Below are 72089 nucleotides of genomic sequence, written 5' to 3' on the forward strand. Positions count from 1 at the left end.
TGCCTACAATGGACGACTGACGTTCCGACCCAGGAGTGTTCCTATAATATTGTTACTGATGAATGGATATCGACTGCCCTTGACGCATACACCGAATAAAACAGCTAAAAATAATGATTTGAATACTGTGTATGCTTTCATTGTTCCGTTAAATTATTATCTCCCAGGTTCAAGGTTGCTTTATTTAGGCATGTTTACACAAGAAAACATTAAATTTCCCTTTTCAGTTGCAACTAATAACAAGACAGGAAGAAATGAAACAAAAGAAATAGAGACAAGACAGTTTATGGTAAGGCAGTTTGATAATGTATATCTAAACAAAAATGTTACAGGATAGATATTAAACCGTAATCATTTTCTCCAAAATTCCTTATTAAAAAGTCGTATGGAACTAGAAAGAAAGGAATTTCTGGAGTGGTTTGTGTGGGTTTTCAAAGCGACTATTGTTCCTGATTTACTGAAGTTCTACATGTTATGGATGTCTGTCATTTCAATTGAAATTATTTCTAGTTTCTTTAGCATGGTCCTCCGACACACACTTGCCAGATCAACATTAGTACCAATAACTTCAGCTGCATTATTAGTAATCTGCTGGAGCTTTTTAAAATTTGGGTTTGTTAGACCACTAAACCAGGCAGTGAAACTTAAAGTGATAGACTGAATCATACTGTGATAAAAGGAAAACAGGAGGTCCTTGTCTACTTTAAATAGTTTGAGTTTACAGAGGAGAAATACATGCGGACTGTATTTAGATTTTTTTTTTTTGTATTTGCATTCTAGTTAAGATTGTTATCCAAGTTAGTTCCTATATCTTCTGAATGTTTCTGGTACTGGCTCTATTTAAAGACTTTTCCCCATTACATTTTAATTTTAAATGTATGTGTAAATGATATTGGGCATATCCTGAACTGCTCTATGTAAGAATACAGTAAATAAATAACCCAAGCATATGGGTTGGTAATCTCTGTAAAACATCAATAATGGAACGGCCTCTCTGTTAAAGTCATTTTGATTTGCTCAACATCCACTCTTGTGTATTTAGCACGCTAAAGCACTATACACCACTAAATGATCCATAAATATTTGCATTTACAAAAAGATTTGTAGCCAAGGGAAATATAACAACTGATTCCAGCACTTACACTGGGCAAAGAAGGAGCAGATGCAACATTACCAACTACTGCTTTGACAGGCACATTACATCACCTGAAATATAAGGTAATAGAATGACAGTGCCAGAAAGTCACAAGGTCTGGGGCAACTGGTCTTCCTCACATGCACTTTTTTAGCCACAGATAAAACAGAGTTCTGAACAAAAATACTCTTTTCCTGGCACTCTTTTGTAAGTTGGGAATCTTTAGGAAGTGAGTCCTGGAGGGCAGTAATGGATTCAGGTGTTTTTCTGTAACTGTTCAGTTATTTAGAAAGTAGTTCATAATTAAGTTGTCTAAATCTATGCCTTATCAGTACTCCCATCTTTCATTCTCATGTATTAATAATGGTAATAAGACTTTTTTTCCTTTCAATAATTTCCTAACGGGATTAATAAAGTGTACTTAATCTAATAATAGGAACTGGACTGTATTAGAAAAAATTTTTTGAAGCAAGAACCACCAACCCCTGCAACCTTGCAGGATAGCAACAGTCTTTAGAAATACTTCTATTACCTGTGTGTGGCACAGTTTTAATCCAACAACCAACATTATGCTTATTATAATTCCCCAAACCAGCTCTGGAGTTTAACTAAACTATTCAGGCAGGAATCAACTTTTTTATCCCAAGAAATTATGGGTAACTCTCATGAGAAGTCCATCAAGAAATTTATATACCATTATATATATATATATATATATATATATATATATATATATATATATATATATATATATACCTTAATAAAAGGGCAAGTGTATGCCTCTGTTATATGCTGTTTTGTACCAGACTTCTAAAAACAGTGTTAATGTTTGGGATGCACCATCAGTTAGAATAACAAATGTGATGTATTTTAATACTACATGCATTACAAAATACATTCCAATAGAGTATACACTGCAATTGTTAACACGGAGGTAATGGATTACTTAGATTTAAGGTAGAATGTACATTTACATACATATTGATGCATCACTTTAGATTAGGTGTCCCTTGTACATTGTACTTACCATGTAATTGCCTGTATAATTACTGAATAACTAGGTGTTATTACTTTGTACTTACTGTGTAATACAGTGCAACACTACAATTAGATAGATAGATAGATACTTTATTAATCCCAATTAAGTACTCAGTTATATTTATAAAAACTGTGGAACAACAATTACGTTTGTATATAAATTGTGCAGTAACAATTACAATTGAGTGCTTAACCACAGCATTACATTGTGTTACACAGTAAATACAAAGTTGTAACGCCTAGTTAACTCTGTAATTATACAGGTAAGTACAGAGTCATTATAGACACCTAAAGTAATACCATTATTGATATGAAAAATGAAAATCAAATTTGTTTTAACTGACAAAGTTACCTTTGCCGATCATAATGATGCACCCATGTTTCAGCAAAATATTAAGCGATGTGACTGGCTCACATGAACAGCAGACCTTATCTCACTTTGGTGAATCAGTTAATGGTAAACCTTTCAGATTTTTCCAGGTAACATGGAACCCATAGCTCCTGCTAAATTAACTGGCAAAAGGTTTACAAACTTGGTTAGATGAAAAGGGAAGTAAAAATGTCAAACCTTGTATTTTCTGCTTTTACTAACCTGAAAGCGTAATAAAGCATCTACTGAATAAAACTTGCAGCTGACCAAGGAGAAAGCATGAAATAATAAAATAGTGTAAGGTTAATTTTTTGCACTTTAAAATGTCTTTATTAAAACATGCTCCAAAATATTATGTTGAAGATCAAAGACTTAAATCTTTTTAGCGATTTACTATAACTACATTAGTCCAGCGATAAATGTACTGCATCCAATGTCTGATAGGAGATTTTTTTCCCCAACCAATATCCAAAACAGTTTGTAAAATAAAGGCTATAAAATATTTTTTTTAAGCAAACAGAAGAATTTTTAAATGGAAAGCCTGCCCAAATGTTTTAGTCGGTTTACTACAATTCAGTTATGTCTAGTCCTTCAAGTCCTTTTTTGCTTCTGGTCTTGGTGATTAGACCTCCACTGATATTTATTTTGTTGTTCTCTTCTATAATTGGACTCCCATGTTTGGTGCAGATTTGGGGGGGCAGGGGCACTGTATTGCCCATGCCAGAAATAGTCCTGTCCATTGTAGTAGTTGTAAGTGGAACTTGTATAGTGTGGGGCTGGGGTGTAGTCAGCTCCAGGGATATAGCGGGGTAATGGAGTATAGGGTTGTGAGCGTCGTCTCCAATCAGCACTGTGTGAACCCATTTGTATACAAGGCTCTCTTCCAGTCATATAGTTCCTTGAGTGTGGGGGACTGCAAAATAAAATAGAAAAGAAAAAAAAAAAATTAGATTTTCAGTTCCATTCAGTTATTGAAAATACATACACAATATACTGTGTTAAAGTAGCCTTATTGAAACCAAGGTTTGTTGATAGTTTCCCTGTAAGTTTAAACTTATTTTCTCTTCTAATATTTATAGGCTTTCTGTTTATCCCTTAAAAGTAATAACCGCTTCTCAATATTTGTAATGATAATTTCTTATTTCATTTTACAGACCATAGTCATCTCACTGCATGGAAGTCTTCATGTGGTACAAATAGAAAAGCCAACTTTGCCCTAAATTAAAAAATGTGCCCACAAAACCAGTTTAAAAATAAAAAGCCCTAACAAGAAAACGATGCTTTTTCATGCAGGTTAACAATGAACTGCTATAAAGGCATTTGTACCGGTAGAAGTGGTTACTGTGATCAGAGTAAAAGCTGCTCTCATTGGGGTGCCTTGTTCTACCAAAGTCCCGAAGAAGCTGCAGGTCTGATTGTGACTTGTCCATCTCCTCATTGCTATAAAAAAAAAGAAAATATTTTTTCAAAACAAACTGAATTGGTTAAAAATACAACTAGATATGCAAGTTTTAGAAGTTCTTGTTCTCAGCTCACTTTTGGTCTTCAGGTTATGGTATAACTTGCAAATATGGCTATTTACAAGTCCAAATACACATTTTTGTTCTTCTATTATTTTTACCCCTTAGCATTTAACAAAAGGTTCAGTACTGCACAAGTGCTAAGGCTCTCATTTAAACCATTAAAACGCAGAGAAAAGACAGATAGGAAATATTTGGGGGTGTTGGGTACTCAACACTTAGGCAGGCTTACCAAATCCTTTGTGTACTTTTTAGATATCTACAAAAACAGCAACATCCACATTTATATTGGTAATTGTGGTGGTATGAATAAACCCACTTCCATTTTGGTATATGGGTGAAACTGAATTTAACTGAAAACTATTTGTGATTAACCCTTGTGCTGGGAAGCTGCAGGTCTGATTTGTCCATTCCTTTACTGGTAGAAATAAATTTATACTATAAACTATGTCAAAGATTAAAAAAAGAAAACTTTAACATCAAATTACCATTTACTCTATGTTTGTGCAGATCACAATTACATAAAAATTGGCATCTGTAACCATTTACAGTACTATGAATCTAGCCTTGTAGTAATGGTACAGGAAAGCAGTAGTTGTACACTAGTGTAAAGTATGGCTTCTTGGTTCATATTAGGGCTCAAAATAAACAACCTTTGAATGCCACTGTACCTAAGCATAATTACGGTCTACTCTTATTCAAATGGAGACTTCCATTTCGAAAATGGACCATGTCATAAAGCATGCATGATTTCAAGCTAGTGCCACAAACACAACAGCGACTTCCATTTAGTCTAATGGCCTCCAGAGTTTCTAGAGCTCAATCCAATAGAGCATTTTGTGGCTGAAAAATCTGCAGAAATTGTGCAATTCTATTGACTGAACCAGGATTACTCTCCTCATGCAATGCTTCCAGCACCTTGCTGAACCTTTATCTTGAATTCAGGCTGCTCCAGAAGCAAAAGATGGCTCTGCCAAATACTAGACAGATCGACCTAAAAAAAGTGGTTAACAGGCGTAGATTAACAAAAGGGGAAAAAATATAAGTAAGGGTAAATTCCGCAACTAAAAAGACAAAAGTCCATATACATCTTTTTCAGATTATTCACTCATTTTGGTATAATTTACAAATTTCTAAAACAACTCTTTGTGGGGAATCAGTTATTTAACAATCCTGCATAATTTAAATTAATCTTCTTCCTCTTTCGGCTACTCCGTTTGGGGCCGCCACAGCGGATCATCTTCTTCCATATCTTTCATAGTTTAAATTAATAAAGAGGGAAAATTCTGTTCACTCAGAAAGAAAAAAAAAAATCATATTTTAGTGTTAATTTATACATAACTGAAGGAGCTGAGGAGTTGAAATGATGGCATTCCTCCTCAATATAAACATTATCAATGGATTTCTTTTACTATATACAAGCTACAGTCTTTCATAAAATATTTTTGGTTGATTTTCCTGCACTTCACTCATTACCTACAAAAGAAACTATGCAAACCAGAAATGCTGAAGTCATACTGTTAGTAGTATCTGAAAACCTTACCAGCTTTCACAAAAAATGCACACCTAGATGACCCGAGACAGTATAAGAAATAGCATCTATCAAGCAGAGTTTTAGATAATAAAGTGCAGTCCAATAACTTATCGATTTGTGTGTTGCATGGATTAATTCAGTGTAGCATTGTTCACTGTAAGAAGTATAACTTCACTTCAAAATGAATCCAGGTCATAACTAAATAACACTGACATCAGGCTGGTCTCATTGTGCATGTTTTTATGAATACACTATGTTCAGATCTTAATAAATGTATTTCCCCTGAAATGTCTCACTTTTTTAATTATGCCTTACCACTCTCTACAAAAGCAGTTTGTCACAACAACCAGTGGGGCATCACTATTCAATGAGCAATCAGTCTGTTGTGGCATATACTGTACAGTATGTCTTTTCACATCATAATATTACAGTGAGGAGCATAAGTATTTGAACACCCTGCGATTTTGCAAGTTCTTCCACATAGAAATCATGGAGGGGTCTGAAATTCACATTGTAGGTGCATTCCCACTGTGAGAGACAGAATGTAAAAAAAAAAAAAAATCAGGAAATCACATTGTATGATTTGTACAGAATTTATTTGTATTGCACTGCTGCACATAAGTATTTGAACACCTGAGAAAATCAGTGTCAATATTTGGTACAGAAGCCTTTGTTTGCAATTACAGAGGTCAAACGTTTACCGTAGTTCTTGACCAGGTTTGCACACACTGCAACAGGGATTTTGGCCCCCTCCTCCACACAGACCTCCTCTAGATCTGTCAGGTTCCGGGGCTGGTCGATGAGCAACATGGAGTTTCAGCTCCCTCCAAAGATTTTCGATTGGATTTAGGTCTGGAGACTTACAGCTCTTACAGAGCCACTCCTTGGTTATCCTGGCTGTGTGCTTCAGGTCATTGTCATGTTCAGTGCTCTGACTGAGGGAAGGAGGTTGTTGCTCAAAATCTCATAATACATTGCCCCATTCATCCTCTCCTTATTACAGTGCACTCGTCCTTTCCCCTTCGCAGAAAAGCACCCCCAAAGCATGAGGTTTCCACCCCCATGCTTCACAGTAGGGATGGTGTTCTTGGGATGCAACTCCTCCTTTTTCCTCCAAACACGGCAAGTGAAGTTTAGACCAAAAAGTTCTGTTTTGGTCTCATCTGACCACATGACTTTCTCCCATGCCTCCTCTGGATCATCCAGATGGTCATTGGCAAACTTCAGACGGGCCTGGACATGTGATGACTTGAGTAGGGGAACCTTCCGTGCAATGTGTGATTTGAAACCATGACGGCATAGTCTTCTACCGACAGTGACCTTTGAAACTATGGTCCCAGCTCTCTACATGTCATTGACCAGATCCTCCTGTGTAGTTCTGGGCTGATTCCTCAACTTTCTTATCATCTGTGATACCCCACGAGGTGAGATCTTGCATGGAGCCCCAGTCCGAGGGAGACTGACAGTCGTCTTTAGCCTCTTCAATTTTCTGACAATTGCTCCAACAGTTGATCTATTTTCACCGAGCTGCTTGGCAATTGCCCCGTAGCCCTTTCCAGCCTTGTATAGTGCCCATGGTAGTAGTTGGAGTCTGACTGACTGTGGGGTGGACAGGTGTCTTTAAAAAGCTCAGACAGGTGCTACTAATTAAGATTACTAAGTGGAGTAGAGGTGGACTTCTTAAAGGCAGAGTAACAGGTCTTTGAGAGCCAGAATTCTTGCCGATTGCCAGGTGTTCAAATATTTATGTGGGGCAGGGCAATACAAATAAGTTCTGTACAAATCATACAATGCAATTTCCTGAATTTTTTTTTACATTCTGTCTCTCACAGTGGGAATGCGCCTACAATGTGAAATTTCAGACCCCTCCATGATTTCTAAGTTGGAGAATTTGCAAAATTGCAGGGTGTTCAAATACTTTTGTTCCTCACTATATATGCCTTATATGACATGATTTGCTGGAGGCATAGGTGGTAAGATTTGTAGAGTGCACTGCAACTCGCATGCTTGTTCTCTTCCTCTCTAACCAGGAGGTCAATGACCAGGAAGCGCACCCACTATTGCTTACTCTCTTAACAGCCTTTACAGCCTCTCGATATTCCCAGGACTTAACACTTATAATATACAGTACTATTAGGTGGTTTTGGCCCCTCAGACAGGAATGTAATGAAGATGACCAGACACTTCAATCTTTGAAGCTACTTTACAACTATTTTGAATTGGAGGCAATAAACAAAGATGATTCAGGTCAAAGGAAATTTTAATTAGATAATGTAGTAACACTCTTACCTTCGCTTGGGTCCACTCTGTAGATCTTCAATGTAATTTTGCCTTTCTATGGAATGGCCCCGAGAACTATTAAAAACTGAAAAACAACCAAAGTTTTAGTCAATTAAAAAGAAAAAAATTCAAATTCACTATCTAAAACATCAGTTTCAGTGATGAAGTGTCTCTGTCAACTGCAAGTCACACATGATAATCGTCATTTATTTAAAATTCAACATGTTTTTGGAAGTTGCGGAATGTGGATTTAAAGGAACTAAGAGAAGTAACCATGGTCAGGTCTTTTATTTATTCCCCACTATTTCAAATCTATCGAGTCCTGGCATAGGCATCACAGCAAATCAATCTGTCCAAGTATTCAATTACAGGCTTACAATCTGCACTTTGAGAAAATAAAGATTACATTTTACCAATACTGGACCAACATAATGAACAATAATTGGGGGAAGACGCTTGGTGTCGTATTATAACTGCAATCTGGACTTTTTGCACATTTTTTTATGTTTACTAAAAAACATACTGAATATTTCTTTTTATAGGCATAATAAAAATCAAGGGATGCCCACATAATTACATGTTAAATTGTTTAAGAGGCAGCCTTCTAAATGAGTGTCATTTGCAAGAAAAAGGTTATCACTCATTTAGAATTAATGTGTTCATAGGCATGTACCGTAGCTGATAACTTTTATAACTAAGCTTGTGTTCAGCGGCTTGTTTATTGCTCATGTGACCATACACTGTGTGCACAATTATTAGGCAAGTTGTATTTTTGAGGATTAATTTTAATATGGAACAAACACAGTGCTATCAGTCAATCCAAAATGTTAATAAACCTGAAACCTGAATGTTTCACAACGGAAATGTGAGTGTGAACATCATCAGGGGAATACATATGTGCGCACAATTATTAGGCCACTATTAGTGTGCAGATTTATTATGCAACTAAAGGACAAATGAAAATTTTCCCATCTCACTTGTTTATTTTCATCTGTTATAGTGAGAATAATAAACAAACACCTCAAAATTTACAAATAAACATCTCTGACATTTCAAAAAATAAATCAATCAATCAATGACCAATATAGCCACCCTTCTTTCCAATAACAGTCATAAGCCTTTCCATTCATGGAGTCTGTCAGTTTCTTGATCTGTTGACGATCAGCTTTTTGTGGAGCAGTGACTACAGCCTCCCAGACACTCTTCAGAGAGGTGTATTGTTTTTCTCCCCCGTAAATCTAGCGTTTAAGAAGTGCCCACAAGTTCTCGATAGGGTTTAGGTCAGATGAGGAAGGGGGGCCATGTCATTATTCCTTCATCTTTAAGGCCTTTACTGGCTGGCCACGCAGTGGAGAACTTCGATGCAAGTGATGGAGCATTGGCCTGCATAAAAATCATGGTCTTTTTCCTGTATCACTGTTTGAAGAAAGTGTCTTCGAAAAACTGGCAGTAGGTTTGGGAGTTGATTTTGAGTTCATCTTCAATGCAAAAGGTCCAACTAGCTCATCTTTAAAAATACCAGCTCATACCAGTATCCCACCTCCACGTTGGAGTGGAGCTCTGTGCCCATTACTGATCCACAGGTCCATCCATCTGGTCCATCAAGAGTCACTCTCATCTCATCGGTCCATAAAACCTTTGAAAAAAATCTGTCTTCAGATATTTCTTGGCCCAGTTTTGACGTTTCAACTTATGTTTCTTGTTCAGTGGTGGTTGGGTTTCAGCCCTCCTTACCTTGGCCATGTCTTTGAGCACTGAACACCTTGTACTTCTGGGCACTCCAGGTAGGTTGCAGCTCTGGAATATGAAAGTACTGGAGGATAATGGGTTCCTGGTAGCTTCACGTTTGATTCTTCTCAAATCTTTGGCAGCTAATTTGCATCTTTTGTTCTCAACACGTTTCTTGCGACCCTGTTGACTATTTGCAACAAAATGTTTGATGGTTCTGTGATCACACACCAATATCTTAGCAATTCCAAAAGTGCTGCATCCCTCTGAAAGACTTTTTACAATTTTTGACTTTTCAGAGTCAGTTAAATCTCTTTTTTGGCCCGTTTTGCCCGAGGAAAACTAGCTGCCTAATAATTCTGCACACCTTGATATAGGGTGTTGATATCCTTAGGCCACACCCTCCCTCATTACACAAATACACATCACCTGACGTGCTTAAATCCAATAAGCATTCAAGTTAATACAGCTTGGAGTTGGAATATACGCATAAAAATGATGATATGGTCAAAATACTCACTTGCCTAATAATTGTGCACACAGTGTATGTTACTTTTACGTAAAGCATATGGACTATACTCTTTAAAGATAAATGGTGCAAACAACACACAGAATCCACCTGTGACCAAACAATGAAATGTTTTACAAATTTCCGGCATACGTGAAAGAATAATTGAAACACGACAACATGTCCTATTACACTGTGCGAAGGCCGAATACTCCTGTCGAGGTTAATCTGCTCTCCAGCCTACTGAGGGAACATTACATATTAAGAACTAGTTTGAAACTCACCCCACTCTTGGATTTTTTACTTTTTTTTTTTTTTTTTTTTTAAAGTATAAAAATGAATTAATAACAAGTATGTAAATGTCTCAATGCCATGTGCTTTTGAAGTATTAAATTGGTTTGCAAGTGACCGCAATATGTAAAAAACTACTTACGGTCTATTGCACGCTGGGGATTCATGTCCTCTACATCTATGAGATACCTTCAGGAAAGAACGCAAGCTTAACATGAGTGGAAAAAAGTAGACAGCTAAAAAAAAGTAAAAGGTTTATTGCCAAGCTTACAGAGAAAACCATTTCAATATCCATAACATAAACCCATATGCAAAACAAATTTAAATATTTGTAAAGGAATAAGAATAAAACATTTGAAACATGAAGGGATTCCAGACCCATGAACAGCCACGTAAGCAAAACCCTGTTGAAACCAATTTTAACTTGTGTAAGAATTTTTGCATATGCTAGATTATAAAATTTTCAACTAATCAAAACTTTAGTTTCTGCCTTTTACTTTATAGTTAAAGGCTGGGAGAGGTTCTAGCCCCCATACCATAAAATGTAGGTAAGACTATAAATGTGCATCTCAGTCAATGATTTATGCAAAATAACATACCTGCATATTAAATAGCCTGTTCGGTTGAGTCCATGAGTGCAGTGAACACCAATTAACATGTCTGTTTTTTGGAAACAAAAAAAGACAACCCATATTTGAGATTCATTCTATATTGCAAGTGCAAGTATAAGATCATATAAACAGCACTGTTCAAAAAAATCCCACATAAAGCCTCCTACCATTTTCAGCATTTTCTTTGAGAAAATTAGTCACAGCTTGCTTAAACTGAAGGATGGTAGAATCGTTAGGCACTTCATGTCCTGCTGTATAGATCTTCACGTAGGAAATATTTTCTGGCAGGTTCTACAATAATAAAAAAAAATAGTTTAACATTTCTTAGCTAATACAAATCATAATTTAAATTGCTATTTAAATTGCTATTAAACTTGCAAGTGACTCTAAATGACAATTAAAAGACTTCAAAGAAGTCTATTCTATTAACAAAAAGCAACATTTCAACAAACTGACAAACACACTTCTGAAACTTTTCTCTGAGACTATCACCATGACATTGCTTAGCAGTACTGTAAATTAAAATCAATAAAAATATATGAACATACAAGTTTATTTATTTTCCCCCGCTCTTCAATGGCCATATCAGTCTCTGGACTTGAGAAAACATGGGGTCTAAATTGGAGTGGGCGGTCCACAAGTGTAAACCTAAGGCTATCAAAGATCATGAAGTGTTCTGCATTAAGTGGTGATCAAAGATCCTCCAAATGGGTGGCCCATCATTGTCACACTTTACTGGATGTAGACTCAAGTGCCGTCATTCTTTCCGAGGAAGGCGTCACAAAATATTAAACAGAAGGGTACCAATAACTTTGCAACGAGAAAAAAAAAAAAAAACAAAAAAAAAAACTGTACTATTCCATAAAAGGTTTGTGTTTGAAAAAAATGTGTTTAAGTAAAAGTAAACAGGTTAGTCATTTTTGAATCCAAAATATGACAGTGTTTTCCTTAATTTATATATTCCTTTTTCTCAGTCTCATAAAGGGTGCCAATAACCTTTGGGATCACAGTATATACACATTGTCACACATGTGTGAATGGGGGCTTGTATCTCTCTTGTAATTCCATTTCGTACAGAAAACGAGTGCTGCTATTCACATCTTCTTTCTTTTTGTGCACAGATTTGCATTTACGAGACAGGAAGGCCAGTGGCCTACCTTCCACTCCCAAGAAAGGATCCTCCCCTTCCAGGTCCTGTCATACTTAAAGGCCATTACTACAATAAAATGGCAGTCTCAGTAAAGGACTCGCGTCTGGAAAGGCACTACCTATTTCCTGTATCATAAAACACTTTTTTCCCCCTCTCTATAGTAAAAACGGTTTACTGGCTGATGGCCAAAATTTTTCTGCCTTTGCGTTATCTTTTATAAACATACTGTATACCTACATATATACGTATTTTTAAAGCAAGAAGAAACTTTAAGCAGAAACTAATTCTCATCATGTTGCAGCTGGCTGACACGTTTCTCTTTACAGCAGCAGAGTTTCATTAAGAACCTCTCAATATACAGTGGGTACGGAAAGTATTCAGACCCCCTTCAATTTTTCACTCTTTGTTATATTGCAGCCATTTGCTAAAATCATTTAAATTAATTTTTTCCCTCATTAATGTACACACAGCACCCCATATTGACAGACAAAAAAAAGAATTTTTGAAATTGTTGCAGATTTATTAAAAGAAAAACTGAAATATCACATGGTCCTAAGTATTCAGACCCTTTGCTCAGTATTTAGTAGAAGCACCCTTTTGAGCTAATACAGCCATGAGTCTTCTTGGTAAAGATGCAACAAGTTTTTCACGCCTGCATTTGGGGTTCCTCTGCCATTCCTCCTTGCAGATCCTCTCCTGTTCTGTCAGGTTGGATGGTAACGTTGGTGGACAGCCATTTTTAGGTCTCTCCAGAGATGCTCAATTGGGTTTAAGTCAGGGCTCTGACTGGGCCATTCAAGAACAGTCACAGAGTTGTTGTGAAGCCACTCTTTCGTTATTTTAGCTGTGTGCTTAGGGTCATTGTCTTGTTGGAAGGTAAACCTTCGGCCCAGTCTGAGGTACTTAGCACTCTGGAGAAGGTCTTTGTCCAGGATATCCCTATACTTCTATACTATAGATAGAACTTTTTGGCCTTAATTCTAAGCAGTATGTGTGGAGACAACCAGGCACTGCTCATCACTTGTCCAATACAGTCCCCACAGTGAAGCATGGCGGTGGCAGCATGATGCTGTGGGGGTGTTTTTCAGCTGCAGGGACAGGACGACTTGTTGCAATCGAGGGAAAGATGAATGCGGCCAAGTACAGGGATATCCTGGACAAAAACCTTCTCCAGAGTGCTAAGGACCTCAAACTGGGCCGAAGGTTTACCTTCCAACAAGACAATGACCCTAAGCACACAGCTAAAATAACGAAAGTGGCTTCACAACAACTCTGTGACTGTTCTTGAATGGCCCAGTCAGAGCCCTGACTTAAACCCAATTGAGCATCTCTGGAGGCGACCTAAAAATGGCTGTCCATCAACGTTTACCATCCAACCTGACAGAACTGGAGAGGATCTGCAAGGAGGAATGGCAGAGGATCCCCAAATGCAGGTGTAAAAAACTTGTTGCATCTTTCCCAAGAAGACTCATGGCTGTATTAGCTCAAAAGGGTGCTTCTACTAAATACTGAGCAAAGGGTCTGAATACTTAGGACCATGTGATATTTCAGTTTTTCTTTTTTAATAAATCTGCAACAATTTCAAAAATTATTTTTTTTGTCCGTCAATATCGGGTGCTGTGTGTACATTAATGAAGGAAAAAATTAATTTAAATGATTTAAGCAAATGGCTGCAATATAACAAAGAGTGAAAAATTGAAGGGGGTCTGAATACTTTCCGTACCCACTGTATGATTAAAAAATATACATGTGTAGTAGCTGCAATAAATAATTATATCCATCAGAATAATCCATGCTACTAATTAAAAAGTTTCAGTTGTAAACAGATAGGCTACATACTCTGAAGAGATGCTGTGATAACAGAACTTTTAGCTAACAAGATGGTACAAATAGTTTCTAACTTTATGTTAGGTCATCTTATTCAAACATGGACAAAGCTACACAATAGATTTCCAAATAAGACTCTGGTCATGAAGTTTAAAAGCAATAGGATACTCTACAATACAGCAGCCCTATGTCCTCCTAAAAATCCACAAGACCCCTTTAAAATTCAGACCTATGGTCAGCCTAACAGGTGGAACAACTTATCCAAGACTTTTTCATATGCTTAAACATTTAACTCAAAATTATTCTGTTAATAGTATTGTGATGGCATTACAGATCCTGAAGAATGTATCCATTGCTGATGATGAAATCATAGTTTCTATCAATGTCATGTCATTATATACTAAGATTCCAATTCATCTGACCACAGAGACTTTACTGACAATACTAAATAACAACCTCACCATAACGACACAAATGAAGCTGACCACCAAGGACACAATGCATCTAAAATCATTTTGCCAAAATACCCACTTCCATTTTAACAGAAAATACTATAGACAGAAAGAAGGCATGCCAATGAGATCCCTGTTATCATGACTCTTAGCTGAACTGGTTATGCAGAAATTTCAAAGTGCAGCTCTAACCAAGTTCAAACTTAAACTCTGGATGACCCATTCGTCATATTAAAAAGAATCCAGCTGAATGAATTGTACATGCACATCAACTCAGTATTCCCTGCAATCCAATTCATGATGGGCGGGGGAAAGAAAAAAAAAAAAACATGCATCAATTTCATTGACATTTGTATTGAAAGAGGTAACCATGCTGGTTTAATTACAAGTGTTTATTGCAAGGATTGTTACATTGAAGAAGAACTACACTTTTCAAGCAATAACTCTTCAGCACATAAACAGAGTTGTGATTGGACTTTGATCAAAAGGATTAACACCTATTATAACAAAATGGACACAAAAAAGAGCGAAAGACATTATCCTTTTGTCTATTCACATCAAATGGCTACCCCCAAGACATTTATTAAACAGTGCCTTTATAGGAAACGCCACAGACCTCAGCAAACATTTAACTCCAATTCTGTCCCCAGTCGCACTTACCACCCCCTCCCTCCCTTATCATTGTGGCATGTCAGAAAGTACAGCATGCACCCTGTTCAGATCTGGATCAAGATAGTGCACAAACTGGCCGACACTTTATGAACTGTCCTTTTCAATGCCAAAAGCAAAAAGTTAACCACAGAGACAAGAAACGCAGTTTACAGCATTCCATGCAGAGCATGCCCAGAAGTGTATGTGAGACAAACATCTAAAAGACTGACAACACATATACAGGAACATGACAATGCCGTCAGAAGGAAAGACCCCCAGTCTCTGATTTACACACACAGAAGTTCCAGCAGACATAAGTTTAACTGGGACACTGTGATAGTAAAATTCAGGACCAACACTAAGAGTACCAGGGATCTGGCGGAATAGTGGCTCTCTAATGAAAACACAATTAACAGACACTTCGACTTGAATCCCGCATATGCAGGCTTAAAAAGAACATATAATTAAAAACAAAAACACAAAAAAAAAACCTTTATTACCAACACCTTCCAAACCACAGATTACAACCTCCCCCTCCATCTCCACCAGCTATATATTTCCTTTGGTTCCTGTATTTCTAATCATTGTCCACTGATGAGGACATCTGGCAGGTTGTCGAAAACTTTAAGATATGTGACTCATTTTCTCCCTACACACACACACACAGGTATAAAATCTGTGTTTATTCTCTTCATGGCAAATTTATATCAAGATAACCAGACCATTTACTTAAAATTTCAATGACCATTACAATTCTCACCTGAGGGTTGTAATATCGAGATGTAAAAGTAAGATCAATGATTAGACCCAGATCCTCCTTGCCTTCTTTCAGTGTTTCTACAAGATCCAAAACTGAGAAGCGCTCATTTGGGGCCAAGTACCTTTCAAATGTCTAAAAAAGCAGAACGGCAAAAAAATGGAGATTTCACATAATTTGAGGTTTTTAAGTTATGACTACATTACAGTACTATCCATGGTTACTTACCTGCTTCAAAGGAACTTTAAAAGCCACAAATCTTGTGCCAGGTATTCTCTTCCCAACAGCTAAGTATTCTGTCCACCTGCACCCAAAACAGCAAGATGCTTAGAGAAACAGAAACTCCCAATACCTCTCTAAAAGGAAAAGCCAAAACCTTTTAGCCTTTTAAACAATTTCTGACATTTTCAAAATCAACTCCCAACTCCCCTAATCACTGTATCATTTTTGCAGTGAACCAGGGCACATTTTTGTACGATAATGATCTGAAACTTAAAGGTACCTTTCGAATAAAGAGAATAACCAGTTCCTGACACTTACCCAGGACAACACGCCTTTGTATTAAAACTTTTTTTAAATTATTGATAATGTAGCAGCAAACCACCTGCTCTATTAATAAAGGCTGAATAAGATGCACATAACCAGTACATTGTATGTAATAATACTTCATAAAACTATTAAAGGGAGTTGCATTATTACCATAGGCTTGAAGGAGCATGAACTTATGTGACAGGACACCACTTACAACACAGGTTTTACTTTAGCAAAGAGTGAAACAAATGCAACTAGCTGGCTTTGGTCATATTACTATGCTTTTTTTGATTACCAAATACTGTATCACCACCATACAAGTAAAACAGCTATAAATGTGGAAATATGGGGAGGTATGAATTCTCTATATCAGGTGTGCCCAACTCCCATCCTGGAGGGCTACTGTGGCTGTAAGGTTTTTCCTCCTGGCACTTTCTTAATCAGTGACTAACTTCTGCTGCTAATTAACTTATTTTCTCCATATTATAATTGTAATGTATTTTAACATTTATTCCTCTGAATTGACTTTTCCCCCTAAATGATAGCAAAACAAAAATGAGATGTGAAGTGACAACCAGCTAAGCTGAGGCCTCAAACTACAACCAATTTCAATCCAACCAGGTTAATTAAAAGCTGATTTGTGCTGTTAATAAACATTGAATTTAATTCTATGGCTTGCTAGTGCTCTTATTCTGCCACAGCAGACAGTTTCAAACCAGTTGATTTTCTTTTTTTCCCCCCCAGTGCATCATCAAAATATTTCAGAAGAGAAGATTAACATTACTAAGACTTTCACCTTTTTATTTTTAGATAATGTATGATGGACATTGATTAGCTGGATAAGCGTTGGCTTGTTTTGTATCTCACTATTGTTTGGCTAATTAAGGAAAAATAAATAAATTAAGGGGTCTGAGTCTTAAATGGCAATTACAGTTAAGAGAAAAGAAGTTAATTAGCAGCAAAAACTCACAAAAAGGTTGGAATGAAAACCTGCAGCCACCGTAGCCCTACAGTATCAGAGTTGGAAACCTCGGCTCTATATATTCTCATTGCTCCAGGACATAATAGAACTAATATTTTTGTCCATATCACAAGACAAACATAAATCCTATAATTAAGGGCAAAGGCAAATGTTTAGTAGATGCATCATGACTCAATGAAAAGTGTAATTTGGATATTCTGAAATTAAATGTGCCTACAAAACACAAAAAGTTAAATATAAAAATTTCCAACAAAACCAACAAACTAATGAATGTGTTATTTTCCTTTTCCAAAGCCCTTCCATCTTCAGAATTATCTCTCTATTATAAAAGGAAATCCTGTGGAATGAATGACTAGTAGACGATACAAAAAAAAAAAACAGTAGGGGAAAGGGAAGCAGCACACACAGATACATGTGTCTCAGTGCACATCATTCAATGCACAAAACGTAGATTTACACAATAATGGAACATACACTATGAGAATCTGTGGACCCGCAACAGTTAAAGCAACGACAAGTGTAATTTCAAAGAAAACACAATTCGGTCAGGTGTATATTTATGATGAAGGAGAAACGATCAGAACACAAGCAGCAGAGACACAAAGTAGGAAAAAGGACAGTGGCTGTAAAGGCTTTCAAAAGATCGATAAGCAGCGCGATGGCGGCAGCCAAATCCCCGCCCCTCCCCCGGGAGCGAGCAATTGAGCGAAAGAGGGTGCAGTGTTATACATCCTACAAGAAAGAATTTAACCGCGCCCGGGGTGACGTAAATAAAAAGGACAACTATTGGTTTTAGAAAGTCACACAAGACCAGCCAGTGAGCCATCATTTAAAACAGGTCCACAGGCTTCTAACATAGCAGTTGTTGGATTGCATCTGTCAGACAAGCATCATGTGCTCCCAGCTTTTAAAACAACGACAAGAGACAAGCAAAATGTGCAGCTCGCCAACAGCAGGAAGACAGCAGATGATGCGACAGCACATCCTTAGTGTACGTTCATACGTACCTCCCCTTCACAACGTGTGTATTGCCTGCCTAAGGTAAAGTCATCCCTGATTGAGGATCACAGGAATCGTGGGAAAGAGGTGTCCTTTCATCTGATTAGCGGAATTTCAGCTGTGGAAGGGCCAAATGGGGGAGGCAGCTTGATGAATAAGGTATCCAGGACTTAAAACAAATCCAAAGCATATTATATGATATCATCTAATTTGAAATTCTACTTCGTACTTCTACAATTTTTATTTTTATATTGTATTTAGGATTTATTCTGTTCTATTTATTGTACTGTATTGTATTGACCCTCTTCTTTTTGACACACACTGCACGCCCAGCCTGCCTGGAAAGGGGTCTCTCTTTGAACTACCTTTGCCAAGATTTCTTCTATTTTTTCCCCTACAAGGGTTTTTTTTTGGGAGTTTATTTTCTGATCTTCTTGGAGGGTCAAGGCTGGGGGGCTGTCAGGAGGCAGGGTCTGTTAAAGCCCATTGTGGCAGTTCTTGTGTGATGTTGGGCTATACAAAAAATAAATCGTATTGTATTGCATATCCGGTAAACCAAAAACGGGGGTGGGTGAGCGAAGCAATCAGGGGGCAGAGCCCCCTAGTGATATACAAAAATACTCTTAACACATACTCCAAGATGAAAACTTGCAGTACCCGCATGGACAAATCCCATTAATACTTGCACTTTTCTACACTATGCTTTACAGCAGTGCTTCCCGATTCATTTTACCCTTGCACCCCCTGTGACGGACGAGGCTGATTTGGCACCCCCTTGGTTTGAAAAAGGAGTATGAAAAAATATGAGTTCATATGATAGTTCATAATACCCACACAGCACTAAGTGTGCATAAATCATCCGTTTTAAGAGGGGACTGGGTGGTCTGATGGTCTCAAATCCCTGCAGATTTTATTTTTTTCTCGAGCCGTCTGGAGTTTTTCCTATTCTTCATTATGTAAAGCACTTTGAGCTACATTTTTTTGTATGAAAATGTGCTATATAAATAAATGTCGTTGTTGTTGTTAACAAGCAGCGTATTGCACTGATACGAAATAGCCTGCCCATTTAATTATTTAGGAATGGATAGATAAATTAAGATTTTGTACAAATAATGTTTTTTATTTATCTTTCTCGATGGATTCTGGCACCCCCAGCAACAGTTGCTCGCACCCCAATCGGGAAGCGCTGCTTTACAGTACCTAGATTATATATTACTACATACTACCAAGACCTGCTACTGTTTCAGGGTCAAATTCCTTGCCTGCTCATTGCCCAAGTGGATTTTACATATTTTTTACCTTTGGGTGTTTCTCCTAGTACTCTCAACGTTTTTTCCACATTGCAATGTAACACAGGTAATGTTGACAGGCAACTCTAAAACATAGTTTTACAAATGAAGTGTGCTGTTTACGAGTAATTTGTGATGACACAGCACCCCTTCCAGAGATAGTTTTTGCTTGAAACTGGATGTTACCAGAAGAGCTTATAATAAATACAAAAGGGGTGTTTAATCAGAAAACATGTGTTGATATTTTAGTGTGATCAATATCGACCACCAGAAAACTTAACTCATTTATTACATCACCCTTACCTTTAGGACAACATGAAAGCAGAATAACAATCTTATGTAAAAATTTCATCCAAACTACTACTTTAAATGACCTAAACTCATTTAATGAAGAAATAATGGAGATTATCTATTTTCATTAACTATTAGTTCAAGATTGGATTACTTTACAAAGGAGAACATGTTATTGTCCAGTCTACTATCAGTTTATACCAGACTGGATTACTCCCATACCGCTTGATTGCATTTTCTACTATTAAGACTGTTCCAGACGTGTAATGCATAAAACATGTCATAGGAAAATTTGATACAAAGATTAAAACAGAAGCATATTTGTTCAATAAAGTAGTTCAATCATGAATTACACCTCACTTATATAACTGTCAAAGGCGCATACAGCAACACTTAGCCTTGCCACTAACAAATTCAGTAATGTATGGGTGAACACAGCAACAAAGCACAAATTTTGACACACATCAATTGGAATACTGGATTTCCTACTCTCAGCTTTGAGAAATTAGCAGCTCTTGTAAGTGGGTTTGCCAGTTGCTCACAAATGACAGGTAGACTGCCTAAAGAGTCTATCAATTACAGCTACAATTCTACCCACAATAATGTAGGGTATACTTAAATTACAATATCAGTGTCTTACCTCCACATATACATTTCTTGTATGATTTTAATTGTTATCCAGGAATTACTTTCTTGATAATTTTGTTATTTAGAAAAAATTAACTAAAATGAACAAAAAGGCGACAAAGGCTATCAAATGTTGTGGCATTTTATTTCACTGTGTTAAATAAAAAGGAAACATTACTATTAAAAAATTGAAAGAAAAATAAAATCAGGATATGCGAGACTCTTCTCTGGCGACTTTCTTACATTAACAATAATCTGAACTAAATCTTTTATAGTAAAATGATAATGCAGTAAATCAGTATAATATTCAATCAAACTACAGTGCTTTCCCTTAAAAGGAATGATCTCAGTGAATAACAAACATCAAAGATAAACAAGGAGTTGAGTTTTGCAATCTTTTCCCAAAACCACTCATTATCTGACATTTATCTTTCAATATTAAAGTACATATTTGTTGGTTCCTCCCCAACATCTAGTCAGAAAAGCACAGTCTTGATAACAGGAACATCTGTCTCACATATTTGAATGGTCAAATACATATTACACTGTCACAGCTGACATGTGCAATTGTTTAGAAAAAAATTAAAAAGATATTGATTAAAACATGCAAAAATGCACACAATACAAATTAAAATTTCCACCAAGAGATAACATTAATTTACCAATCATTCAAAAATCTATAAAAGGGCACAAAATGCAACAAGGTTTCCTTGCAAAAAAGAACAGTGGTAAGTGGCGATTGGAAGAGAAAGGCACATTTCACAAAAGAGTTTCTTATTGTGCTTGTGGCAAAATATTCAGGTGTTGTTTTCCAGGGCTCATAAAAAATATTGCATCCTCCACATACCCTGAGTGCACTTTACAACAGTGTGTGTGCTTTGGAGTGTGGTGTTCTACCTCTCCTCTGAACACTGGAGTTAATAGGTATTGGCAAGCAGGATACCCAGTCTCCCAGTAACTTTTTCATAAAGGGAGAGCTTTTGAAATGCGAGTAGTGACATCCTTTACATATTCTACAACTCTATAATGGCCAGTGTGATTTTCTATTCTGTGGTGTGCTGTCTGGAAATATGACTTCAACATTGCCCACCAAATGAACAAAGTAATTGCGAAAGCAGGCTTAGTTATGGGGCACATTCACAATGCACTGAAAGGAGCAGGAAAGAGAATGAAAACAAAAACTGAGTGCCATTATGAATAATGTTAAACATTCTCTCTCTGACATGGAGCACTTTCAACCAACTAAATTACTTAGCAGAAGTGTGTCTGACTCCTTTATCCCCATGCCAATACATCAACATAATGCCTCATTGCAACTGTAATTGCCAAGTCTAAAGTCTTTCTTTTAGTCATTTAAGTGTATATTTATTTGTTTAAGAATTTATTGAGCTTCTGTAAAACACCAAATTTCCCTATGGGGACAAATAAAGTTTACTATGCTAACTGCAAACACCCTCCCTTGCCATGAAAAAGTTGAACTAGGAATAAGTATCATGTGCTCTACCAGATCACTAGGCCACAATCTTTGTAAAAGTCCCTGATGGTTGGTCACTTTCCACCTGAACATTTAGCGCAGAGAACCCTTTTCAGCAGGTATGGATGGGATACAAGAGACTGGGACTGTGAACAGGAATAAGCATTCCATCCAATGTTTTCTACAATGCCCGGTACGACTGCAATGGCATGCAGACAAATTTAAGTGTCATGTTAGACACTGAATTATTATATTGTCCAAATAAAAGCATCAGCATGTGTTCTGTGATCTACTTTGGGTGACCTTTATCATGCTGAGGAAAAAAACACAGACAGAAATCCACATAAAAAAAGTCTAAAGAAGTAATGAGCGATTCAATCATTAATTTCTGAATGAGATTAAGTACTACTCTAGTTACGTGGGAATTTGGGAAAATGTATCCATCCATCCATTTTCCAACCCGTTGAATCCGAACACAGGGTCATGGGGGTCTGCCGGAGCCAATCCCAGCCAACACAGGGCACAAGGCAGGAACCAGTCCCAGGCAGGACGCCAATACACCGCAGGGAAAAATGTATTAATATATAATTTTAAATATGAGATAACCAATTATTTCAATAATATCCAACTGCGGAGGCAGAGCACCATACATCACAACAGTCCACACCAGCAGTCCTGGGAAGGAAGTTAAGGTTAGGGGATAGTATGGTTAGTGTGTAAGATAAATGGTTAAGGTTAGGGGTTAGTTAATGTTATGGAGCACTTTCAACCAACTAATTACTTAGCAGAAGTGGGTCTGACTCCTTGAGTTTGAGACAGGGCATCGATGATTAGAGAGCCGGAACGTTACTGTATGTCAAATGCCATATTTAATATAGGCAATGGGCTCTACTTTGGTAATCTTGAGTTTGCCCCCAAGAAATTGTGCAACCTAAACGTCACCCGCGATCACTGAAAAAAATAAACCAAATACAAACTTGCTTATGAAATGGCAGGTAGTGTAGTGTTTTTTTTTTGTTTGTTTTTTACCGGATTCAGTCCCTCTTCCACGCCGCTGATCAGTCGGCTAAAGGCAACATTGAGCTGGTGACGCAACCAGCTACACACCAGATGATCATGTACAATGTGGGAACTATGAAGAAAGCAACCGAATTGGATCACACATTGTGTTATTCTAAAAAATATACCTGTCTGGTGGATGATTCTTCTTGCCCTTCATTTCGTGGCTTTCTGCCTCTTCAATATCCTACTTCACTGCAATTCTAAACCGGCCAATAAAACAGTCTGCCTTTCGACACCGGCACTTTTAGGCCAATAAAGAAGCAGATAAGATGGCTCCGTAACCTACGAATTGAACAGTCACAAAAATTACTTAATTCCATCGTCAGCCCGTTAAAAAGTAACACTTCGGCAAACAGAAGATTATTTAATACTTACAAGCACATGAATATCTGTCCATACTACAGTATTTCAACCAGCAAAGCAACATGCAGACCTCCCACATAGACACGCACGCACTCGGAAGTGATATCACACATACGTAAGTGGCGTTGGTTGAAGGCGGCGATATCGCCGCCATCTTTGATTGTGGCAACAGCGGATTTGAAGAACGGTGACTGCCAGGTTAGCAGAAGAGGCTTTATCGCCACCTGTTGCAGTGGAGTCTGAAGCAAAGATGGTGAAAACCTGCTTCAATTTACCCAAAGGTAAAACAATATTGTAGTAACATTATAGTGTGGACTGTATATGATAATATATAGGCTAACATGTTTCGAAAACTGAAACAATAATTATATATTGAATGATATCGCTGACTAAGTCGAAGGGCGCATTCCAAAGTGAAAGACTGAATTAAATCTAGCCAGTATTGTTTTGCTTCTGGGTTTAAAATTTTGAGAATTAATAGGAGCAAACACCTTAGTTATAGGGGACATAATCTACTGAATGGTCTTCCTATAGGAGAGGCTATGGCACTTTTAGCATTTAAAATAAACATAAATCTGTTTTGTTTTTTTTAGCTTTGACTTGGTAAAGCTATTCCTGAAACTGTTTTAGTAACTGTAGAAGTTTATTTTACTGTTATCTTATCAAGTTGCTTGTCCTTCTGGAAGTAAATCTACTGCATCATGGTGCATTGCAAAAAGTAGATGGTTTAGGACAGTGGTCCTAACTTCAGTTCTTGAGTGCTATGGGGACTGTAGGTTTTCATTCTAACCCTTTCTTAATTAGTGACCAGTTTTTGCAGCTAATTAACTTAAGTTTCCTTTGGTTTAAACTGGTTTGTTTTTTTAAGATTCGGTCTTCTGAATTTCTTCATTTTTTTCTTAAGCAGAACCCAAACAAAAATGAAAAACAACTTCTTAAACCGGACATCACACACAACAATTTAAAATGTATCGGCGAAAAGTCAATATTTCCTTTGTATTTTATTTTCAATTGGGTTCGCAGTACATATGTGACAAAACAAAAACTGAAAATGGATAAATCAATCGCCATGTTACTGTTTGGATATTTCATTTTCAGCCGAAACAGCAATGAAGCTGCAAAAATAAAAAGCCAAATACAAATAATCACTTGCGCCACCAGCTGCTTATTTTAATTTTCAAGCTCTTAACATGCAAAAATATTTTAATTAGCGCAGGTCAATGGTCGGTGTTAAGACGTCAACATGTATCTAAGTTTCTTCTAAAAAGATGGAAGTGCAAAAAAGTCTTTAATTTGAATCATCAGTTGTTTTGCTGACTTCATTGTTTATGAGAGTGAGACAATAATGAAGAGTGTAAAATGTGTTTACATTTGACCTTTTGTTAAAAACATGTATTTACAACAGGGGAATCTTACAATTGTTGAGGTGATTAAGGGGGCTCCAATCTTCTTGTTAAATCTGGAGTAACCTTTAAGCCCTTAAGAGGGGCAGGGCAGGGGAGGAATGGAATCACAGAAATGTTTCATTGCCGTATTTACCATAGAACATAAGGTGCAAAACTGCAAATGGTGCAGATGAACCACGTTCCACAAAACAAGCTGTCACATTAAATGGAAAATATATATATACAATGATACAGTTTACAATACAATACAGTTTATTTTTGTATAGCCCAAAATCACACAGGAAGTGCCGCAATGGGCTTTAACAGGCCCTGCCTCTTGACAGCCCCCCAGCCTTGACTCTCTGAGAAGACAAGGAAAAACTCCCCAAAAAAAAAGGCAATTCAAAGAGAGACCCCTTCCCAGGTAGGTTGGGCGTGTAGTGGGTGTCAAAAGAAGGGGGTCAATACAATACAATACACAGAACAGAACAAATCCTTAATTCAGCATAATAATAAAAAATTTAGAAGTACAGAGCAGAATTTAACAGTAGATGATATCACATAATAAGATTTGGATATTTTTGGAGTCCTGATAAAAAATATTAAAGTAGTAATAGGGTGTTGTACCGTGTTAGCCATTATGAATGTAGAGAAAAGCCAAGCAAAATGACACCTTTTATTGGCTAACTAAAAAGATTACAATATGCAAGCTTTCGAGGCAACTCAGGCCCCTTCTAAAAGGTGTCATTTTGCTTGACTTTTCTCTACATTAAAGGAGTAATAAAAGAGGTCAATGATATATATTAATCTTGGGAATACAACAAAATTAAAATCTGATAATTGCCACACGGTTCACCGATGCTCACATGGTCATTCTTGTGTTGGCCATGTTGACCATCCAGTTCAATGGTCCATTGAGAGTAAGTGCAGTTCATATATATGAGGGCTCCAAAATCTTTTAAGTGCTTATAGGGCCTTTAAAGGTCTTAATCCGGACCTGCTTCTCGTGGTACCTTAATGAATGTTTTACCTGGAAAATGTCACCGAGTTCATTTTATTTTACATTATTAACTAACAGGCATGTCCATCACGATGAAGGTAATTTTTTTAGAAACAATTACCGGATCACATACACATACAAAGATAATATGAAGCAACAACATAAAAATAATAAAATTCAAACTATTTTTGCAACTTTTCAAGTATATTTTGGAATGACATGTTTAATACTTTCTAAAATGGTCCGGCAATTGATTCCAGTATATATTTAAATTTAATTCATATTTTGTTTATAAATGTGAAATTAAAGGATACAGTTTAGATTTGTAACTCATATATTTCCTAGGTGTATTTAAAAAAAATAAAACTCATAAATGGTAGAAAAGAAGCATGAATTAAACGAAAATTGTGGATTATGGAAGGTCTTCATATACTGAACAAAATAACCACTACCGTCTTACCTTATTTTGAAAAGTAGGGGAGACTGGGGATGGTTGCAACACTTTTTGCATTCCTCTCATTTACTCAGTGACTGTTTGGACTACACCAGCCAAATTTGTATACTATAAACTTACATCTGTCTGCTAATTACCCATAGTACTTGTAGTTAATTATATTTTACATATCCTGCACAATATTGATTTGAACTGAAGAAGTCAGATGTTGCAACCGTTGCAACACATATAAGGGACGGTTGCAACATGTTAAACATATATTAAATTTCAATAATTAACCTTTGCTTTTTCTCTGAACTTGCATAGTACTGTGTAAATCTACAATTATACAATAATATTAAAGTAGATTAAATGCCTGGGATATCATAAATTGTCATTGTCATCCCCAGATGGGTCTTCATCCAAGAATCACAGGCTGAGTTGACAACTCTTTTTAATGGCCCATATACACTCCTGTCAAGTGGCTGTAATTTGTGAGAGCAGTGTGGGTGGAAGGATAGCAAAACAATTCCATGGCTGCGGCAGAAGTTGATGCCTTCTATTGACAGGTGGGATGGGTGATTGTCAAGAATTAAAAGAACTTTGGAGTATGAGGAACTCTTTGTGTGTAGCTGAAAGTGTTTCAAGTAAACAAGAAAGTCAGCCTCTTGCATCCACCCAGATGCGTTGGCTGTCCCAATACAGCCAGGTGGGCCATCCTGAACAAAATGAGATTTGTAATACACACGTGAGAAAATGAACATTGGGGGAATGGAGTTACCAAGTGCATTGATTGTAAAAGCTAATGTGACAAGTGTGCCTCTTTCTGCTGAGGTAGCTGCACCAACTTGCCTGTCACCACGTCTTGCCACAACCCTATCTGGAGTTTGAACAGTTGTTATGCCCGTTTCATCCATGTTCCATATGTTTTGTGATTGAAACTTGTATTTGTCCAAGACCTGGCTTAAATTGTTAAAAAAAATGGTTAACATTTGCCCTCGAAAGGCTTGTGGCTTGAGGACGTCTTATTGAGAGAGTTGGGTGCCGTTTTAAAAAACCATTAAACCAGTCAACACCAGCCATACAGGCCTCATTCCACTGTGAGGGAAAGTTGCGCTTATAGTGAGAGGCGAGTTGAAATGCAAGCCTACGAACCTGAAATAAAATGTTATAAAATGTAAATAGTTTTTATAATCTTTCACTTTTTACCGATATTACCCTAACTCTCTCACCCTCTTACTCTCTTTATACATTTCTGTTAATTACTCTTACCTCTTTAGGACTTAACCCATAATATAAGTCTGCTGCCCTTTGTAAATACTGTTTTAGACTCCTCTCTTGATCTTCTGAGAACACTCTTCTGATGGTCCAGTACCCTGCACGTGCTAACTTATCTGATCCCTCACTTGCAAGCTTCTCTCTTTTCTTATGGAATCGAAATAACGTGGTATGACAGATGGAAAAGTCCTTGGCAACTGCCCTGACTGCCCTGCCCTCATTCCTAATTACGTTTGAAGCTTGTTCCAAAATTTCGAGGGGAACCCCTCTGTTAGTAACTCTCTTCCTCACTCTTGGCATACTGGAAAAAACAGAGTATTATTTCTATTTTTAGATCCATAAACTACAGTTAAGCTGTATAGCAGTATACTCTGGTCTTAAACTGAAAAAAATGTCCTGATTCTGAACTAAAAATGTTAAAAAGTAATGATATGTAGTCTATTTCAATATGGCTGGTTGGCTTGGGGACGGTTGCAACAAGTTGTTGCAAGTCTCTGACCTGCCAGCCATGACATAAAACCATGTGCTAGCTATTCAAAGAGTCAGGGAAACATGCTAACAATACTTTTTAAAAGTCAACACCACAATGATTTGAACTAGGTATGTTTTGATTAATTAAAATAAAAGCTATGGACAGCAAGTCAAAAAAACAACTTGCAAAAAAAATTACTTTCATACCTTCAAAACAGTTATTTTTCAATAAATGCAGCAGCAGATGATGAAAGTGTATAGTTTCTCTCTGGTGGAGAGAGGGCCTAACTGAGCATGTGCAGTACGAGTATCATCACTCTAGCATGTTTCTAATTGGAGAAATAAGACTTGTTGCAACCGTCCCCAGTCTCCCCTAATGAAATAAAAGTAAAAAATACAGTAGGCTAATAATTATTATCACCATATTTTAAAAAATTGTAACAAAAAATTGACCCCTCGTCGATCTGGCGCATAAGTATAGGAAACAGCATTGAAAACTGTAGACGGTGCAACCTTTGTTTTAACACTACAAATAAAAGCGTCACGTTAAATAAATATAAAATATGACGTAATAAAGGCTGATTGTATGAGAGGTCTTCAGATTTTATGCGACAGTTTCGCTGAGAAGTGGAATGATCAAAATCATGTGAGTTAAACACGCAATCGAAGTGATTAGTATTCTGTTTATCGAATTAGCTATGAAAGACAAGCACTTGTGTGAAACTGAGGTGCAAAGCATTATGGTTAATCAATGCTTGAAAGATTACGAGAGACAAAGTGATCAAGAGACCGCAAATCGAAACTGTACGTCTAGTCAGAGCCTCGCCGGTAGACGTAATTAAAACATAATTGCATTTTAAGAATTTGGAAATGAAAATACAGTACATGTGAAATAGAAAATGAACATTCAATGAGCAGCAGGTGGCACCAGCGCTTATTTACGTCTGCTTTACTTTTTTGTAGCTTCATTGCTGTAAATGCTGAACATGAAAGAATGACCGAACGGGGACTTTGCGAATTAATTAATTCATTTTGAGATTTGGTTTGTCATGTATGTACTGCAAACCCAATGGAAAAGAAAACATGAAGAAAATATTGACTTTTTTATTTCAGCAGTTGTTATACATGTCATGAAGAAAAAAACATCTAAAGCGGGGATTGCATTTCCATTTTAATTATGGCACTGACACAAGACGGGTATATAAAATAAAACGACAAAAGGGTTATTTAACTTTTATTTATATAATTTTAATAAATGACTCTTATGTGTGTGGAAAATGAAACCCCAATGTTACTATTTTATTTTTAATTTTTTCAGCATCCTTGTGCATGGACTCTGAAAAACAAATGACAAAAGAGAGACCGAATTTTCATTTTAAAACTTTAATTTGCATTTCTTTTTTGCAAAACAATGCCTCCCATAGAAACGTAGTGGTAAATAAAGTCTTGAATAATGAATCAAAAGCACCACCCTGCAATGTAAAGAAGTGCATATTCAGCTTCACTAGAATGTTGTAGCTTCGTTTGTAGTAGCAGTATGAAAGTTAATGTTGACACAAATGAGCAGTTACATTTAACACTGTGTCTCTGATTTCTAATAATATGTCAATTCTGATGGTGAACCTGATTGAAGTATATGTGTGTGACCTATATGTATGCAGTATGTATCTTCCCATGTCAAACTAAAGGTCATTTCTGCTTCTACTTTCCATGTCAGACTCACAGGTGTCAGTCTTGGCATGTCCAGGTTTGTCTGTGTTGTCAAGTCTCCGCTTCCAAGCTGTGTCCACTGAGTCGGTGTCTCTAACACTGATTTTACAGCAGGCCCATGTCATTTAGGTAACCAGAAGTACAGATGCTAAGGAGAAGTTGGATTAGCATATCATCTGCAATTCTGCTGAACTACAATTTCAGGTGCCACTAAGCCCAGGAGCTGCTGCACAAAGTGTTGTTTTGGTTGCTAGGTGTTCTGTACTCTGTACTCGGTAACACAGAGAGTATAGAATGCCACATCTTTTGATCACGAATGCATAACATGCTGTATCAGTGTTGACATGACGGTTGACAGGTGCTAAGATAAATGTATTATCCTTATCGGTTGGACCATACTTTTTCATGTAAAGTGAATATAGTCCACAATCCTATATTGTATTGCATTAGGGATTTATAGCAGCATTAACTGGGGTAAAAAATATCTCACATTTCCGCACTTAAGACATACTTTGCCAGATATGTAACATCATTGCAGTTTCTTATTATGCAGAAGTTTTAAAAGCAAGTTTACATCAAGTAAAACTGATTTCTGTAAAAAATGTATTAATTGTAATTAATTATTTTGGCTTCCAGTTACATTTATTATTAATTTTATGTTTAACTTGATGTATTGTGAATCACGTAGCACTTCTTTAGCAAATGGAAATTAGTCAGTCAGTTAGTCAGTCATTGTCCAACCCGCTATATCCTAACACAGGGTCACGGGGGTCTGCTGGAGCCCATCCCAGCCAACACAGGGTGCAAGGCAGGAACAAACCCTGGACAGGGCACCAGCCCAAAGCAGCAAATGGAAATTATTATTCCCTGTGTCCCAGAATGTACACTGTGATAATAGGGAGTATGTCTTCTTAAAATTTCCAGAACTAATAAAAGGAATATACATAGCCTTAAATTAGGGGGTCAGTAGATTCTGGAATGATCTACCAGTCCACATTTGTCCTTGCACAGAATCTGAGAATTTGCTGGTCCAGTTTTACATGTGTTTTGCAGACTTGCTTATGAATCTGTAACCCATGGTATCTTTTGCAAGATGCAGCAAGACTGTGGGTTTTGGTGGCTGCTGTTTCATGCCATACAATGTAGTGAAAGTTGTGTTTGCATATTTAGTTTTGAATTCATTCTATTTAATGCAGTCATTGGACTTTCATGCAATGCATTTTACATATTCTCTTGCCCATAGTGTTTATGAATAGAATATCAAGATTCAACCGAGGCTTGGAGAGTATAGTGTCTGAGAGCCTAATGATTGCAACATTGCTGTTTGCAGATGATAATCTCCTCTAGCTTTATCACAGACTGATCTCTGGCATACTCTGGAATAGTTTGTACCTGAGTGTGAGGTACTTAGGATGAGAACAAGCACCTCTAAATCTGAGGTGTTGCTGATTTTCCAGAAAAAAAGTGGCTTGTTCCCTGCAGATAAATTGTATGCATCAGCCCCAAGGGGAGTAGCTGAAGTATTTGGAGGTCTTTTCAGTGTGTTAAATTAGAGATGATAGTGAGACTGACTAAAGAATTGGTGCAAATGCAACAGTTCTGCTGATGTTCTTCTGAACCATAGCAGTGAAACAGTAATTGAGTTCTGTCGCTTCCACTGCCATAGCATATGCCGTGTTCACTCTTTCCTCTCCTTTTCTAATGCTGAGGAACTTGTCTGTGCTTTTATCACATCCCAAATTGATTATTGCACCTCCCTACTGGCAGGTGCCACTTCAGCTCTTGCATCACAGCTCCAGTTGATTCAAAAGTCTGCTACAAGAGTCCTAACATGAACCAGCAACAGCGAGCACATAACACCCATCCTGCTCCACCTTCACTGGCTCCCAGCGTCTTATAGGATCAAGTATAAAATTCTATTAATAACCTATAAAGTTTTATATGGCCTCACGCCGTACTACATCAGTCACTTTCTCCATCACTATGCTCCTGTTCATCCACTAAGTTCCTCGGATTCTGGCAATCTTGTTGTGCCCCACACTAACCTGCACACTACGGGTGAGAAGACCTTCAGCTGTATAGCGCCCTGACTTTGGTATGACCTCCAGAAATTAATTACATCAGCTAACTCCATTCATTCTTTAAAAAAACACTTAAAACTCATCTGTTCAGGAAGGCTTTTAACCTGACATTCTGCTCCTTCTTTCAGTTTACTTCTCTGTCCAGATGCTCAGGATAATTTGTGTGGGTGTTATATTACATATTATGTGATTTGTTCAGGCATTTCTTTTGGTGTTGAACTTAGTTTTATACTCTGGTTTATTCTTTCTTTTATTCTATTTAATGCTTTTTGTGTATCCTGTGTTTAATGGTTTATTGTTCTATGCGGAAACTATTTGTATCATTTTGTTTCAAGTGCCTTGAGCATGGTAAAGGTGCTACATCAGTGTTTCCAAAACTCGGTCCTGGGGACCCCCTGTGGCTGCAGGTTTTTGTTTCAACCAGATCCCTAATCAGTTACAACACCTGATAACACTGATCACATTTAATTAGCAGTTTTTTTCTTTTATTTGACATTCAGAAAAGCATAGCAGCATGATTTTTACATTGATAAATATTTATGCTTTTGCTATAGATTTAAATGCTTAACTCTCTTTTGTTGATTTCATTATATTTTGCCCTTTCTCTGTGCAGTTTTCCCCCTTCATTGTATCTTAATAACGACAATTTAAAACGAGCAGATCAGATACCCAGGCAAACAATTGACAAATCAAAGTCTGCAACTACTTTAGAGTCAGACCCACTAATTAGTAAATAACGGATTAATTAAACAATTGGGCAGCACGGTGGCGCAGTGGTAGCGCTGCTGCCTCGCAGTTAGGTCCTCCCTGCGTGGAGTTTGCATGTTCTCCCCGTGTCTGCGTGGGTTTCCTCCGGGTGCTCTAGTTTCCTCCCACAGTCCAAAGGTGTGAGGGTGAGGGTGTGGGTGTGTGTGTCCTACAGTGGGATGGCGCCCTGCCCGGGATTGGTTCCTACCTTGCGACCTGTGTTGGCTGGGATTGACTCCAGCAGACCCCCGTGACCCTGTGTTCGGATTCAACGGGTTGTAAAATGGATGGATGGATAATTAAACAATTAGAACACATAGAAAAGTAGAATTAAAATTGAGATGAAAATACTGTTAAAAAGAAAAAAAATACATTAATCCTAATAAAAACTTAGTTTTCTAATTTCTATATTGTTCCCTAAACACAGAACTTGGGAAATATCAGTTCACTTAATTAGCCCAGGAGTTCAATTAAAAACAGAAGCTGGTTGGAAAAAAAACCTGCAGCCACAGGGGGTCCCCAGGACCGAGTTTGGGAAACACTGTGCTATATAAATAAAATGTATTATTATTATTCTTAGATGATGGTTTCAATTTATCTTCTCCTTTGTCACACTTTTTAAGTAGTGAATAATAAACCAAGATTAAAAATATAAGGGGTTAAAACTAACGTTCTCTGCTGGGTTGATAGTCACGTTCAGGGATAGTATGAAGAACTTAAAGTAAAGAAAGCCCACAAAGAACAACAGCTGCTTTTCTGCGAGGAACAACTTGAAATGATTTGGACATACAGTTAGGATCTGATTTTGGGAGGGGTTTGGGGTCGTGGAGAATTTACCATGCATATCCCACTAGCAGAATACATTGGAGCAAACCCAGTACATACTCAACTGGCCTGGGAGCATTTAGGAATTTCCCAGTAAGAACTGGAAAATAGTGTTAAGCCTATAGTGGACAGACCACTTCTGCTCAGCATGTTGACACTGTGACTATTATCAGGAAAATGGGAGTAAAAATTAGTGAAGTGATTGATTGATCTCCAGTGGAACACAAAATCGAAATATTGTGTATGTGAAAATAAAGATCATATGCACAGTACTTTCCATCTTCTTCTTTCGGCTGCTCCCATTAGGGGTTGCCACAATGGATCATCTTCTTCCATATCTTTCTGTCCTCTGCATCTTGTTCTGTTACACCCATCACCTGCATGTCCTCTCTCACCACGTCCATAAACCTCCTCTTAGGCCTTCCTCTTTTCCTCTTACCTGGCAGCTCTACCCTTAACATCCTTTTCCCCAATATACTCGGCATCTCTCCTCTGCACATGAACAATAACAATGCAATCTCGCCTCTCTGACTTTGTCTCCCAACCATTCAACTTGAACTGACCCTCTAATGCATCGGTGTCGTACTCCAGTCCTGGAGGGCCGCAGTGGCTGCAGGTTTTCATTCTAACCATCTTCTTCATTAGTGACCAGTTTTTGCTTCTAATTAACTTATTTTGCCTTAGTTTTAATTTAACTTGACTTGGGCCCCTTAGTTTTCTCTTTCCCTTAATTAGTAGTCAAACAATAATGAGACATGAAACAAGGTGCCAGCTCACCTTTGCCCATCACACAATGTCTGAAATTAAAGAAAGGTGAAGGTCTCTGTAAGGTTGATCTCTCAAATCACCAAAACATTTTGACAGTGTTCTTAGAAAAAAAACAGAAAATCAACAGTTTTGGAAATGCCTGCTGAGGCAGACTGAGAGCAGCAACAAGCCATTGTGGTGTTATGGGTCCACAGCTCGTTTAGCAAATGGCGTTTTTTTTTAAATGAATAATCAATGCACTCGCTACTGCTTCGTGAGTGGGCGTGGTGGCCATAGCAAGCCACGGGGGGATCTGCGGTGTGGATGTTTCTCACCGAGTGCACAGGTGATTGTTCCCATGGCTAATGTGCTGCAGCTGCTGTGGCCCCTCACTGTATAAAAGAAGCGCAAGTCGGTTGGGAGGAAGATAAAAAAAAGAGAAGAGAAGGAGGTTTTAGGGAAGCATGTCGGTGCAAAAGAGAGAGCCACGAAGAGCGTGTGGGTGAGTGAGCTAACGAGCACTCACGGGCAGCTGTGAGGGCCTTGTGTTAGGCCTACACCCAGGGGTTGGAGTTGCTGTTGCTCCCGCTGAGCGACCAGGTAGCGGGAGTGACTAGGGAAAGGCGACTGGCTGCGGAAGGCCGGAAAGGCAGCGGGAGTCGGGAGGCTTGGTCGGGGAATGTCCATTGTGAGCATCCTGGCCGTTGGTTTGAACCAAGTCTCGAGGCTGGGATGAGTGCCAGACCGAAGCCAGGGATCGGGAGGTCTTCAGTCTCGTGTGTGTGTGTGATTGGAAAAGGGCAGCTGTAGAGAGAGAGCGTCTCGCCTGCTACAAAGCCTAGTTGGGAGAAGCAGATGAGACGCCAGTATAGAAGAAGCACCGAGCTTGTCATTGTTTTAAAAACTGCTTCCTAGAGAACGTTTTAACCTCTGATTTTAAAGGATTGTTTTTTCTATTGTTTTTAAACCTCCACGTTTTCTTTTAATGGATTATTTATTTATATGACTTCGGAATCACTGCACATTATTTAAACACTGCTTTGTTGACTCTTTTAAATAAAAGCACTTTTGCACTTTTAGAACCATCCCCTTGCTCAATTGTTATTGCCTCAACTGTCTAGCTCAACTCGGTGACATTATCGACGGTGTAGGGTTCAAGGGCTTCCAAACAGTGATGGGAACGTGGAGCCGAACCCACATCGTCACAGCCATGGACTTAAATAACAGGTATAATTAACAGCAAGAATCAGCTTCTCAGTAAAAAACATGTTGGAGTGAAATTGGTTGCAGTTTGAAATACCAGTTTAGGTGGTCATTTGTTGGATCGTTTCACTTCTCATTTCTGTTTGGCTGTTATTTAAAGAAGAAAAGAATCAATTCAGAGGACTGAATCCTTAAAAACAAAGCAATTAACATAAAAGGTGAAGAACTTAATTAGTAGTGAAAACTGGTCACTAATTAGGAAAAAGGGTTAGAATGAAAACCTGTAGCCAGTGTGGCCCTCCAGGCCTGGAGTTCAACACCCCTGCTCTAATGTACTCATTTCTAATCCTATCCATCCTCATCACACCCAATGTGGCACACCGCATTCTAAGAAAAACACCTGCTACCTACTGTCAAATTCAGTGGCGGCTCCATCATGCTATGGGGCTGTGTGGCTAGCTCAGGAACTGGGGCCCTTGTTAAAGTCAAGGGTTGGATGGATTTAACCCAATATCAACAAATACTTCAGGATAATGTTCAAGCATCAGTCACAAAGTAGAAGTTACCCAGGAGTTGGATATTCCAACAAGACAATGACCCATAACACAGTTCGAAATCTACAAAGGCATTCATGCAGAGGGAGAAGTACAATGTTCTGGAATGGCCATCACAGCCCCCTGACTTGAATATCATCGAAAATCTATGGGATGATTTGAAGCAGGCTGTCCATGCTCGGCAGCCATCAAATTTAACTAAACTGGAGAGATTTTGTATGGAAGAATGGTCAGAAATACCTCCATCCAGAATCCAAACACTCATCAAAGGCTACAAGAGGCATCTAGAGGCTGTTATATTTGCAAAAGGAGGCTCAACTAAGTATTGATGTAAAATCTCTGTGCCTGAATTTATGCACCTGTCTAATTTTGTTATGATGCATATTGCATATTTTCTGTTAATCCAATAAACTTAATGTCATTGCTGAAATATTACTGTTTCCATAAGGCATGTCATACAGTATATTAAAAGGAAGTTGCTACTTTGAAAGCTCAGCCAATGATAAACAAAAACCCAAAGAATTAAGAGGGGTTCCCAAACTTTTTTATATGACTGTATCAACATTCCTTCTCTCCATCATATCTGCTAACTCTCTCCCCTTACCCATCATACTGCCAACATTCAAAGTTCCTATCCTCAATTCCACTCTCTTTACTTTCCTCCTCTCCTCCTGCCTCCGGACACGTCTCCCTCCCTTCTCCTTCCTCGGCCAACAGTAGCCCAATTTGGCTAACAGTACTGGTGGTGGTCGTTGTTAAACCGGGGCTTGACCGATCCGATATGGAAATTTGTATTGTTGTCCGCATATTGATTTGGCAAAAGTTTACACCGGAAGCCCTTCCTGACGTATCTCTCCCCATTTATCCGGGCTTGGGACCGGCACGAAGAAACACACTGGCTTATGCATCCCCTATGCCTGGGTTATGCACAGTACTTTCCATCTTATATCAAATAAGTGTTGCTTTGTTTTACTTGCTAAAAGACTAATAATATCCATCCATCCATTATCCAACCTGCTATATCCTAACTACAGGGTCACGGGGGTCTGCTGGAGCCAATCCCAGCCAACACAGAGCGCAAGGCAGGAAACAAACCCCAGGCAGTGCGCCAGCTCACCGCAGGGTGGACTAATAATATATTTTTTTTAAATCCTTGCAAAGGTTTGAGGTATACGCAGTAAAAGGAGCCATATGTTAACATTTACAAATGTAATTGGTAATGGCACAAATTCAGTTGATCCTCAATTACACTAAGCAAGTTTTGTACAGAGTGCTTACATTGTGGAACATATATGTAATACATATACACTTGTGATTTGTCACTCGAGCATGAACACACTAAAACTATACTGCTCACAATACTATTACTTATAAAAATGTCTATATCCATTTACTGATTATAGTTAATTTCTGTTCTGGGAAACTAAAAATCCTGAATATTATTTAGCATAAATCAGAACTTGGTTGTTTATTGAAAAAAACAATCAAATCCTTCTTGTATTCTGAGTGAAATAAGACTGAATGAAAAGACACACCTCAAGCACATGATAAGAAAGAGGAAGCTTTGCAAAAAATGTACCTAAGTGAAAAGTCAACAGGCAATGAAATATACAGTGCTAGATACACTGCCATTTCCCAATGATTAAAGCGTTGTTGCACCTCTAAAGCAAATATTTAAACAAATATGCTACAGATAGTATTCTCTTAAGCTCAGCAATATCGCTGTTTAAAGGTACTTGCTTTGTAACTTTTGTTTTTTCCATCAATTTGAGTTTCCACATAAACTTATTTTGAATTCATAAAATGCTAAATAATGTATAGTAAAATGCCTTATGTACTGTATTTACAAAGTGTGTGGTGGCATATAAATATACAATTGGCATATTTAAGTTCTGTACTATTAGTCTAAGTTTATTCTTACTCATGAGTGTAACTGGGTTTTCTTTTGAGTGAATGCAAGATAGACATGCAGTTACATTCTTAGACTCCCCTGATCCTGTTCATCCCCTTGTTTATTATTGGTGTGTGTTTGTATGGCAGTTTCACACAAAAAGGTAAGAACTAGATATAAATGTGACATCTGTTTTGTATAGTTAAAACTCTCATCAAGAAGCACTCGAGTTGATATTTTATTGACAGCACAATACTAGCAGGGCAACAGAATGAAAATGTCACCACCTCTAAGCTAGGCTACCGACGCCCAAGACTCTGCTAGTCACTAACTAAAATATGTACTGTTGGGGCCATTGCTAAATCGGAACGGGTTTAGTATGAGTGAGTTAGGAGGCGACATGAGTGTCCCCTGACACTGAGTTGTACATTGGTAACACCTGCCTTGTGGCCATTGTTATTGCTGCGATAATATACCTGAGGGAAAAAAATAAATGGATTAATGGAAGTCCGAGAAGAATCATAACTTTTTTTAAACTTTCTTTTATTTATAGGGACATGGTTCAAGAAAGAACTGATACTGTGTATGTGAGCAAAACATATATTATTTAAATATAGACTTATAGCATTGATTCTCCACCGTTTTGGTGTCACGAGCCATTTTTTCCCATTTAAATATCTTCGTGACCCAGTAAAAGAAGAAGGGGATCTCCCCTGGCAAATTGAACCCTATCATCAGAGCTGGGGGGTGTCTCCAATCCCCTTCCCCAACCCCAATGAATCTAGCGCAACTGTTAGATAATATCAATATCCAGTAATATCAATAGCAACTCGTGAACCACAGATGCCAGCCCGAGACACAAAAGCAAGTCGCGACCCAGTGGTTCAAAAATATTGACCGTATATATGTGTATGTTTTTAAAAAAATAGAGTCAGTTTTACGGTCATTTTTCTTTCTAGTGAAAATGTGGAAAAATGGTAGATGGTGACTAGAAGGCAGATGTCGCTTATTTGAAAACGTGCAGATTGCAGATGTGGGAGCTGAAGGGGATACTCGGCTGATTAACATTGTGCAAGTCCGGTTTGTCCTGATATTTCCAGTCACCTGAGTGAGTGCGGGAATCCCTGATGTGTCACATTCACCCTGCCACTCCCCGGCGTCTGTCTTAACTAATTTGTCAGTAGGAAGTAAATGGAGACTGCGCAATGTTCCGTGGGCTACGAACAGAAGGAGGAGTAGAGATTACCAGAAGAGCACACGATGACGAAACGTGTCCTGTTATTTAACATTGTGAAAGTGTGGATTGAACATCTTCTTTCCATAATTAAAAACTACTATTCCTTTACTCAGAATGAGTTCAAAAACCAAATGTAGAATTTGTCAAAAATGACAATAACATTTTAATGCAAACTCGCTATGCTTTGCTGTTTGGAAATATATATTTACAATCCTATTAGGATTTCTTAATTTCATTGAACAGAAATAAAATTAGTAAACTAATTGATATATTAATATTATATACACTTGTCAAAGCACAACAGGTATTAAACGGAATGTGCATTATAGTTAAACTGCACCGCAGATAGAAGGACTGGCGATTATGCAGTGCAATGTGAATGCTATATAGTAATCTGGTACACGTTTAAGATACTTTTGACGAGAAAAGTCATTTTAGCCCAACATTGCACGCTAATCCCTAGGCGTTCATTCCATTTCAAAAATATTAAGTTGTATTCGCTTTTTTTTTTTTTGGAAATATTGAATAATATAAGCAGCTTTATATGTTTTAGAGACGATGTAATATGATATAGCTACTGTATATAATACGATAGGAAGGTCGCGAATGTAAAATTCTGTTGAACATTATATGCCATTACAAAACATTTTTTTCAAGGTGTTAGTCGCCTGTAATAATAAGATAAAGTAGCACAAGAGGATAAAGTCGTCAATGAGTTATTCTGGCTTAAATGTTCAAGGTTTGTTTGAATGTAATATTTTTAAACGAAGTAATTTCTCTGTATTTCATAACAGGCTGTCGGCGTTGCAATGTCCTGTTCATATAGGTGTCATGCATCTTGCTCTTGCCATTCTTCTTCTTCTTCTTTGAACTAACAGTAAATGGTGTCAGTCCACGTAGTGCAGACTTTGGTGTTGCCAGTTAAACTAAACTAGACGTATTCGAGATGTCGGTAGAAAAGGAACAAAATTCAGAGAGCAAATGTGTTCCTGACGCAGGGTTAAATCGAAGAGGCTTGCACATCTGGTATGATATTTTGTAGCGTAGCATACCACTCGATGAAGATTCAGCAGCTGAAATGTGTTTGTATCTTTATCACCAACTTTCGCGTACAATTTAAAAGTAAGATGAAGCAGCACAGATAATAAACCTCATGGTAATCGATTAAAATGAACCACGAAATGTTTCATATTTTAAAAAGCACACATTAATCACAGCTTATATTCTCAAATTTACTTGATCCAAGTGAGGGGACACTAATAACATATAGGAATTAACTGCAGTATTTTACAATAAAATACTGTGATGAATAGCCATACAGCAATCTACATCTTCCGTCATAAAACAGCAAATTATTGAATATTTGTGTATGGACTGGTCCGCACTACATTGTGGGACATTTTCAATTCGTGTATATTCATTGCGTTTCTCTTCTTTGTGTTGTATGATTACAGGTAAAAGCTAAATCCTGGCACCAGGGACACTTTATATATTGTAAAAACATTACAACACTCCGAGAAACCACAGGGGCACAAGGATTAAATGACCAAATAGTGAAGTGGACAGAAGAAGAACTTTAGGGAACTTCAGAGCTCAGCCTGATGTAAAATTTGAGGGAAATAGGTGAATACACGTTTAAAAATTCCGTTAAAAATACATTACTGTGTGTTTTTATTGTCAAAAAGCTGTAATACAATAAAGGGTTAGATTATTTTAAAAACACAAAATGCATGTAAAATAACATTTCAGCAGTGTTATAGCTGTCGAATTGTGTCAATGTGTAGGACTGTTTTTATGAATAATTGTATTGCTGTAAAGTCACGCAATGAACACTAAATATGCATAAAGTTAGTATATTTGCATAAAGAACGCCCCCTTTGCTGCAATGCTTTTGCACTGTGAGAAACAAAAACTTAAAGATGGTAAGTACACTGATTTTAATGTGTGTGCTTAAGCTTTTTTTTTCGATTAACTGTTGAACAAATCCTGCATCACAAAAGTGGCCTTTCCCTTTCGACCGAGAACATGAAATAATTCTGTCAAACATTGCAAAATTCAGTAGATGAAAAGGTCTGTGTGCTTGATGGCAAAATAATGCCAGTCATTGAACTGTTAGGTGACCGATACGTTTTTAAGAACGTCTTTAAAGTGAAGTATAATATTAGAAATATTGCAGTACCTTGAATTACAGTACTACAGTTAACGTGTAAAAAAATCACGAAATTACTGTAATTCAACAGATACTGTTACATCATAATTGTGTGCTCCAGTTTACTGTGATGTCCCTAGTACTGTTGTAATATACAGTTATATGATAAAATAAAATATTATGAAAATAATGCAATTAGTAGCCAGTAATTTAGTGTAAATTTACAGTTACATTTATTACAGTGTTGTGTTAAGGTGATCGGGCCGGGATGGAAATATGGACAAGAGGCAGTCTATCGCAAGGACTCACATTGGAGAAATTTACAGCAATTAATAAATAACAATATTGATTAAAATAGGCATAGCGTATGTAAAGTACAATTTCTTAGACCAAAATACACGAGGTGTTTAGGCGCAAATTAACTGTTTATTTTTTCCAAATATAATTGAGCTCTGTAAATATGAAGCGAATTTCAACTTCTTCTTTTATGTACATATTACAATTCAATCGTCATTTAGAATCACTAAGAGTTGATTGGACCAGCACATTTGCTACTTTCTTCTTTTATTTATGGTCACAGAAAACGTCAGAGAAAGTTTTTTTTGACAATTAAAAAAATCGGTCTTTCTAACAACAAAAAGATTATTTCAGTTACTTACAATCCCTGAATTGTAAAATATACAGGTATGCATGCCATTCTGCTATACGGCGTGTCATTGCGCGTCAAGAATTTGTATAGCAGGCTTTTGTTTTAGAGAAAAGAGGCTGAATTAAATTCGTTCGACTAAGTGCAATGAAACGGAACTCTGATTTATGAATGATATTCTAAGATCTTTGTTAATAATATGTTTATTAATTCTGTGATCACAGTGGCTGAAGTTGGTGTCGATGTTCGCGGCCTGTTCAACCATGCAGTGCCAAATATTCAGTCGGTCAGAGTTATTTACTCTCTTAAAAATAATATCCAATGGCATTTTATGGTTCTTTACTGGGTTGTGTATTTTTAGAAAAATTGCTTCACAATGAACATTTTTCATTCTGGAAACAGTTCTTTGTATATAGGAACTTGGTTCTTTGTGCTTTGAAAAACAGATAAAAAAAGGAAATCTTCCATATTTTGTAGGGAATGCAGCAGGACACTAACAGATGAGGAAACCTGCATGGACTTTGCCTGTGTTGCAGTACGCAGCAAAAGTCCTTTTAAAATTATGATCCATTAGTATTCTACAAATCTGTTACCATCATTTTTATTTTCCGTATGGAGCCTGCTATAGTAAATAAAGGTTCTTTCTGGAACCTTTATGTGGATGGATCTTTTGGGAACTAAAAATGGTTCCTCAAATCGCTCTGAATAACCGTTCTGGCACTGTTATTTTTAAGTGTGTAGCGCAAGATATGTTGCATCCTCAGCAGACGATTAATCTTTAAACCTTCACAATTGATTGTTCACATCACTTACACATTAGGGGCGTTTTCACTGCTTGGAGTTGGTCTAAAGAAACAGAACATATACTGCTCAAATAATCAATTTTTAGTTTCACTGATTTTCTGTGAAATGGATGAAATGCAGAAGTCCACTTAACCATTACCAGTTAAAATTGGGAAAGCTATACGCCCATTATTACATTTCATAAGCATTTGTTCCATTCTGACTAGTGGATTTAAAAATAATTCTTTAAATCATGATTGTATTTTTTACCTTCACAAAACATAAATTCATTTCAGCTGAGGCGTAATTATTAAAAATGAAGTAAACGTGCTTTAAGAGCGTTGTTATATACACCAATCCTCTTTTTTTTCCTCCTGTCGTACAGATCAAAGGCCTACATGTAGCGTGTTCTGTACCAACGCATGCTCTGCGTGCAGGTAAACGTATTGTTTAGATTCATTTTTGACAATTTTGTCCACAAAAAGGCAACACGAACTTATCCTTCTTTTACTAAAATCTTCTATTTATTTATTTATTTATTTATTTATTTATTAATTTATTTATTTGCGAAGTCAGGGTTCTGGCGCCATGAAGCGGGTGCGCTAACTGAGACAAAACCACTTGTGTTTAAAATAATACATCGAGCATTAATAAATAACAGACGCAGTTTATCAAAATGCACTTCGTACTGAGAAAAAATACATCCGTTTACTTCTCGCGATCACATACTAAAGATCCATTTATAAAATATGGTTCCACTTAGTATGCAAAATGACTGTTTTGGGCCATTGTAAATTAACCTGACAAAACCAGCTTTCGTTATGTTAATTTTTTTAAGTTGTACACGTGTAATTAATTTATTCCAGTTTATCTTAAAAGATTTTAGCTTGCAGATACATTTGCCTATCCAAACACATTTCTTTCTCGTGTATTTATTTTATTCCTAGCAACACCTGGCGCAAGCTAACATTCACGCAGGCTTGTCGACGTGAACTCGCCATTTAACCTGAAAGAGAGCGATTTTGGAGTATGGAAAAGTACAGTACACACAGAAAAACCCAGCGAACAGTGAAATTAAACGTTTAAAAGTCAGGTGATCATTTATGATCTCATGAACCAATTAATACAGAGACCATCACTCCAGCAGGTAATTGTGCGATGCTTTACGGATGCTTTTTCTATGGGTTTTCAGACCCCGGGTACAATATGGCCATATTTCGAAAATCATTTCCACTTGGCTAATGAAATGAGGCACGTACTTTAGCTTCCTGCTTCCTATAATTTGCCTGAATTAGGTGTGTCTGGTTACGCTTTCACGGAGCAGCAAGGTGGTTAATTTCACCCCTGACTTAGCTGTTGACTCATGTTAGGTCCTATGGAGTTGTAACAAATGCTGACACAGCCCCAACCTGCATGACCTTGGCACTCCTTGGATTTTCCTAACAAATGAATCTGTCTGTACGCTCCAGAGGTGGGGCCACTTCAGGTGAATGAGCTGTCATATATAAGTTCCTTGTGAGCTGCAGAGTTCTCACTGATGCCTCGTGACTGAACTTCTTACATGTAAAAAGTTTACTTGATTTTGTGATTTTAACATTTCTATGGAAATCGGCACTTGTCAAAGTGATATTTTTGCTTTGCTAAATTTTTGTGCTAAGTGATTTCCAACTTATTTATTTTTTAGATTTTTTTTATCTCCTGAAGTTCCTGGATTTGGCACCTTGCTCAATCAAATGTTTTCAAACATGCCATTGCTTCGTAAAAGTATGAACAGTGGGACGAAGAAGGCCTTGATTGTGTCAGTGGGAGCATTTCACAAGCCTGACCTGCCATCTCGAAGTGGCTCCAAAAGAGATACCAAGAGACTTCATAAAATTCTGACAAAACTGGGGTTCAAAGTCACTTTGTTAAATGACCTGACAGCAGAAGAAATTTATGAAGAATTTCAGAATGGTATGTATAAAAGGAAAAAGATATAAGCTGTGCTGCAGTGTGCCGCAGCTTTTTTGTGTGTATGTGAATTATATATTGACAAAGCCTGCAGCATTTGGAAATCATTGTTGAAATGTTTAATCTTTTGCATATTTAGGCTAGTAGCATCTCATCATCAGTTGGTATGACTGGGGGCATATGTGGTTGGTTTTTCCTTCAGCAAATGATTTAACTCCACTTTGCCATTCCCATGCTGTCACGCGCTTACTGCATATGTGACATAGTAGCACCTGGCTCGTGATGAGATAAGGAGAGCAACCTTCAGTCAGGCCACTGACTAGGTGTAATCACTACTTACTGGACAGGAAAGAACACCCTTTTTGTAATGCTTTAGAATAGAAGTGATGTTCTCTTGGATGTGAAGCAATTGAATATTTAATAAGTGAAATAGATTTGGAAATCCGGAGAAGGAGCTTGGCCACTTCTGTCTAAATGTATGTAGTGTTCTGAGCTTGTAAATGGAAGGGTGATATAGAAGAATACATCAAAGTGAATTTAGGGTGTTGTGCAGTTGTTAATTGGCCTTGTATAAGTAAGTGTGATTGTGAGCACAAATTTGTCCAATGATGGACTGGTATCCCATCTAAGACTAATTCTAGCCTTTAGGAAGATACTGTCATTATAGCTGCTGTACCCCGTCACCTTGATCCTGAATTGGATTAAACAGATCCAGAACATAAATCAAAATTTAGGAGTCCTTATTTTGAAATGTTTGGTCTACTCTTCATTCCTAAATCTGCTTTTCCTTTTGTTCATCCTCTGATGCCTCCTTCATATTAATGAAGAATACATTGAAACCCTTTATTTTAGGTACTGCATGCCCTTCAGGAATTGAAAGACAATGCTTGTATCTCCACATTCTAAGTGACACTATAGTTCCCTTAGTCTAGGGCTTCCTTTGCATTTAGAGGTTTTATTTCCAAATAGGACCCAATTTGTTCTTGATTGGTCACTCCCAATTATCTTGAAGTGTTTAGAGTACAAGTATTCAGTACTCCAATTGTGGTTGCACTTTCTGTGGTATGTGCATCATCTATCCATTTTCTTATTAAGAGTAAACTAGCTGTGCATTACCCAACTTTGCCTGCAAAATGTTTTAAGATGGCAGGCCTCATTTATACTTGTTTGGGTTGATAAGATGTATCAGGAGTACTATGTAAGTAACTGAGAACTTTTCTGTATACCATATTTAATTTTTCTTTTTTGTTTTTTTCTTTTTTTTTCTCCCATTATACAGTATCCTTGCTTTTCCTGGTGACTTGGCTTTTATTGATGGTTATTGCAAAACACAATTTTGGTGTAAAAGTGTGTTCTTTAAAATTCAAACAAGTAATTGGTAGTAATAATGGAAATTTTGGGTATAAATATCATTTCACCCTGTAGTGAAGCCTAAAAATGCGTCAGCTTCAGTCCTCTCCAGTAATCATGTATCATTACAAAGTTTTTGGAGGGTTTACATCAAAAGCAGTATACACAGAATTGTACTTTCATTTATTTTATTCAATACAGTATTGGGGAATTAACTTTAGGGACCGTGATGTGTGGAGTGTTTTGTGTGTTTCTCTTCATTTCCTTTTATAAATTGTTCATCTCTCTTGCATCTTGAATATAAACTTAACCTAGGAACAAGAGGGGAGAGGCTGATGCTCTCATCATAGATGGGGATCTGCTTTCAGAGTTGGTTTTGATGTGGTGAAATGGCATCTCTTCTAGAATGGGTTCCTATTGTTGGAGCAAGCTGACAAGGCAGGGGCGCCCTCAGCCCCAATGAAGGGACTCAGAGACTTCAGAACAGACAGCAGAATTAAGCTTTAATATATGGCGTCCATACAGACTCACTTAAGATGGAACAATGAACAAACGACTAAAAGCAATTCTTACATTTATTACAATTCTTATCACACAAGTTATTATTCATCCTCATCTGACTCCTAACATTCCATTACTCTAGTCCTGCCTCTAATTGATTCCACCAATAACTCTTGTTTGACACCCCTTTAATTATCTTATCTGTCTGATAAGGACTATTCTTGTTTGCTACTATAATTTACAGCTAAAGAGTTCACATTCTCTCTCTCTCTCTCTCTAAGCGATCATCTTTCCCCAGCTCTCCTGCACGTCTAACCTTTGGCTTAATAAACTATTGGTGGTTTCTAGCTCATACAGAATAATAAAAAATATGTAGGCATAAGTCTTTTTAATTCTAACTCTTACATCTTACTGCTTAGTTAAATATAGTGTCTAATGTTCTCATGTGCTTATAATACTTTTCTAATACATAGAGATTACTAATTTTAAGAATACAATTTTCTATACTATTTGTCGCCTTTGTCTCAAAAAATACATAAAAATTTTGTCATTGTAGGAACAGGTACTTTTAGTGTGTGTATATGTATATATGTATATATATAATATATATATTTTGGAATGATTAGGATTTGTAAAAGACGTCATAACTCAACAAGGCAGAGAAAAAGTAAGGGTTTTCTTCAAAGAGTGGACACATTTCTGTCCTTCTTTTAGGTGATGTGAATATTCACTTTGATCACACTTTAAATTTTAATTTGTATGTTTTTTTTTATTTTTTATTTTTTCCTCTCACCCAGCCAGCCGTGAACCATTAGGGGAGTGTTTTCTTACTGTCATATCAAGCCATGGCGAGGAGGGCAGAGTGTATGGAGCAGACTGCAAACCAGTGAAGTTGGCAGACATCTTTAGCTTTTTCGATGGCCCCGCAACAAAAGCGATACCCAAATTGTTCTTTGTCCAGGTAGGAGGTCACTCCTTCCATAGCAGTAAATTCTCCACCATTTTGTATATAGCACCTTTTATCTTGAGCAGTGGCTAAAAACCAATCCATCAATTGTCAAATTCACTGAAGCCTATTACAGTTGTATCTAGTGCAATGCAGGAATCGGTTTTGAATCGGCTACACTTACACGCTCATTCTCCCATAGTCACCCTTCAGTGTCAATTTAGAATCACAAATCAACTTAACATAGTCTTCTATATGGTAGGGGGGAAACCCACACAGTTGCTGACAGAAATGAAAACTCTAATTTTTATTAAGTGTACTTGTGAGCCTAGTGTATTACACAATAATTGCATGTATTTTGCAAAAGTAAAGAGTATATGAAAATCATGCAATAACCACAAAGGATAGAAGCTGACGCAATACAACATGTTTGCAATGGCTTATAGGTAGTTTCAATAAACACAGCACAGCACTCTGCTCTTAGTCGAAGGTCTAATGAACATGGATAAATTGATGTAGTATTGCACCTTGTCGAACAACAAAGTGTAGTGAAATTTCTTTGAGTAGAGGGAGTGAAAGCTGCTGAAATTCAAATCTGTAATGCTCAATACTGAAATGAAAATGGCACAACTCAATGAAACATTTATAAATGTGTATAAATGTCTACAGTGGGAAGAACAGCATAATCGATGAAGCTTGATTTTGTCGACCATCAACATCACACACACAAACCCATATCAACATAGCAAATGCCTTCATCAGAGAAGAGTGCCAGTTTTCTGCTGTTGCTGCATATTTGGATATCATCTATGAATCTGCAAGTTTCATAGTGAATGATGATGTGGGGTACCGTAAAGTTTGCGCAAGACAGATATACAAACACCTTACTGATCTGCACAACCAACAGCGTGTGAATGTTAAAAACCAATTACTGAAACATTATGAAGAAGATCCAAATATTTTGGAGTGGATTTTCAATTAAGATAAGACATGGGTCCATCACTATGACCTGAAAAGCAAGAAACAAAGCATGCAGTGGAAAAATGGCCATCTTCCCCAGTAAAAAAAACAAAAAAAAAAAAAACTACAGCTCTCCACTAATAAAATCATGTTGATATTCTTTTGGGACATGAAAGGTTCTATTGTGGTGCATTTTCAGGAACTCTGACAATCGGTGACCAGTACAACATACTGTGATGTGCTTAGAGTGGACCTGAAACCTGCAATGCACAGCAAAAGAGGAGGGATGCTGTCTAAAGCAGTCTTGCTGCTCCATGACAACACACATCCCCATGTAATGGCCATAATGGTGGAGGTAATGCAACAGATGCAGTTTGATCATCTTCCACATCCCCCTGACAGCCCTGATCTAGAACCATGTGGCTAGAGACTTAGTGTCTCTATGTAGTTGCAGGTTCACCTCTGATAATGAGCTTGAGGATGTGGTTCAAATATGGATTCAGAAGCAGCCAAAAGGCTTCTTCTCCCAAGGACCAAAGAAGTTAGTGTAATGATACAAGAAGTGTATCAACCTTCAGAGAGACTATGTGGAGAAGTGCTAAAGCCAATATTAAAGTTGCCTTTTCTTTTTGATTCTCCCATTTTCAATTCTACCTATTCACAGTCTATCCCTGCTCCATCAGGTTTAAGGCTCTAAGTAGCCCTGGAAAGGATGCCAGTCTATCACAGGCCCACTCATGCATGCGCCCACACACACACATTTGGAGTACCTAGAAGAAATTCCCCACCATGTTGAAGAATGTGCAAACTTCACTCAGAGATCGATGGGGCATGTGAAGCAAACTCAGAATTTATGAGGTAGCAGTGTTACAAATATCATATGACAATGAAATATAATGTAAACATGATACATAATGGAGAAAATGTAAATAGAAAAACATACTTTGTATTTGAACAAATATTATCACAATATGCTGGAGAAAAATCAACAAGACAACAGTATGACTATAGTCTACAGCTCTTTCCTGCATTAGAAGGTCTTCTAACAACAAGCTTTCTTTTTCTTTTTTTTTTTTGCTTCATTACTCAGTAGAATTGGAAAGAGGTTTATTAACACTTATTATTATTCCATGACATGCCAAAGAGTTATAAAAGTATCTGGTGGGTCATTTAAAGATGCTAGATATGCCAGTTGTTCATCTTTAAGCAGTTTGAACCTTTTTTTTGTGTTATATTTAAAGGTGAATTATTTTCTTTCAGGCTTGTCGTGGTCAAAACCTGGATGGTGGTGTTGAGGTTGACTCAGCGATGACTACAGAGGAGGAGGAGGAAGAGTGTAGCTTCTCTACCTATCTCTCAATCCCAAATGAGTCTGCAGTTTGTTTTGCCACAGCTCCAGGTGAGCTCAGCAGCAAAAGTAGGGCCAACAAATTGGAAAAGAATGAATAAAGAATAAAAAGAGTTAACTTTCTAACTAACCATTTTAGATAAAGTGACCAATAAATCACAAGTACATTTGGCTAATTAGGTGACTTGCTTGGGGTCGCGGAGTAATTCAGAGTTGGGAGACTGAACTAACATGATCTGTTGTATTATTCATGGAAAGTGACTTAAGTGGGAATGTGACCACTAGCTGCTATCCACCTTAATAAAAGGATAAGCATCTGTATCTCTGTGTCCTTCCACTTGTAATGTCTCTGTCATTCCAACAAATGTACACCAGAAACATTTGTTGTAATAAAATGTATTGTATTTGTTATTCCAACAAATGGCACATCACAAACTTTAACACTGCTTTTAAGAATCCTATGCTGAATGGCATATAATAGAGACATATGCATTGCATTTGTCATTCCAACAGATGAAACACCACAAACGTTTATAGTAATGCATTTTTTTATACAAATGTTTGTGATGTGTCATCTGATGGAATGACAAATGCAATGCATTTTATTACTACATGCATTACAAAAGACTTTCCAATAGATGGACTGCAAATATTAGTACTGAGGTCTATGTTACATACTTAGATTTCAACCCATCTTAAACAGGTAGCACAGATGGAATAAAACTAAAGTACAATGGTAGTATAATAATTTAGTTTTGAGTGCTGCCTCTAGATCAAACATTCTAAGTTTGTATCCATCACCTAGTTATGTTTCGTGTAGAGTTTGCAGGTTCCTCTCATGTACTATGGTTCTTGTTCCACATTTCACAAACATGCATGTTTGAGTTACAGATGATTGTACTTTGGCAGAGTATTGATATGCATGTGAATGTTCCATGTGATGGACTGATGCCATATCCATGATTAATTCCTATTTGTCTTGTTTTTGCTTTGAGTTGGCCAAAGCCTAATTGGGATTATTTTTTTCTGGTATATTTTAATCCCAACCTGAGTTTATCATAGTGTTGGAAAGTGGCAATGTGTATGTCGGTCAGATATTCAAGGAACAGGATTAGAAATTAGTACATTAGAGGGTCAGCTCAGGTTGGATGGTTGGGAGACGAAGCCAGAGAGCCGAGATTGCGTTGGTTTGGACATGTGCAGAGGAGAGATGCTGGGTATATTAGGAGAAGGATGCTAAGGATAGAGCTGCCAGGGAAGAGGAAAAGAGGAAGGCCTCAGCGAAGGTTTATGGATGTGGTGAGAGAGGACGGGTGTAACAGAGCAAGATGACGAGGACAGAAAGATATGGAAGAAGATGATCTGCTGTGGCGACCCCTAACGGGAGTAGCCGAAAAAAGAAGATGATATATGACAATTATATTATAACTACTTCTACTACTACTACTACTAACATTCATGGGCATTTTTATTATTTTCATTATAGGGAAACTACCTAACTAGTGAGAGTATTGATATACTGAGGGCATGATGATGGTTAGGCACTCAAATATTACACTGCAATTCTTTATGTCACTAATTAGTTGCTTTCCTGACATCATCTTGTTTCTTAGATTTTTGGGAAAGTTTTACCTTCAAGGTGATTCAGAATTAATTGCAATTAGGATTTGGATGATTCTTGTTTGCAATCTAATTTTCAATAATTAAATAATGAAGGACACTTTTACTTGTGTAGATTCTAGTTTCTTGCAATGAATGTTTTGGTTAAAGAGTTTGGGAATACATCCCGTTAATTAATTCAAGTTTGACATTAATAAACCTTAGTGGTTATTTGATTAACGTAATATCGGATTAACCGTTCTTCATGTTTAATATATTTCACTTTAACTTGCTCTTTGAATCACCTCTTGCTTTCCCAAAGTAAATCCAAAGTATGGGATTTTGTTAGGTGTTGTGTCATCCACATTATTTCCCCAATGTTTATGGCCCAAACGATTGTATACATTTTATTATGATGAAACCAGACTATGCAAAGATGTGGCATGGCGGTCATGTACAGTAACAATAAACCCTTATAGCAGGTTTCTACCAGCAGACCATGATGCTCTGTGCCAGCTCTTCTTAAACTTTTTTTTTTTTTCTCATGACCCAGTTTTGCCTTTTTTAAGTCTTGGAGACCCAGAATCACTGCCAAACGTCACCATAGGAGTTGGGATGGGGATTGGTTCTCCTTGGAGAATGATCTGCTATGATCTGTTTCAGCCAATGGTGTTTCCTTAACCTGCCCAGGACGACACATCACAAGACACTCCACAAACCATACACATCCCTTTCCCATTAAAAGGGTTGATGATTGTGAATCACAACACTGCACAGCTCAAATACAAACAAGTGACCCCAAAATGTGATGCATCCCATAGTTTTAGAACCTACGCTCCATGCCCATTCCTGCCAGGATAAACAGTGGACCCTTATAATCCTCAATTGTATTAAGAAAGACTGAGAATGTCGATCCCATCCATAAGTAAGCCAGTTGTACAACAAAAACAAGTAGGTATAGATGTTATGATACTCTGCTAGGCTTTGGCCTCTAGCTATGAGTTGTAGTGAGCAGATCTGGAAAACAAACACATGAATTTCTGTTTATTGTTGTTGTTGTTGTTATTATTAATGGTACTTGTATAAACTTATTGATTTGTTTCCTGGGGCTCCATGTTACTGAAGTGTTCTGTGAAGCAGTAGACAACATGACGGATCTTTTCAGTGGATTAGTAAAAAGATAAGAATGACATTTTTGTCCCTTTGTTTCTTTCAGGCTACGCTGCTTTTCTGAATCTGACAGGTTCGGTATTTCTGCAGACATTGTGCGACATTTTGGAAGAGGAGAATGGCTGCAATTTGGAAGTGAACCAAATCGCCACACAGATCAACTACAGAGTGGCGTATCACTATCAGGCAAAAGGACAAGAATTGACGGGGAAGAAGGAAATGCCATGCTTTGTTAGTCGTCTCACCCTTCCAACTTTTCCTTTTGCAAAGAGTTGCAAAGAAAGGAGCTTCCCTCTAGCTATTGAAGACTGTCACTCCAGCACCCTACACTGCAGCTCCTCCCGTAAAAAGTCAATCAGCTAAGATGGAAGGATTCAGTTTAAGGGTGTAATTTTGATTAACAGACAGATCACTGAAACAGACAAGAAAATCTGTTATGTAATACTAAAACAGTTTCATATGCTGTACGTTTTTGAGGAAGTAAAACTCGCAGCAAAAAAAGATCAAAGGCCTTCACAGAAGCAACCTGGAGCCTTTTGACAAACTGTGTCTCACTTCATTGTGTGTGATCATCTCTACAGAGACCGAGAGAGAGAGACATTATGTATGCAAAGAAAATGTCTTCACAATGTATAATTGTGGCAGACCTCGGAATACAGGATGGATTGGCAGGGAGCCCTGGCTATGTGAATCCAATCCATCGTATGCACTTTAAGACTCATATAAAGGCGATGTGAGCATTAACTACAGATAAACACTGACGTTACAAAACATAATTTGCACGTTTGTGAAAATACTGATGCTTGAAATAAACACTTTGTTACAGAGGAGCTCTTTGTGATTCCACTGTATTTTAGATAGAAGAGGTTAGCAACACAAAGGATCACATTTTTCAGTTGAAATGGCGAACACTGACAAGTGCTTTGATTTTGCTTCCCTGCATACTGTTAGCCACTACAGAGTATAGATTATTTATTTTCTAGCTATTTAGCAATATTTGAAACTAGATTAGATAAACTTTAATAATTCCAAGGAGAGAAGAACTTCATGTCCAGGGTTTGTTCCAGTCTTGCATCTGATGCCACCAGGTCTTGGTGGCCCAGAACCAGATTAAGTGCACTTGAGTATGATATTCTATATTTATGATGGTAAATATTGTAATGCAGTCATAATTCTCATTGTGTTTATTTATTATTTTTCATTTTAATTGTGACGAATAAGACTACCTCATAATTACTGAAGAATTAAGCAATTCCGGTATTTTATTTTTGAAATCTTGAATTTATAATGTCATGCTGTTCATTGATGTTTTCTCTAGTAAATGTCTTTTGTTTTTCCTCCACAAACCTTTGATGGTGTTCTTGTGTGAACATGACTGTCTCACAGCTCCAGAGACATGGACTCATGCCCCCTGTTCAGCTACTCTTTATTTGAAATTTCCCTATCATAAACCCTCAAAGAGCTTCTCCAAATACTTCAAAATTTAAGAGATGCGGGTGAGTCTAATCTGGGCTGGTAAAAGTGAGTATTGGAGGAATTCCTTTGTTGGACTAACAGTCTGTCCAAGGTTGGTTCCTGTGTAGTGTAGCTGTGTGTCCAGCAGTGGGCGCTTGTTCCTGAAAAGGGGAATGCTGATGACTGTAGCTCTGGTTCAGCAGAGGCAGCAGGAGGCATTGTTCTTACAGACGGCTTCTAGCTAACCATTATAAATACCCGCATATTTTACATATTCAATGAGTTACTTGTGAAAATTTCCAGATATGGATGACTACCATCTGACCTATTTGAATATCTTGTTCTGTATATGGGCTGTGCTGTTCTAAGATTCAAACGAAGCACGTTCTTTTGACTGTCTGTGTACAGTGCACCTGCCATAATCACATGAGCCTGCCTGAAGAACTGTCTTTACTTCTAGCTGCATGTATACTTAACACAATCACAATTAGAAAATGGTTATTTTTGAATTCTGGTTACAAGCTTTTATTGGATCTGCCTTCTCGTGAAACTGCAGTGGAAACATCAAGTGCAGCAAATGGATGAATGATTTTTTACCTTTATGTACTACTCACCACCCTGTTGTGGAATGGTGCTCCATTCAGGGATTATTCCTGCCTTGCAGTTACTGCTTGCTGGGATAGACTTCAGCTTCTCCACGATAAACGGGTGTAGAAAATGGATGGATGGAAAGAATAAATCAAGTAGAAAATGGCTGTTAAACTGGCAAAGAGAAAAAGAGTAACAAATCTTTAGTGGATGTTTTGCTGACTCATGGCTTCCGCAACTTGGAGTCATCCAGTCAACTATTAATTCTGCATCATATTCAAGTGTGCTTGGGGAGATTGAGAAACCACCTGTTCAAATGAAGTTTAAACCTTTAAATGCTCTGAAGCACACTAGCAAATCTACCAAGAAATGGCTCAAAAAGAAGAAATGGAGGGTTAAGGACTGGGCTAGTAAAAGCCCCAATTTGAATCCCTTAAAATGCCGTGGGGGATTTGAAAATGAGCAGCACATGTAAGAAAACCCACAAACATCTTGTAAATAATGGAATTTAGCCAAAAAAGAGTTGTCAAAAATTTCACCAAATTCATGTCAGAGGCTGGTGGGCAGTCATGCAAAAGCCTACAAGAAATCATTTCTGTTAAAGGTGGCAACACCAGCTACTGAGACCAAGGGTGTGCTTGATTCTACTGCAGTAGACCACCGCATCACTCTCTCTCAAATACCACTGACTCACTCATCACAAAATCACCCGAAACCATGAGAACTTGGGAACTTGAAATTTGGAATGTAGGTTACCCTTAGCACATAGGTGCTCGTCAAGAAACGGTTTTAAAAATTTCATGGTCCAAGCACGTTCTGTCTGTATGTCTGTCCGCTTTTCACAAGAGAATTACTTAACGGATTTAGATCTGGTTGTTTTCTATAATTTTCTTGAACCTTCCGGTTGATTTTTCAACTTCTCTCATTGTGTTAAGTACCATAGTTCGCTTGCGGTATCGATGCATTTATGCAAATCCAAGAGAGTGGCTGTGGGCCGAGAGCAGGAGGGCAGGGCCTTCCGCCTTTCCTCGCCAGCCTCTCTTCGAGTTGGTCTACGTCTCGCCATGTGTTGGAGTGCACCTTGCCTCAGCTTAGCTAGCGATACCTGTTTGTTCAACAGACATTATCATCTACAGATTGTTAAGGAGTAACGTTGGACGTTTTTGAGAGAGAGATCAGAGCTCCATGTGTTTTAGAGGGTAGCTGCTGATTGTCAGAGATATCACGGCCATGTGCTTTTCTCCCCATGCAGGAAACACCTTCCCATCAGAGCTGAACACAATCAGGTATAGTGGCAATGTCTATTGATTGTTAAAGTTTCTCCCTTATTTAATACTATGTGGTCGAAGCCATAGGGTACAGCTAGTTATATACATACATACACACACACACACATTATATATATATACACATTTTAAATAAATGATTGAAAAAATGTACTTGTATTTTTATTCACGTTATTATTTTCATCTGCAGGTGCTGTTGGTATGAAGGTCTACTGTTAGAATGTATATGTTGAAAAAGTCAACCATTTCCATGGGGTGTACTTACTTTTTCACATAACTGTGTATATACAACTTTTTTTTTAAGTAACTATTGAAGAGTTTCTTCCATGATTATTCTGAATTGTTCTAAATAATTAAAAAAATGATTACTCATTCATTCTGTGGCACAGCAGTTTGAAGTGTTTTGTCACTTCCATTGAGCTTTCGTCTCAAACCTGAACCCAGATAGTCACCTGTGTGGAGTCTGAACAATAATATGAAAGCATTCTGAATCATTTGTTCTATGTTAAAAAGCATTATTAAAACCTTTGTTTAAAAATGAATTTATTTACTTTATAATATTTGATCAAATCTCTACAATGTTCCATTAATTCATTAATCTGTCAATGAATCCACTGATTGTCCTTTTATGTTTTTTTTAAGCAAGCCTTATATAATACAGCACAGTGTTTATATGTACTTATAATGATTGGCAAAGAATCAAAAATCAGAGTATTTAGTAGCTTTTGTAATTATGAAGAGGGAGTGTGGAGTACATGGTGTCCTGGAGGTCACGGTTGTAGCAGTGCACTGTGCACTTGAGGGTAAATATTTGTCGATCCCATCCGATCTGTAAGCCAGTTGTACACTCAGTGCACTACTAACACATTCTGCCATCCAGACTGCGCTTATAGATAACACTTTGTACTTTGCCCCATGTCTGCATGAGATCTCTTTTTTTCCTGGTTTAACTTCCATATCTCAAAGACAGGATAACTGATCATTTTATATTGGCCCAGTGTGAGTGCACACATGAATGGACATTGCATTGGACTTGCACCTGTCCAAATGTGGCTCCTGCCTTGCACCTCCAGCCCCTGTGACCCTGATCTGTATTAAGTAGGCATGAGAATGTAATGTGCAAAAAAAGAGAAAAAACAGACCTGCTTTAGACTCCCTAATAATGAATTTAAATTATATGAATCTCTTGAAATTTTATATCAATTAATCATATATTAATCCATCCATCCTCTTCTGCTTATCCGGGGTCGGGTCGCGGGGGCAGCAGCTTAAGCAGAGAGGCCCAGTCTTCCCTCTCCTCGGCCACTTCTTCCAGCTCTTCCGGGAGAATCCCAAGGCAGCCAGGAGACATAGTCCCTCCAGCGTGTCGTGAGTCTTCCCCGGGGCCTCCTCCCGGTTGGACGTGCCCGTAACACCTCACCAGGGAGGCATCCAGGAGGCATCCTGATCAGATGCCCGAGCCACCTCATCTGACTCCTCTCGATGCGGAGGAGCAGCGGCTCTACTCTGAGCCCCTTCTGGATGACTGAGCTTATCACCCTGTCTATTAAATATATTAAAATATATCTTATTTAATCATATCAAAGTGAGCCTGAGGGGTTGAAGCTGAACCAGAAAGGAACATCACCATAATGATGTTATGATCAGGGTAATGATAATCTATGGGGTGCCAGTCCATCTCAGGATATTGAAACATTAATATTATAAATATCTATGTAAATGATGGTTAATAGTAATCTCATATGTTCCATATAGTCTGTAGTGTTTTACTCAGTTTTATATAATCTTGACTGTCATGCATCGTGAGGGTGTGTCAGTGACGACACTACAGTCATGTGGCACGATTCCCCGAGGGTCATCTGACTCGCAGGATCCTCATTGTTGAGGACTTGAGCAACTGGACCAGTCCAATGGCACGTCCACGTAACACCTGGCTGTGGCAGATAGACGGTCATTTCGGAGGGTAGGACTGGACCACATGTCGCCCTGGGGGGATGCCAACCAGGATCTCAAGCTGTTTTGTCGTGTAGCCAGTGAGTGTAATGCGCTATACCAGTGCATGCTCCCCAACCTGACCTTACCTGACTTGACATGCATTGTGAAGTATTCATTTATTCATCAAGCATTTCATCATAAAATATTGCTTGAATACTGTATTTTTGATAAAGTATTTTTTATGTATTTGTAAGAAGTTATAATTCAGCATTATTTTGGTTTGTTAGTTTCAAAAATGGGTATCATTTGTTAATAGCCCCATCTTCAGACAATGTGTATATACAGGTACTGTATATACCTGTATTTTATTTCCTTATTGCTCAGAAGGCCTCAACAGGCATGTTTTTCAGTTCTGAGTCCAATGTAAGCACGACAACAAAACACTTTAGACGGTGGAAACAGAGAGGCCACTTGAAGTGTTGTCAGCAAGGCACTCGCTCCGTGGGGCCTTTAACAGCTGGTAAACAATCTCCTTATCTGTCTCTCCATGCAAGCCAGTGCTATTCATCCATTTGTCCACTTTGTACTAATGATTTAGGGTTAGGGTGTTGGAGCCTTTCACATGAATGTGGGCACAGTGACCTTTTTAAGGAAGTCACTACACACTGGGGAATTTCTGAAAGACTGGAAACTGGCAAACATTATCCTGTTATGTAAAAAGAGATTGACTGGGCAGATCCAAGCAACTATAGGCCAGTAAGCTTAATGTGCATCACAGGAAAACGAATGGAAGGAGTTATTAAGGATAAGATTGAGCAACACTTGGCACGAACAGGAGTTTTACTAAAAAGTCAGCAGGGGTTCAGAAGAGGGAAGTCATGTTTTACTGACTTGGTGAAATTCTGTGAGGAAGCAAACAAAGGATACGATCAAAGTGGAGCTTATGATATTATTTATCTGGACTTTCAGAAAGCATTTGATAAGGTGCCACAAGAGAGGGGGGGCATCAAACTAAAATAAGTGGGAGCTAAGGATGGGTACGGAATTGGCAGGGACGCAGGAATTAGAGGGTGAGGGTGAGAGGAACCTTATTACAACTGACAGGGGTCAGTGCTAGGGCCGCTGCTATTGTTAATAAAAATAAAAGATTTGGATAGGAATGTAAGTAACAAGCTGGTTAAGTTTGCATCTGATACCAAGATAAGTGGATTGGCAGATAATCTACAATCCATTGGACAACTTGGACTTGGACAGATTTGTGCCAGAAATTTAATGTAAATAAATGTAATATATGTCCATGTAGGAAATAAAAATGTTAGGTTTAAATACTCAATGGGAGGTCTGAAAATTGTGATTATGTCGCATGGGAAGGATTTAGGAGTTGTAGCGGACTCTACACTGTCAACTTCCATACAGTGTTCAGAAGCCATTAAGAAGGCTAACAGAATGTCAGGTTATACAGTATAGCGCCCTGATGTGTGGAGTACAAGTCACAGGAGCTTTATAACACAATGGTGAGGCCTCATCTGGAGTCCTGTGTGCAGTTTTAGTCTCCAAGCTATGAAAAGGAAATAGCAGTGCTGGGAAAAGTCCAGAGAAGAGCAACCAGTCTTATTCCAGGGCTACAGGGGATGAATGACGAGGAAAGATTAAAAGAGCTGAGCCTTTTCAATGTTAGCAAAAGAAGATTAAGAGGAGACATGCCTGACATGTCTAAAATTATGAAAAGAATTAGTACAGTGGATTGAGGCTGTTAGGGTGGCGCAGTGGGTAGCGCTGCTGCCTCACAGTTAGGAGACCCGGGTTCGCTTCCTGGGTCCTCCCTGCGTGGAGTTTGCATGTTCTCCCCGTGTCTGCGTGGGTTTCCTCCCACAGTCCAAAGACATGCCGGTTAGGTGGATTGGTGATCATAAATTGTCCCTAGTGTGTGTGGGCTGGCGCCTTGCCCAGGGTTTGTTTCCTGCCTTGTGCCCTATGCTGGCTGGCATTGGCTCCAGCAGACCCCCGTGACCCTGTAGTTAGGATATAGCGGGTTGGATAATGGATGGATTGAGGCTGTTATTTTAAAATGAGCTCATCAAGAACACAGGGACACAGTTGGAAACTTGTTAAGGGTAAATTTTACACAAACAGGAAGTTTTTCTTTATGCAGAGAACCACAGACACTTGGAATAAGTAGGACTTGAGGGATTTTCAAAACTTGGCTTGATGTTATTTTGAAAGAATTAAGTGGATAGGACTGGTGAGCATTGCTGGGCTGAATGGCCTGTTCTCGTCCAGAGTGTTCTAATGTTATAAAAGTAGGAACCAACCCTCCATTATAAGATCTCTCAGTCCTACAGCATGCATTTGCAGTTTGTTGTTTTATCATCTGTACCAAAGCCACCCCAATCTGAGGCTCCATCCAGTGTCATTAGATTCCTTTCCTGTTAAATTTCAATTTGTTCAAATCAATTTTGCATTCAAACTTCAGATTTTGAATTCATTCAACATTTTGACTCCTTTGGAGTTTGGTGTATATGACAGGTCCTCTTGGGGTTGGGAGGGTACCTTCTGATCGTATCACGCACACCGTGACTCCCTGTGGGTAGACTGTGGTCAGCGTCGGCTTGGAAAAACCCAAATAAACAAGAAGCCCCTTAGCAAAGTTCCCCTAGTGGCCCAAAATGGGTTGATGGCTGACAGTTCAAGTTCAGCAAGTCCCTCATTGGCCCAGTGATGGTTTGAAGCTGAGTGTTTCCCACTTGGTAATGTTGTTGCAGAACAAGTAACGCAGTTCCTGGGGCGAGATGAGACTTTTTAGCCTGGGACGAGACGTGACTTTTTCAGAGAGATATTTTCATGTCCTGCGAGATGAGACTTTGTGCCAAGAGATTTAACTACGCCCGGGGCTGAAAATAAAAGACAAAGAGTAGATGACAAAGTAGAACGTTGTAAAGAATTCAAAAACGTTGGCGTGGTACACATGCAGAGCAGGTTAGAGATAATCCTTCTATATAAAAGCGGTCGGGATTGTCCTTCTGTCCCGTGAGTGCTACGCAGCGCGAGTTTCACACGCCCGTCCATTTTGCAATGCACGATGGGATTTGTAGTTTCGTTTTTCCAGGTAAAAGATGATTTTCTACTCCAGACTGTGCGATATCTTCTTCTTCTTTCTTACTATATAAAAGCGGTCAGGATTGTCGTTCTTTCCCGTGAGTGGAAAGCGTAATGGTATTCCGCTTATCACAGACTTACTACTTGCAGCTTGCGGTACGAAGCGACATGATGTGAGCAGAGTTCTGGTGCTCCCATCGTTCCTTTGCTTTTGTGCGCGATGCGCTGGAAAAATAGACAAAATTATGTCCCCGGAAATAATTAATGTTGATGGAGTACAAATGCCTCACCGCGTAGTAAATATCAGGGGGGTTCAAAAGGGCGACCTCAATATAGAAAAAAAGTTTAAATTTATTCATCACAAAAATAACAGAAACTACGAGTATTAAAGTAATACCGCTCAAATGCAATATAACCAAATTAATGAGTTTGTATAAAATATCAAATTGATCTACATATTGAATTGCCTTAAGAAGTGGTCAACTTAAAAGTCGGTCGCCTTAAAAGGTGGGTCAGCCTAGTAAAAGTACTAAAATTTGAAAGTCTTAAAAAAATGATTGTAAGGATTGCATTAGCACAAACAAACGGAAATTATTACTTGGTGAAATAACGGAACAGCGAAAAGCGATCGAGTATATTGTTCGGATTTAACCTTTAAGTCTGAAACTTGTAGATCGTCTAATTTGTGTTGCCATCGGGGAATAGTGTTTCTTCCCAATGAAGAGGTGCATTTGGGAGAATTAAAAGATTTGTTGTTTGGTGAAAGTGAAATCCACATACACGAGCGGCAGTGACGTGAAGTGGCTGGCGCGTGGCGCAGGGTGGGGAGGGGGGGGGCGGTGTAGGTGGGTGGTCTTTGGCTTTGCTCACCAACCCCCAAGTAAAATGAAAAAAAAGTAACTGTCTTCTTTGTGAAGCAAATAAATACCAGGAAAAGCTCCAGCTTTCAAATCTGTTATTTAAGCCACAGCCGAACATTACGGTCTGCGTATATTTTCTAAATCGTTTAAATAAAAAAGTGCACATTTTGCTGCTGTTAAAACAGGTAGACAGATAAACTTAAAAAGACAACAGCTTCTGTCATTTAAATGTCGTTAATTGTATTTTGGGTCCTTGTTCGTCTACAAATTTCAGAATTTCTCCATTGCCTTTAAAAGGGGAGTTCAACAATTGATACGGTGCACTCTCAACAAAAACAGAACTTTCCGAACAAACAGAGACACAGGATGATGACAAGAGCTTTCACATTGTAGGCCATATGGCACCTAAAATGACTGCATGAGATGCTTGGTTAACTAATAACAAAGCTATCCACATGCCACATACGGGTATGTCAAATGTCTGTTCGCCGCCATTAACCACCACCTCTTTCTGCTTGTTTAGACTCTTCTACAATTACCATATAATCTGAGACAAGCGAGAAGGGTTTGGATGGAAGACGTCAAGCCAGCTCCACAGCTGCCTCAAAATGGCAGGTGACACATGCCTTCCTGGAAAGGAGTGATACAATGTGCTCTGTGATGCACACACAGCTAACCTGCTCCACACTCTTGTCACATTAGATGTGCTCAGCAGGACGTGAGGCTGCTGGGTGTGTGCATACTTGCAGGGACACCTGTCAGTGCAGATTTCTTTTACACTTTCGCTTGACTGCTTAGAGACATCCTGGTTTCTGATTCTTCCTGTTTAAAATACCAACATGCCAGTAAAAACAATACGAACCTAAGGAGATTTTCTTTAGTACGACTTCTTGCAAGGATTCAGCAGAACACCCTAAACCACCATTTCATAATCAACAAGCTGGTACAATGACTTAATCCAAAGCCACATGAAATTGTAATGAGTGTTTAAGATTAGTCCAATAAATGGGATTTTATCTGCTTCTAGACAGCTGCCCAGAACCTCCAAGCCAGACCTAAATAAGTCTTGTTGTAGTCAGGCCGCATATCACTGTGAGGTCAGAGTGGGCTACAATAAAACATTTACAAAGAAATTAGACTGGAAACCTCAAAAATGGGCAATTTACAAAAGCCTTTGTGCAACTTATGGTGGTGGCACGTTACATAACATTGAGTTGGAGGGGATGACTACAGTTGCTGGTCTTGTCCTCTGAGGATGTCACATTACAGGACTAGTGATCGTAGGGCGTAACAAATTACCCAAGTCTGTGATGAGCTTGCTGATGAGGTGCTGCCTGGATGTGTTGGTGCTGTATGAATGTTTTCCAGGCATGGCGAGTGCAGACGCAATCTCAGACCTTTCTTTCTATTTTTCCATTCCATCAACGCAAACAACAGACATATGAGCCTCTCTTCTGGTTGCGAGGTCAGAACCACACACATTACATGCATCCTTACTTCTGCCTGAGTGTTCATTGTTTCTGAACTCTCATTTGAGAAGAACCTCATCTCAGTCATCTTCAAAGGGAACACCTGAGAGAAGGTCTTCACCAGTATAAATTAGATCAACCATCTTTGAAGGGACTACAGCAGAGAAACTCGTTGCTATTGCTCAGGTCAGTCATCTTATATTTGAACATCATTTTAGGAGCTCTTCGTCTTTAAATGGAACTTTCACATAGCTAAAAATGCATCTTTAGTGGGATCACAGCAGATGAGCTCCAATCATATCAACTGTCTTTAGTGGGGAAACAACCAAAGAGCTTCTTGTCACTATAATCCTGATCAGTTATCTCTAATGGGAGCTCCTCACTGGTATACAAGAGCAGATCAGCCATCTTGAACGATACCACGGCAGACAGCTCCTCACTGGTATACTTTAATCAGTCGTCCTTAATTTGCACACAGTGGAGGAGTGCCATATCTGTACAACTGTATTGGGAATGTACAGGATTGGAGTAATGTTCAATTGACAAAAAAATCAATGAATATGAAATGAAATATGAAAGGGAAAGCTGAGAATCAATACAGGCCAAACAATGTAGGGAAACTTCGTACCAAAATTACAAAACAGTAGGTTTACTAAAGCATCTCTGCAGGAGTAAGGAATCAACAACAATACTAGTAAGATTAAACAAAAGACCTTTAGCTGCACTCAGCGAACAAATCCAAAGGAACACTATCCTAATACAGTGGAACCTCGGTTGACGACCATAATCCGTTCCAAAACTCTGGTCGTAAACCGATTTGGTCGTGAACCGAAGCAATTTCCCCCATAGGATTGTATGTAAATACAATTAATCTGTTCCAGACCATATGAACTGTATGTAAATATATATTTTTTTAGTTTTTAAGCACAACTATAGTTAATTACACCATAGAATGCACAGCGTAATAGTAAACTAAATGTAAAAACCTTGAACAACACAGAAAACTAACATTACAAGAGTTTGTGCTATAGTGCTAGGAACCGCTCGCTAAAAACACTTTTTTTTTTAATGAGTTTTAAGCACAGGGAAAAAAATGAACATTTGAAAAATCCATAATTTAATAAACCACCAAGAAAAGTAACATTGCCACAATGCACGCTATGAACCGATCGCTGTAAACAGAACTGAAAAGAAAAACAAGCCTTTTCTACTTATGCGTCCAGTCCTCCCTCTCTCTCTCTCTCTCTCTCTCTTTTGTGACCCTGGAGTGCCTGTGTGCGTCTCTCTCTGTCTGTCTGTCTGTCTGTCTGTCTGTCTCTCTCTCTTTCGCTGCACAGGGAGAGACTGAACATGTACAAACCGAAACGGAAACTGGCTTGTTCGTATACCGAGTGTGTGGTCGTGAAGCGAGGCAAAAGTTTGGCAAACGTTTTGGTCGTAATCCGATTTGCGCGTGTACCGAGGCGTTCATGAACCGAGGTTCCACTGTACTGGGAGAGCCTTCTTTTGCCTCAGTTCTACATGGCATGGATTTGACAAGATGCTGGAAACATAACATTCCTTTGAGATTGTGGTCCATGTTGACATGACTGAATTACCCTTTTTTTAGTAGATTTCTCAGCAGCATATTCATGCTGTGAATCTCCGGTTCTACCACATCCCACAATTGTTCTATTGGCTTCAGAGAAGGCCACTGAAGAAACCTGAACGTCTTGCCATGTTCATGAAACCTGTTTGAGAGGACTTTTGCTTTGTGACAACATATTATGCTGGAAATAGCCATTAGAAGAAGACGAAGATTGTGACCATGAAGGGACGCACATGATCAACAACAACACTCAAACGTGCTGTGGCATTCAAGCTATGATTGAATGGTATTAACATATCCAATGTATGCAAAAAAACCTTCCCTCCATCACTACACCCACAGCAGCAGCCTTGACTGTTGACACAACACACGTTCTTGCTGTCGGCACCATCAGTGCCAGGTCAGATCTGGTTGGGGAGCATGCACAGGTACAGCATGTTGCCACACCCACCACATGATGAAACAGCTCAAGATCCCAGTTGGCAACCCCCAGGCAGACACACGATCAAACCCAGCAATTACCATCTACCTGCCGCAGCCAGGCGTTAGGTGGGCATCCCCTTGGCCTGCTCAACAGTGAGGATCCTGTGAGCTAAATCACCTTCAGGGAATCACACCACATGGCTGTAGTGTCGTAACTGATACTGCCTCACAATGCAGGCAATGTGCCTCATTCGGGACACCGTGAGCAATCACTCATTTAAGCCAGTGGTACCCAAGAATTCTCTGAAGAGACACAGTACAGAAGGAGTCCAGTCTTCATCTCAGGTCACTGGATGGCGTCCATGTCTTGAAACCATATAGCAAAACAGGAAGCCCCAGGACTTTAAAGACTTGGACCTTCAACCTTTTGCAGAGATACCAGACACCTCTTTCCAGCGACCTCATGCTCTCCCAATCCGTCAACTGCCTTTGATATGTTTTCTATATTCTATTGTGAATAAAATATTAGTTTATGAGATTTGCAAATCATTGCATTCTGTTTTTATTTACATTTCACACAGCGTTTCCAGTTTTTTTGGAATCGGGGTTGTAAATGTGACAGCTGACATTATTACATTTTCAACTAATGCAATTCATATCTCCAGCCTTTTATCACCTGACATATGGGCAGCTATTAATATTTTTTTTGTCAAATAATGGAAAGAGAAAAAATATATGATTATATCTTTTGTAATTGTGATATGTATTCCACCTTTAATGTATTGGACCTTTGTATCTGGTCATTATGAATCTGCTTCATGTCTTATCTCTCTATTATATAAAATAATAATGTTTTAATACGAATGGCATGCTGTTGTCTAATGTTATCCCCTGAAGATGTACATTACCTTTCTTAGGCACATCCTTCTTTCAACAGTAATTCAAGTGATGGAAGAACAGACGGTGTTAACGGTTGTAGATATTTAATGGGATATTGTAAGTCGATGTTTTCATCTTCCGCACGATCACCACCAACTGTTTCAGCATAGTCTATTGATACACATTTAATCAATTTGCCATGAAACCGATTAACAATTTCCGTGCTAATTTGTTTGACTTCAATGCTTTCTCAATTTTTTTATTTCTAATAAATTTGCAAAAACCTCAAGTAAACTTTTTTCACGTTGATATTATGGGGTGTTGTGTGAGGAATTCTGAGGAAAAAAATGAATTTACTCCATTTTAGAATAAGGCTGTAACATAACAAAATGTGGGAAAAGTGATGCGCTGTGAATACTTTCCGGATGCACTGTACATCAGGTTAGTAACAAACAAAACTACACTGCTCAAAAATATTAAGGGGACACTTCAACATAACAGTGTAACACCAAGTCAATTAATCTGTCCAGATAGGAAGCATATGCAATTGGGAATCAACTTCACCTGCATTGGTGCAAATGAAAGTGACAACAGATGCACTGGAGGGGCTACAGCAAGAAACCCCCAAAAATGGGAATGGTTTTGTAGGTGGTGACCGCAATTGATCTCTCCTTATCCTTCCCGACTGATTCTTCTCTAGTTTTGTTAGTATCCTTGTCACTACTGGTAGCAAGAGGTGGTACCTGCAGCTCCTTCAGGATGGCACATCAATATGTGTCATCTCAAGGTTTGCAGTGTCTCCCTGGCCCAGGCTCAAGTGAGTGTAGGAGATACCAGGAGACAGGTTGTTACACAAGGAGAGCTGGACAGGGCCATAGATGGACATTAACCCTGCAGCAGGACCTGTTATCTGCTCCATTGCGCATGGAGGAACAGGAAGAGCACTGCCACAGCCCAACAAAATGACCTGCAGATGTGCATGTTTCTGACCAAACTGTAAGCAACAGACTCCACGACGGTGGCACAAGGGCCTGATGCCCTGTAGTGGGACCTGTGCTCACAGCCTATTACCATCAAGCTTGATTGGTATTCACCAATCACAATTGGCAGATCATATTCTGTTCACAGACGAGAGCACAAGTGACAGACGTGAAAGAGTCTGGAGACAACAGTGGCGAATGTTATGCAGCATGCAACAAGTTTGGTGGTGGGTCAGTGATGGCCTAAGGAGGCATACATTGGAGGGTCGCACAGACCTCCACGTGCTAGGTAACAGCACCCTGACGAAATCCACAGCCACAATGTCACACCTTTTGCTGGTGCAGGACATTGCCTGGCCTCATGTGGCAAAAGTGTGTAGGCAGTTCTTGGATAACAAAGGCAGTGATAACACTGACTGGCTTGCACAGTTCCCAGACTTGACTTCAATTGAGAACTTCTGGGATGTTACGTATCGGTCCATCCAACGGCAAGTAGCACCACAGACTGTCCAGGAGCTCAGTGATGTTCTGATCCAGATCTGGGAGGAGATCCACTAGGACACAGTTTGCCGTCTCATCAGGAGCATGCCCAGACGTTGGCAGGAGTGCATCCAGTCATGTGAGGGCCATACACACTACTGAGTCACATGATGAGGTTCCATGATGGAATTCATGCCTGTGATTTCAATTTTTGATTTTACTTTTTGGTGTATGTTGAATCTGGCCCTCAAAGGGTTGGCGAGTTTGGTTTCCATTGACCATTTTTACATTATCTTGTTCTCAATGATTCCCACATTATTATTCAATAAAGATTTTCCACTTGAGTATTTTGTTTATCAAGAGCCAATGTCTGATTTAAGTGTTCCCTTAATTTTTTGAGCAGTGTATAATTTCCAAGTGGAGTTTTCCTTTAACACTTGTTAAATTTCTATTAAATTTCCATTTGTGCTTTCACATCCAAAATGAATAAAAACGTAAACAAAAGCTAATACCTACCTTAACTCCTCGCTCTAGAACGCACTGGGACTTTGTTTGACTTGTCTTTTTGACACATTACCGTCATAGCCTGGTCAAGTACTTATGCTATGTGATGTATCAAGCAGCCCCTGACAATACAGATGAGGGGCACATGGCAAGATAAAATCCCACAGTGAACAAGATCCTTGTTACTTAAAAATAAAAACAACACACAGTGAAGTTGATTTTATTATCCCAAAAAAAAACCCAAAAAACAACTAGTTTCATTTGTGTATGATTGTCCTCCTTGGCCTTCTCACTCAATATAAAGAATACTTTAAAGTCCAAGAATTCAGCAAAGGTTCAGCTCTTCACCCCGCTGGTGACAGTTTAAAGTTCAGTAGCCTAGGCAGACCGAGAGTTTAATACAATTTAGATCAGCACATCCACACTTCCAACAAAGTCACAACCTGGCTCAGCCAAGCTAGGAGCACAAAGACCACCTAAAACTTTACTTTTAAACTGGAAGTGTTGGCCAGCCAGCTTCCACCAAGACACAACAGTCCCAACAAACCGTGGATACAGCTTAAAGAAGCAAATTAACACAAATAATAAACAACTGTATAAAAAGAGAGAGTTATATATTAATTTTCATATTTCTTTAAACAATTAGAATAATAATCTAAAGTTGGTACCGACCACTATTTCAGTACTTTCACATTTTGCTTTAAACTTAAAACATGAGAGAAAATCAACTTCTTTGGGGTTCAATCACAAAATCTTTTAAGTCACACCGCTTTAACAAAAAAAAAAAAAAATAAATAAAAAAATACAACTTGTCACCTTTATACAAAAAAAATACTTCCTCATTAAGTTTCTTACCCATTTCTCAGAACTTAATATGGTTCAAAAGCAACAATAAACCCAGACAGGATAATTTCTCACCTTAAGGGTTTAGGTCCTGATCAAAATTTAATAAAGTGCCCCATTAAATTTGCTGAATAGCATAATTCAGAGTACCCCAATCGGCGTTTTGAGGACTGAAATAGGAAGACAAAAGTGGCCTTCTGCAATGCATGCAAATACTAGAATGAGAGAGTCACCATTTTGAGTGTAGGAGAATTAGCCTTTTAAACACTGGTGTTAAAACAAGCGTTAATTAAGATTTTAACTTCTAAAATGATCATTCATATTGTCAGTGGTTTTGTTTTTTTTCTTTTTTACAAATCTTCAATTGCACTCTTCTTGTTCTGATGGCATTATAACTGAAAAACAAAAAAACAAAGTTAGAATCATACACAAAAATCTGCAGATGTGTTCAAGAACAAAATTTTCTGCATTTCTTGTAAATAAATGTTTCAATTTGAATTCAAGGGTCCAAAAACATTGATACAAATTTACCATAAAATATAGATCATATAATTAAAGGATTGCTAAATAACCCCTGTAAAGTGACAAGGATTATTGGAAAGTATTGTTAACCAAATCTGGTTTTGAACACCTCTTTTAAATTTTGTTTATTTATTACACAAAATATTATTAGTATTGAAACCCAATCATCCAATCAGTTGAGGATGGAGGAGGAGGTTGGATTCTATACTGGCAGCAGCGCCAACCTGTAGTCAGAATAGAAACTGGCTGCTTATAATAAAAAAAAAAAATGTTAAAAGAAGAGGACATGCAACACTGCCATAAGTAACCTTTTTGTTTTAGCAAATATGGTATGGCAGGTCAAAAGATGCCACTGCTGCTGCTCTGCTCGTTTTTTTAAGCCTCACAGGTATCAGTGCTGGCCATCGTTCTTCGGCTTACCTGGCTGCAGCCACTGCTCTATCAGATTCTTTTGTCTTTCCCACTTTCTTGATTATTACATGGGCAAGTATTCACATTTTTAATTGTGTTAAATGTCATCGCTTTTAGTTACTGACTACCTCTAAAATTGGTCTGTGTAATTCACCACCAGCATGTTTACCCATTTTTCTTTTTTTTTTGACCAGGTGCCACTTCATCACGATGCACACTGCTGTAGATCTACTTTGCTTTAACTACAAATTCTTGCCCACGTCCAGACTGCTGCTCTCACTTGACTTTATGTGCTGGCCAGGACGCCTACATAAGTCCGTTACAAGAGGTCACCCAAATCTCAGAATGCAATGTACTTGTGTTCACGGAAGTTCTCATTATACTGAAAATCCTTGTATTCTTCAGGTGTAGGTTATAGTTTTATTTTAAGTTTTTTTTAAGCTGTTTCCACCTTTAGCAAGTTTGTTCTATATCTTATTTAACAATCTAATTTCCACATCAATGGAGATTTTGGATATATGAATATAGTTTTCTTTCTGTTTCTTCCTTCTGTCTGCAAAAAAAGTGCACTAGCATTACTATTGGTTTTAGAAGGATTATGTGCCTGTTGTGAGTCATCACCAGATTTAACCCCAATAGATAAAGAGCAAGAATATGCCAAGACTGGATTTCTGCCTAAGTGATGAACTGGTCAGCATAATTCATTAATACTATGTATATTAGGCTTGTTCTATAGAACTATAGTAATCATCATTCTATATAAGTGTTCATGTGAATAATTTGTTAAAATTATAGAAAAACCTGGTCATACAATATAGTAGTCAAGTGCTCCCTTTATAATGTATATAACATGTCTATACGTTTTAAGTCACTCTCAGCAACCTTATCAGTGGAGAGTGATCTGGCTCAGACAATGGAATGTAAAGACATTGTTTCAATGTTCGTAAAGATAAAAACAAGGAAAAGAAAAACAGCTTTGAATTTCTGTGATTTGTATATTTATAACTGTAAAGATCTTAAATATATTATTATTATCTACAGTCTAAAGCTGGCATTTTGTTTGTAAAATGGAAATACTATCAATCAATTAACCTATCTATACATTATATATATAGTCATGGGCGGCTGGGGGTGGAGCCCAGCCGGGACGCCCGAGGGGCCAAGAGGAGGGCTGGTGCCTCCTCCTGACCACGTGGGGCAACCGCCTTGGTTTTGTTGGTGGCTTCAGGTAAGGGGCTTGGAAGCCCAATCCTGTAGGGGCCCGTGGCCACTGCCAGGCGACGCCCCGGTGCCTGAAGAAACCTGGGGCCCAGCACTTCTACCACACCAGGAAGTGCTGGGGGGAAGAGGAGCAGGAACACCCATAGGACTTCCGGCTACACAGTTGGTGCTTCCGCCACAAGCTCCTCAGGAAGCACCTGGAGCCTATCCGGGCGTACATAAAAGGGGCCGCCTCTCTCCAGTCGACAGCAAGAGTCGGGTGTAAGTGGATGGAGCTCGGAGGAGAGGAGTGGAGGCGGTCTGAGGACTGAGCAAGGCATTGTCGTGCGGCCAGGACTTGAAGGGGTGATTGGTGCTGCAGCACTGGGTTAGTGCACTTATTTGTAAATAAGTAGTGTAAATAAACACGAAACAACATGTCTACCTGTCTGTGCCGGGCTGTACCCCACAATATATACACACACACACACACTAAAAAGGGGGAAGAATGTACTTCCTTCTAAAACACTGTCTGTTGGGGGTGGGGGCACCAAGGCAGTAAGAATGTTAGAGCTGGCCCTGGCATCATACTTTACACCCAGTGCCAATTTTCATCCTGTGGCTGCTGGTAGCTTTTCTAACCTGCTGTTGTGTTCAAGAAAATAATATTTGTTTGACATGTGCAGAGAGATACACGTGTGTCTTACTTGTAAAGTATAAGTAGCGGCAGTTGTCTGTTCATCTATTTTACCCTGCATCGAATACATAAAATGTTATTTTTGTCTCTTAGTCAAACCGAGCTTGACACCCCTACTCAAGAGGAATCTAGTTGTTTTTTTAAAAAATTCTGATATTCAATTTTGTCATCAATGCCCTCCCACACCCACCAAGTAATGCAGTATTGAAAACTGCATTGAATATTGACACTTTTTAAAGTGTTGCATCAGAGTTGAAAATTTCAGCATCATGACGTTAGGCAGAGACATGACAGCCTAGTACAAAGCTGATCAAAAGACTTCATGTTTGCAAGCTTGTATTAGTTATTTAGTAATGTTTTAATTATTACCAGCATAAAGGTAACACAATGCCTGAAACTGGTCAGACCTCTCACAAAATACAATGTTGACGATTTCAAA

General features: G+C 38.3%; 3 protein-coding genes across 4 annotated transcripts in view; 1 reads left to right on the forward strand and 2 right to left on the reverse strand.

Annotated features, from left to right (window-relative positions):
• Window positions 1–2846: 2846 nt before the first annotated feature.
• On the reverse strand, window positions 2847–23577 carry dusp11 (dual specificity phosphatase 11 (RNA/RNP complex 1-interacting)). The gene is made up of 10 exons (XM_039768537.1): window positions 23483–23577; window positions 23233–23389; window positions 16081–16156; window positions 15856–15987; window positions 11183–11306; window positions 11004–11064; window positions 10547–10593; window positions 7887–7962; window positions 3870–3983; window positions 2847–3456 (listed from the first exon to the last, which is right to left on the reverse strand). The coding sequence occupies exons 2-10, from the start codon at window positions 23262–23264 to the stop codon at window positions 3135–3137; spliced, it is 984 nt and encodes a 327-aa protein (XP_039624471.1). The 5' UTR covers window positions 23265–23389; window positions 23483–23577; the 3' UTR covers window positions 2847–3134.
• Window positions 23578–23660: 83 nt separating this feature from the next.
• LOC120538922 (caspase-7-like) lies at window positions 23661–53891 on the forward strand. Of its 2 annotated transcripts, none has more exons than XM_039768539.1 (5): window positions 23661–23751; window positions 44295–44563; window positions 47209–47372; window positions 49578–49716; window positions 52481–53890. In XM_039768539.1, exons 2-5 carry the CDS (start codon window positions 44344–44346, stop codon window positions 52795–52797), a joined length of 840 nt encoding a protein of 279 aa, XP_039624473.1. In that variant the 5' UTR covers window positions 23661–23751; window positions 44295–44343; the 3' UTR covers window positions 52798–53890. The 2 variants fall into 2 exon arrangements, with proteins under 2 accessions (XP_039624473.1, XP_039624472.1); XM_039768538.1 differs by lacking the exon at window positions 23661–23751 and adding an exon at window positions 28643–28683 and having other exon boundaries at window positions 52481–53891.
• A 14290-nt stretch (window positions 53892–68181) lies between these two features.
• Window positions 68182–72089, reverse strand: part of tgoln2 (trans-golgi network protein 2) — a 22960-nt gene continuing 19052 nt past the window's right edge. Inside the window, exon 4 of the mRNA XM_039768540.1 lies at window positions 68182–69215. Within this exon, the coding sequence (XP_039624474.1) occupies window positions 69210–69215 (6 nt within the window). The 3' untranslated portion in view covers window positions 68182–69209. The remainder of the gene's footprint in view (window positions 69216–72089) is intronic.

This window comes from Polypterus senegalus, chromosome 11 (genome assembly GCF_016835505.1).
Source record: "Polypterus senegalus isolate Bchr_013 chromosome 11, ASM1683550v1, whole genome shotgun sequence".
Lineage (NCBI taxonomy): Eukaryota > Metazoa > Chordata > Cladistia > Polypteriformes > Polypteridae > Polypterus > Polypterus senegalus.

Excerpts from the sequence above, each read along its gene's own strand:
- LOC120538922 (XM_039768538.1), top strand. Across the intron at positions 47,373-49,577 it reads CCAAATTGTTCTTTGTCCAG|GCTTGTCGTGGTCAAAACCT; the intron begins GTAGGAGGTCAC and ends ATTTTCTTTCAG. Across the intron at positions 49,717-52,480 it reads TTGTTTTGCCACAGCTCCAG|GCTACGCTGCTTTTCTGAAT; the intron begins GTGAGCTCAGCA and ends TGTTTCTTTCAG.
- dusp11 (XM_039768537.1), bottom strand. The coding sequence starts at position 23,264 with ATGAAGGGCAAGAAGAATCATCCACCAGACAG. Across the intron at positions 10,594-11,003 it reads ACAGGCTATTTAATATGCAG|GTATCTCATAGATGTAGAGG; the intron begins GTATGTTATTTT and ends TCTTTCCTGAAG. Across the intron at positions 7,963-10,546 it reads TCCCCAGCGTGCAATAGACC|TTTTTAATAGTTCTCGGGGC; the intron begins GTAAGTAGTTTT and ends GTTGTTTTTCAG.